The sequence below is a fragment of the Girardinichthys multiradiatus genome, chromosome 17 (genome assembly GCF_021462225.1).
Source record: "Girardinichthys multiradiatus isolate DD_20200921_A chromosome 17, DD_fGirMul_XY1, whole genome shotgun sequence".
NCBI lineage: Eukaryota > Metazoa > Chordata > Actinopteri > Cyprinodontiformes > Goodeidae > Girardinichthys > Girardinichthys multiradiatus.
The window spans coordinates 12,575,614-12,638,483 of record NC_061809.1 but is presented as its reverse complement, the minus strand read 5'-3'; the positions used below and the strand labels follow the sequence as shown (position 1 = coordinate 12,638,483).

Here is a 62,870-nt window from a genome sequence, read left to right as displayed (position 1 = left end):
GGTATAACCAAACAATTGACAAGGCAGGCCAGGAGCTGCAGCAGCAAACACACTACCTCTTTCATTGTCATCTTCATTTTAAAGGGGTGGAAAACATTTAGATTTGTTTGATCAACATAATCACTGTCTTTATTACAGTTTTACAAAAAAAATATGTCATGATATTTTTTTTTAATTAGCTTCACTGAAGGCTGCTGCATGGCCACTGTCTTGCCTTTTCTATTGTAGCCTCCTTAGCAAGCATTCGAATTTTTGATATAAATGCATCAAGCAAAAAGATATATTGTTGTGATATCATCCCACAATACGCTTCTTTTGCTGGTTTTAACAAAAAAAAATACACACCAAACGTTACACTGATATGTAGAGAAAACTGCCTGACTGTGTTTTCAGATTTTCTTTGTCCCAGGTGTGCTGTAATGAGCCTGTGTCATTTCTCCTCTTTGAATATGACAACATTCAAAGAGCTTTTAGTAGTAAAAGATGTCAATTTTATTTTGTTCCACTCAATAGAACGCTCCGTTTCTACACTGATGTGAAGAGATAATAAGTAAAAAGAGAACTGTATGATGATTTAATTTAGCAATGGGTTCTTGTTTTCTTTCTCGAGACTAGATGAGAACATCACAATTACCAGAGTCATTTAGAGCTTGACAGTCTTAACATTAGGAGCTGAATGCACTGTCAAAAATTATTTTCAAATGGAAAAACAGCTTTTTTGTTCATGCATGTCTAAATGTAAACATATGGTTGAAACTAACACAACAGCAGAGTTATATTCAGCAGCTGATAAAATTGAAAGAACAAATGAATCAAATGGTTCCTACCTCTATTTACCCTCCTTCAGTGAAGAGGCTATCCAGTCTGCAGTGGTCATCAAGAAGTGGGTCTCTGATAAAAGGTGATGGCCGTGAAAACACTCTGTGTAATGGCAGACCATGAGAGCAGCATGAAGAGGCAAATTGCAGACTCTTGATTTTCTGCATATCAGATGTTCAGGTTTCTCTGTTATTGCAAACAGAAGTTTAATATGTTTATCCTTTGCCTTTCTCAGCAAATGTTGTCTTTTTTTTTATCGATTACACAGTATTGTTGCCTCAGTGCTGCTTAGTAAACAAGCAAACCAACCAATGATGGTTTTAATTGATCGTTCCGGCCACTTTAGCCATGCTTAGGTTATAATCAGTCGCTTTTTCTTATATATATATATATATATATATATATATATATATATCTTTTGCGGCACTAGAGGCCTTTATTTTTTGATGGTACGTAGACGTGAAAGAGAGGAAGAGACATTCGGCAAAGGTCGCCGTGTCCGGGACTCAAATCCGGTACAGCCGGACTATAGCCTCCTTCAGTGGCATACTTAACCCCTACACCACCAGCGCCGTGCCCATCAGTCGCTCTTTAAGACGCAAAGCCTGGGTGGTCCCACAGGACGAGACCCTGCTTTGTGCTTCTTAGTTTCATTTGCCACGAATGTCATGGCCTCCTTATTGCTCCTTTTTTTTAGCTCATGCAACTACACCCAATAACAGGCTGTGAAGGTCCACAGCGTTCTTCCTCATTCACACATGCACACATTCTCTTCTAATGTTTTCACACAAGCCCAAAAACGCCTTCACACACACACACACACACACACACACACACACACACACACACACACAAACTCAGCCACACACATGTTGTAAATATTCTCTACTGCCACATTTTGGCAGGTGGCACATTGCTGCGCTCCATTAGGGAGGGGGAAAAAAAATGGAGGGAGGAAGGGGAAAAAAATCTACAAAGGCAAATAGACCAGAGTGGGAGCTGCTGCCAGCTTGCCTGCATTCTCCACCAAATATAAGAAATGGAAGTGTGATAAGGTTCTTCTGTAACTTCCCACACTGAGGTGCAACAAAGTTACTCTATTTTTTCACTGCATTTGAGTTTTGGGTTTAATTTACTGAAATAGTTCGGATTAAAATGAATCAAATAAAATGTATTGTAATGTAATTTTGTTTTTATTCTTACAGTTGTCCACGCAACACATTCTCCCAGTTCAACTGTGAATTACTGCAGCTCCTCCAGAGCTACCATGGGCCTCTTGGCAGCTTCTCTGATTCAGATGCTCTTTGTCTGGTTTATCTGTTCTTCAAAGATTTTTTGATTTGTATTGTATAACATAATCCTGTCACGATCCTCAGGTGTTTTTTTTTTGTTTTTTTCCTGTGTCCTGTATATTTTGAATATTTCTTAGTTATTAGTTATTTCTTGTCTGATTTCTGTTAGATACTTCCCTGAGGTTATCTGTATCTGGTTGATTACTCTTCCTCTTTCAGCTGCTCTGTGTCTCTCTCTGCCTCAGCTGCAACTCCTTTCCGCTGATTAACTCTTCTGGTTTAATTGTCATTTTCCTCCCCTCGCTGGTTTCTTCCGTTGTACTGGCTTTTGGTCTGTTTACCTACCTCATTCTGTTCTGTGCTCCATGCTGTGTTTTCCTCGAGCCTGAATGTTTGTTTTGTATTTTCTTTTCATTATTAAATCCTTTTTACTCACTGCGCTGCTCCTGGATTCCTGCCCCCATCCTGGTCCAGTATAAACCTCACCAAACATGGCAAACCCTGCTTTAAACTTCTCTACAAGTTTATCCCTGACCTATCTGCCATGTTCCTTGGTCTTCATTATGTTTTTTTTTTTCACTAATGTTGTCTAACAAACCTCTGAGGCTTTCATAGAACAGCTATATTTATACTGAGATTGAATAACACATAGATTGAAACTATTCACTAAGAGACTTCAGAAGGCAATTGGTTGCAGTAGAAATTATTTCAGAGTATCATAGTGAAGGAGACTGAATACTATCACAATCCTTTTAGATTTTATTTGTAAAAATGCAAAAATCCCAAAAATGTTATAATTGTTCTTCTACTTCACAATTATGACAAATGCATCTTATTTTTTGGTGTTAATGTGACCAAAATGTAAAAATGTAAAAGGGCTATGAATGTGCAGGATGCTGTAAAGCACTGTAAGCCTAATGCCATTGTCTTGATCTTTCTGTTTGTTATGAAGGTATATCTGCAGTAACTCCAAATGCAGTTGGCAGTTTGAAACAGAAGCGGGTGCCTCTGCGTCCATGCAGGTGAATGGGTCTAATTTGATCAGCGAAGCAGCACTTGTTTTCATGAGGTAATTACACATGCCAGAAAACTGCCTTTGTGATGCATGTATCCAACAAAGTGTGAGTCTGTGTCAATTAAATGTCCGGAACATGAAGATGTGGGTACTTGTAGGTGGAGAAAGCCATAGAAAATCATGAAAAACTTTTACATTCTTTAAAAGAAGGAAAAACTTAGTAATACTCCCTCAGACTAACTCTTGTTAAAACGGATGAAAAATTTAATAAAATATTCTTGAAGGGCATACACTTCTAATGAGAAGACGCAACTTATTCCTCAACCCAGTGAAAAATTTGTTCTTTACAAATCAATAGCAGGGAAGAAATCACTGTTCATGGAAATATAATATATATACATATATAATATAATATCAAATATTTGGAAAATACCTGACTATTTCTGATCTTGTACTTATTAGCATTACCATCCTCACTGAGGGCAGTAGTCGAAGGTTTGGATAAGTCATGGCCTGCTAAAGCTTGTATAATCTGATGACTTAAATGATACTTGGCCTTGTAGCCCCATTATTTTGTTTTTTTTAAAAGCACTGTTTTCTACACTGGTGTATGGTTGCATATCTGCTGCCAAAAAGACTCGTTTTGTGTTGGTTACATGTACTAGCCCATCTGAGTTGTTACCAAAGGCTTCTTTTAGTACTACTTGCTGCTGGGTTTATACGTCTGTTTGTTTCTTCTGTCCGGTTGTGTTTACTATCTGCTAAGTAATTAAGATCGACAAAGCTCAAGGTACATATCTTATCGCTGTGGAAGTATGCCAACATGAGGCTTTCATCCACCCTTTTAAAATCTCCATGGTCACTGTAGTTAAAAGTAAAACCGTTTTCTATGTGCTCTTATGTTGCTGTTCTACTTTTGTGCTACCTTTTTAAAAGTTGCATATTTGAACATGAAGTTCCACACTTCAGTTCAGCATGCAAATAAAAAAAAGGGCACCTGGACCAGTAAAAGTGACAGACTGACTACGGTGTACAAACCAGTGGATTCAATGATAAATACTTAAAGTTATTATCAATTATCTTTTTGCATAAGTTATTCTGGTAAATAATGTGTCCTCTTACATGAGTTAAACTTTAAAATCTACCAATATTTATATATGTATTCACTGAAGACTTTTAGAAATTGTTTCCCTTGACTGTAATATTAAATTATATGCAGGATTTACCAGCATACAATTATTTCATCCATCCAACAATACCTTTTAATTTTTTTAACTGCCTAATTCTTGTTGTTGGAGAAGGACTGGTGCCCCTCACCACATGTCATGAGTTTATGACAAGGCAACACAGAGACAAGAGCTCAAATTCACTCACACCCAAGGGAATATTAGAATCTTATTTTACCTAAAATGCATGTTTTGGGAATGTGAGAGTACCAAGAGCAGAACACCCTCACATGCACTCGTATACAAACAGGGTTAAAAAAGTCTAAACCAAAAAAACTCTACACAGTAAATACCCAACCAGGATTCAAATCTTGTACACTGCTGCTGTGAGGCCATAGTAGCACTGTACAGTCCCACATGAGAAATCCCCAGAGCTTAATGTAACAGAACCCAATGGATGTGATGCCAACATGTCAGTGTCCCTGTGGAGTACATGTTTTAGCTTGAAAAGGATAACCAAAGACTGCATTGATTAGCACTGTTATGTTGGAGAACGTAGGTACTGGGTACTTTCTCTTAAAGCCATAAAATCTGTATTTTGGGTTTTAGAGCATTTTTGGCTGTGTTGGCCCTTCAATAGACTGACGACCTGTTCAAGGGTCTACATGTTGACTGCATTGTAGGGAAAAGGCCACCTCTTGAATCTAACAGAGTAAAGCAAAAAACAAGTTCCTAAATGTTTTGGCAGATTTGAATCCATTGTTTCATAGAACGTACCCCACCCCTGGCTTATTAAACAGACTCCAGCCTCCCCCCTACCTCCTCCAAGAACCTGCAAGGATTAAGTGGGTATAGAAAACGGAAGATATTTTTAAACAAGTGTCTTAGGTTTTTCTAACTTACTGGTTTTGCAAGCGAGGACTCTGTAGCCCTTTATAACAGAAACGAAAGGTATGATATATTAGATAACATTGAATTTACTTGTACAAAATGAAGCAAAGCTTTACAAACCATTTTGTCTAAATAGGTATTTTGGGAAAGAGCCCTTGGGTAAAATGCCTGTGACTTTTGACAAGCTCATGAAGAATCCTAATGGACAGCAAATAAAAAAGCTTCCCTCCTCATGTTTTCTTACTACAGGTCCTTCTCAAAATATTAGCATATTGTGATAAAGTTCATTATTTTCCATAATGTCATGATGAAAATTTAACATTCATATATTTTAGATTAATTGCACACTAACTGAAATATTTCAGGTCTTTTATTGTCTTAATACGGATGATTTTGGCATACAGCTCATGAAAACCCAAAATTCCTATCTCACAAAATTAGCATATCATTAAAAGGGTCTCTAAACGAGCTATGAACCTAATCATCTGAATCAATGAGTTAACTCTAAACACCTGCAAAAGATTCCTGAGGCCTTTAAAACTTCCAGCCTGGTTCATCACTCAAAACCCCAATCATGGGTAAGACTGCCGACCTGACTGCTGTCCAGAAGGCCACTATTGACACCCTCAAGCAAGAGGGTAAGACACGGAAAGAAATTTCTGAACGAATAGGCTGTTCCCAGAGTGCTGTATCAAGGCACCTCAGTGGGAAGTCTGTGGGAAGGAAAATGTGTGGCAGAAAATGCTGCACAACGAAAAGAGGTGACCGGACCCTGAGGAAGATTGTGGAGAAGGGCCAATTCCAGACCTTGGGGGACCTGCGGAAGCAGTGGACTGAGTCTGGAGTAGAAACATCCAGAGCCCAGGCGTGTGCAGGAAATGGGCTACAGGTGCCGCATTCCCCAGGTCAAGCCACTTTTGAACCAGAAACAGCGGCAGAAGCGCCTGACCTGGGCTACAGAAAAGCAGCACTGGACTGTTGCTCAGTGGTCCAAAGTACTTTTTTCGGATGAAAGCAAATTCTGCATGTCATTCGGAAATCAAGGTGCCAGAGTCTGGAGGAAGACTGGGGAGAAGGAAATGCCAAAATGCCAGAAGTCCAGTGTCAAGTACCCACAGTCAGTGATGGTCTGGGGTGCCGTGTCAGCTGCTGGTGTTGGTCCACTGTGTTTTATCAAGGGCAGGGTCAATGCAGCTAGCTATCAGGAGATTTTGGAGCACTTCATGCCTCCATCTGCTGAAAAGCTTTATGGAGATGAAGATTTCATTTTTCAGCACAACCTGGCACCTGCTCACAGTGCCAAAACCACTGGTAAATGGTTTACTGACCATGGTATCACTGTGCTCAATTGGCCTGCCAACTCTCCTGACCTGAACCCCATAGATAATCTGTGGAATATTGTGAAGAGAACGTTGAGAAACTCAAGACCCAACACTCTGGATGAGCTAAAGGCCGCTATCGAAGCATCCTGGGCCTCCATAAGACCTCATCAGTGCCACAGGCTGATTGCCTCCATGCCACGCCGCATTGAAGCAGTCATTTCTGCAAATGGATTCCCGACCAAGTATTGAGTGCATAACTGTACATGATTATTTGAAGGTTGACGTTTTTTGTATTAAAAACACTTTTCTTTTATTGGTCGGATGAAATATGCTAATTTTGTGAGATAGGAATTTTGGGTTTTCATGAGCTGTATGCCACAATCATCCGTTTTAAGACAATAAAAGACCTGAAATATTTCAGTTAGTGTGCAATGAATCTAAAATATATGAATGTTAAATTTTCATCATTACCTTATGGAAAATAATGAACTTTATCACAATATGCTAATATTTTGAGAAGGACCTGTATTCTCTATTTGGCTTAATTGGGACCACTAGGGTCTGTAAATGTTTGAGCCATTGTGGGTTCACAGAGGCCTGAAGGTGAGGATAAAGATGAAAGCCTGCAGACAAAGAAAATACATTTTGCTCTAGTGGAACATGCGTCGTACAGCAGGGTTGACGTATCAAGACAGGATGATGAAGAAAGGAAGATGAGGCAGAAGGATAAACAAACAGACAAAAGAGAGGGGCTATGCAGACATGAAAAGGAAGGCTTTGAGGGAAAAGGGACTAAGCTTTTAAGGCTGTGAGAAAAAAAAATCTAAACCAACCAAAAAAAAAGATGAAGGGAGATGGAAAAGGACTTCCTTTCAGTCTCCGCTTATTTGTCCTGTTGCTGCAGGGCCTGAGGACAGAGATGCTCTAATGAGCAAGGACACTTACTAATCATCATTCTTTTTGTTTGTAGATTCTGCTTGTTATTCTAACAACATGTCATATGAGCCACGTAGATCCAAAGAAGCTAATTCATGATTTGGTGTTGTCTGAAGAAGCTAACCTTAACTAAGCTACTGATAATCTAATGCACATATGAACAGTGGTGTGCATTTGTAGGTAACGCCCTTTCCCCTGATGCCCTTACATAAAATCTAGTGTGACCACCTGTCTTTAGAAGCCCTCAAATTGGTAACTAAATTAGATCTTTGTTTGAGAACATTAATGAACAAAGAGTATCATGAAGACCAAAGAACCACAGCAGTCAGGTCAAGGAGAAAGTTAAGTATAAAGCAGGGTTGGATTATAAGACAATATCATAATCTTTGAATCACAGAAGCTGTTCAGTCCATTATCTGCAAATGGAAAGGGTATGACTTAGACATGATCATTCAACTAAACGAAGAACAACCAGAGAAGGAGCCATGGTAATTGTGTAGGTGCTGCAGAGAATCACAAACTGTTTTAAAATATGATAACAGGGCAACTATTAGTCACACCATGAATATGCTCTTTATGGAGGAACAAAAGGCAATAAGACAAACAATTGTGAAAGTAAAGCCATAGTAAGTCGTGTTCCCACTTTGCTACAAGCCATGTACACAACAAACATGTGGATGAAGGTGCTCTGCTCGGATGAGACCAAAATGTATCTTTTTAGGCTACATGCAAAATACTATGTGTGCCAGAAGATTGACACTGCACATTATCCTGAACACACTATACCCATCCTAAAACATTGTGGTGGCAACACAGTGATGTGGGGATTCTGTGTTTTGGGTACAGGAAAGCTGGTTAGAGGTGATGTCAAAATTGAGGGAGCTAAAAACAGGACAGGTTTAGAGTGGGCAAATATGTCACTATTTAGATGTGAAAATGTGTTACAGATGAACACCAAAAGACTTGCAGCTGTATCTGCAACGAAGGTGGTTCTACACTGTATTGTTTCAGGGGCGCTGAAGACAGGTGCAATCATTAAAATTTGTGGTCATAAACTGAAACAAGCCTAAATGTGTGGACAGATTAAAGGCACATTGATGCATTTGTAAGACATTCTACAAAGTTACAGAATAATTCCCATTCTGCTGAAACTAAGCTAAAAATTAGGGAAAATATGACTTATATCTGAACACCGTGAACATCCTTGAACATTTTCCTCTCCCCATGTCTGACTCCAACTGTAGAGAATTTTCTTATAGAGAAGAAGTTGCATATAAATCCCTCATTATCCTTGTTCTTTGAGGTGAGATGTGTGTGTGCATGCAGCTAAGCAGGATGTGTGCACCTGCGCTTGTCAGAAACACATGTTTTCAAAGAACCTCCACAATATGCCCCAAGCGAGCGGTCTGATGAGCATTGATTGGCTGAATGAAATTATCAGATGCTGCTGAAGGCCACCCAGTATGTGTGTTTTTGTGTGTGTGTAAATGTCAGCTTGCCTGTGTACCTACAGGCAGCTTCTTCTCTTTATTTATTTCATGTCTCATAACCAAAAACCTATGAGTTTCCTTTTCCCCCAATGAACACACAAGAGTTTTATTGTTGTCATATGTCAACAAAGGCCACCCAGCGTCTCTGTGTGTGCCGTCTTAGTGTCTGCATATGTGCCCGCTCTTATGCTGGCGACGATGCCCTTGTAGATTACACGCCGAGCGCAATCTGTGTTCAGCAGACGTGCCCTCAGAGGGCGGATTATGGGATAAACATAGTGGTAGGTTCCTGTCACACTATATGTCTGCAGACCACCTGCAGGTACTCCTGCAGGCTACTGTAGGACATTTATGAGGAGGTGATCAGCTGAGAGGGAAAACACTCATGCTCATTTATCTGCAACAGCACATGTGCTGACTGCCTGATTAGTTAGTTGTTTCAAGTATTCACAGCCTGCAGGTCTGATGCTGGGGAGTGCAAGTCCAAATATTAGGTATTTGTTCCTATTTAAACTTTGTTTTTACAATCATCATTTGCATTGTTAGCATTGCTTAAAGCCAGATTAGTTTTAAAGTGAGACCTTTAATGTGCCCTCTGATCTGAATATGCTTGATAATAAATGTTTGGAACAAGTGGAAATAGATGTAGAGAAAGTGTTTCTTCAAATTACTGTGCTTTGCAAACAGTGTTCATATCCCTTTTTTTATATTTGTTCCCGTCATAACCATAAACTTTTACATAATTGGGATTTTATCTGATAAACTGACACAAAGTAGCATATTTAATTAACTTTTAAACGTTATATACAAGTAGAAATCTCAGTTTGGTTTGCATTTATATGTAGCCTTAAATAAATTTATATAAATTTAAATTCAATACGTTTTGCCTGCATGCAAAACATTTTCCCACCATGACACGTGGTGGCAGAATTATGTCGTGAGAGATTTGGGAAATGGAAAAAAAGCAATCACAAAAGTGCCATGTAATCCCTGTCCCTGCTGAAGAAAAGCATTACCACAGCATGATGCTGTCACTGCCATTGTGGTTCATGATGAGAATAGTATCTGAAGGGTAATGTTTTGTTTTCTGCCACACACTAATTTGCATGTAGACAAAAATGTGATCTTTTTATCAAGGGGTGGCAGATAAAAGCTGTCTGAATACAAATTTTAACAATTCTCAGAGGCTTTCACAAAATGGTTGCATTTACACTGAAATTAAATTACACACAGGTGTTCTGGGTTTAATTTCTAGGGTCTATTTTTAAACCCAGAACACACTGGATTTTATTTAGACAAACGGGGCTGAATACATATGCATCCCACACTTTTCAGATCTTGATTTATAAAATAAATTCCCATTTCCATTTCCAGTACACACTCATGCACTACTTGGTGTTGGTCTACACATCAAATCCTACTGCAATATCAAAGTTTGTGGTTGTAATGGGATGAAATGTGAAAATGTAAAATCTGCATAAATATTTTTGCAAGGTGCTGTAAATTAGAGCAGAATGTGTTAAGAAAATAAATGACCGCAAATAGAGAAATAAATTGCATTGAGCTGCTGATGTTTGAGTTCTATCCAGAGCTTTTGAAAATGAAGGCGAACATGTTCATAGGCAACTTGTGTTGATACATTGCTTTAATTTCTAAAACTCAAGCACATCCCACTCACACCAACAGCGCTCACACATCCATCCTCAGATAAACTCCAACGAAGATGTTGTCTTATACACAGCCCTGTCTGCCCACGTGAGCTCACACAGATTGCCACGACCACATAAAGAGGCACACTCCTCTCTTCTACTGCTGATCTCAAGGACATTCAGTCAACATTTACTGGGGCTTTGATGGCTTTACAGCGTCGTTATTGCTGCCTCCCTTCACTCCACCTCCTCCTCTTCCTGCTTGTGTCATCAGCAGGTCTCAGTCTTTTGTATCATTGTGTAATTAACCACACAACAGGGAGTGGCCCAGCATCCAACTTTTGGCACTGATTAGAAAAAGCAGGTCTCCCACTTCAAGCCAACGCCATCTGGTCGCTATTTTTAATTTAGGCAAGATGATTCGGGAAGGAAAAATTGCCATCCTCTGCCTTGATGAAACACTTCCAATACTTTTCTTTTTGGGTATTTTTCTTTTGTACTTTTTAGGGAACAACAGTTAGGTTCTGTTTTAAATTTGTGGTTTTTCATTACTTGATTTACAATTTTAGCAGACACAGATACTTACTGCACTAATTTCATATTACAGCTGCATAAAATGAACACTGATGTTGAAAGTGTAATTGAAATAATAAGAAATGAGGATATGTTTCACAAAAATCCTCACTTGTTTTCCTCTGAGACATAAAATAGTTTCATAGGAGAAATTTTTCATTTTCCTAAGGGGGGAATGGGTTTGGTAAGAGTCTATGACCAGAAAATATCTTGTCAAGAGTGTATAATGTGCAAAAATAGATTTGTTTCACACTTAACATCTTGTCAGAGTTGATGATGTCAATTAGGGATTAGCATATTTTGTTGTAATGGCTTTCTAATTTTTTATCTGTTGTGCTGTGAAAAAGTATTTGCCTCTTTACATATTTCCTTTTTATGCTTTTTTGTGGCATTTAAATGTTACCGATCATGAAACCCATTTTATTATCAGCTAAAGATAAACTGGGTAAATATAAAATGCAGCTTTAAATGATGGTTTTGTAGCAATGAGACTGGCTTTTATGTAATGTGTCCTACCCAAACTGTTTTGGAGTGTGACATCTACGAGTGTAAGGTGGGATATAATCCGTAACGGCTGTTGTACGAAGTTTAGTAAAAGTTTCCTGTGAGCAATTGCCGACACAACAGCCCAGTTTGTATCGGCAACAGGAATAACAAGCCAAAACAGGTTCCATTTAATCGAGGAGATAAGTTATCCAAACCAAACTGATCCTATGTGGAAAAGCAATTGATCCCCTTTAATTACCTGTGATTAACATAATTTATTGGAAAGCTGAGTAGAGTTTCACTTTTCACACCCATGGCTGATTAGTGACAGAGCACGATAATCAACAACTCACTTAATTAGAACCTGTATGACAACATTAAGCAGGCTACAATATTTCAAAAAGCAACATGTAAAGAAAATCTAAAGAAAATTTCAGAAAAAAAGGAAATTGACATCTATGAGTCTGGAAAAGGTTACACAGCCTTTTTGGACATGGTTGAACTAGTGTAAACCACAGTGAGAGCCATTATCTGCAAATGGAGAAAACATGGTGGTGAACAATCCAAAATTACGCCTAGACTAAATGAGTCATCCAGAAAGAAACAAAATAATCAGAAAACATCTAAAGCACTGCAGACCTCACTTACCTCAGTTAAAGTCATTTTTCTTGATTTAACAATCAGAAAGGGGCTTGTCAAAATGGTGTACTCCGGGGAGTTCCAACAAGAAAATTAATGCTGACCAAAAGGACCACTAAGGCCCATCTGACGTTTCCCAAAAAACATCTTTATGATCCCCAAGACTTCTGGGAAGATATTCTCTAAAATTACTTTCACAAAGAGCCAGATTGTTCCTGACAGCTTTTTTTACTTATTTAATGAAAAATTTAATTTATTCAGGCTATCTTTGTCTGATATTAAAATGTTTATTCTCAAATATTTTATTGTACATGTGATACAGTAAATGGAATTTATTTTTATTGTCATATTTACATTGGAAGAAAATGTAATTATTTCCAGAGTAAAATGTGTGTGTAGTTTGCTGAAGTCCCGCCCACTGGCTGGAATCCTAATGGATCTAAAGTGATGCTGGCATTTACCTCTACAGGTCACACACAGCTGATTGACCTGGCCTCCATCTCCACATTGCACTCATGGGGCCCCATATGAGCCCTATCTTATTTGGTGGTGATGTCAGAGATTAAAAAGGGGTGACAATTTGTTTAAACCCTTCCTGAATGCTCTTCCTCTCTCTCAGGAGGATATTGAAAAGATGCTTCAGGCTTTCCTCCAGCAAAGCAACAAGCAGAGAATAATTCTTTATTCGGCCAACGCCAAATTCTTTTTCCTTTTTTTCTGTACTCAACTCACACTCAGACACTAACATATAAACTGCATCTTTGTCCTATATTTCAGCTGCAGCTTGGATTTTCCAATTCTGTGGGATTGTATCACTCCTGAAGACTAACTTGGAAAAGTTCGGTTGTTGAACTATTGAACTCCATTTCTAAATTTCCTTTCAAGAGGTATTTTAAGATGAATTCAACACTTGACAAAAACCACTTTTCTTGCTGCTTGAGCAGTTTTTACAGAAGGAATGCACATTTCATGGGAGAAAAAAGGGTGCACAAAACTTTAAATGACTATAAAAAAGTCCCATGTCTTCTAATCTCACTTCATTACTTACACACATGCCGCTGCATGTCATGTTGCTGCGACCAACTGTTATGTGCTTTGGGCACAGATTTTTATTATTTTTGTATACCTTTGTTTTTGTAGTTAAATCGGTTTTCTTTACCATATTTTGTATTTGAGATATGGAGTTTAAACAAAAATTCAACATGGAAGACTCACCAACCCGCCACGTCCGATCACTCCTCACTGGCTGCTCCAATCAACGGCAGGTCCGCGCTTCTCCTCAGCCAATCATCTCCGAGGGCATCACTTTTAAAGACCATCTGCATGGAAAACACCGCTCTTCTGCTGAGTTTTGACGCTCCTCCACCCCTTCTCCACCACAGGCTCCCAACTCCTTCCATACCAAGGCCTACGTCACCACCAGGATTGGATCCAGGGGGGGAGACTTACCTAATCATAATCCAAAAATTTATTCAAACCTACTTCACCCTCAGCGTTTACGTCTTACTCAGGGGTCCGAGCGCCAAAGAAATAATCTTTCATTAATAAATTATTTAATTGTCTTCTTGTTGTTTCTCCGTTATGTGAGTTTTTCCAGGTTGAAATGTATTTTTGCTATTTTTAGGGATATATATATAGATATATATAATGTATATTTTACTGGAACGCTGGCCTCTGTTAGCCTATAAATAGGCTGGGCTTTGGGCGCGTTCCCTTTCTCTCTCTCTCTCTCACCGCTTGCTCTCGCTACCCAGGTGTCTCTCGCTAGTGCACTCTTCCAGCCGGTTGTTAGTGTTGTAGGCCTCAGCATGCCTTAAGCTGTCCTGTGTTTTAGCTTTTGCTAACTATGGCCTTTTGTTCTAGTTTTTGCCTGGTGGAACCGGCTGTCTTGTTTTCGTTTTCTTTCTGTTGGGTTTAGGTTCCCTTTTGATTTTTCCTTAGTCTGGTGTTGGTAGCGGCTTCAACGGCCCTGTCTAGGGTTGGCCCAATGCTGCACCTGTTGTTCATGTTTGGCCGGCTCACCAGGTCCATCTTTTGGTTATACTTTGGGTTTTTTGTTTGCCGCAGGGAGGTATGGGTTCTTGGTTTTCTTTTTCTTCACAGAAAGTCTAAAAAACATCTAAAGAAACGAAACTTCAAAGAACGGGCAAAGTAATTAATAAACTTAAATGAACCCAAGTCCTGTATCCGTGTCCTCTCTAAATATGCTGTGATCTTTTAGGACCGTAACACCAACACAAAACCTTTGTCATCACTAAGGCTAATGAAGTTGAAGTCCCTCTGCTAATATGTTGCTCCTTCACAAGTTTCCTCCGAGTTAATGTTTCTTGTGTTACCTCTAAGTGTACGACAGCATTTTGATGTTTTGTTTTGCTTGTTACCCCCCATTTATGATTGGAACTATTTTCAATAGCATTAAGAAGGAGTAGGATATGTATTGGGATGCAATTAAGCTAAAATTATTCATGCCTCTGGCAGGTATTGGTAATTTTGTGTTTCACTGTATAGACCATGGCAAATATAACAAAAAATTGGGTTACTGTAATCAGATAATTTGAATGCTATGAAAACCATGATAGTTTTAGTTTAGTGTATCTCAAGAAATGTGGAGGTATTTTTTTAATGAGGATAGGAACTTTTTATTCAAAAGAAATATATATTTTAACCAATAATTGTCTGTGATAATCACAGAAAAATCGAATTGATATTTCCAAAATAGTTCAGATAAGAAGCCAATTTGATTAACTTGAATGATTTTGTAAAATATCTGTACATTTAACATCCCTGTGCTTAGTCTTGACACATGACAAAGTTGCTGAACATTTCAACATATTGATTGTTGAGTCACATAAGAGAACCTGTTTCCTGTACTGTTATATTGTCCTGTCTGCTCATAATTGTACAATCACACAGCAATCACTGTGGAAAAAAAAAAACAAGCACCAGAACTCTTTTTTTTCTGGTGCAAGTAAGGAGAGATGGCAGAGTAGTAGGAGGAAAACGGAGCAACCCACACAGACAGAAAAAGTTGTTTTTGTTTCTGTCCACTTTTTTCTCTCTTAAAAACATCCCAGCAGTGCAGAAGTTATTATGGAGCCCAGAATTGCCTAATGTGCTTATTTCTATTGCTAATGCAGCAGACATAAAGGAGGACAGCCCCTAGGTCTCCGAGGAAAACTGTACAGTACAATAAAGACCTGTAAGCACAATTTAGGTAATTAGATGGCAAGGCTGGAATTAAGGTCCCACATGAGCATATTAAAAAAATCTTCTGCAACAACCACACATAATGTGAAAATGCACAGATAAAGTAAAAACAGGCAATTTGTGCTCATTTATCCTAAACAATTGTGTGCAACAATGATAAAGTACAGCGATTGTAAATGAGTTTTAGTTTTTTAGTCCCTTTCCTCTGCTTCCTCCATTCTGTCGCCCTTTGAACTCTTTGCCTCAAAGTCATATTAACAATGAATAATCCTCTGAATATAATTTTTAACACCCATGCTGTACTCAGCCAGCAGCTACTTATCCGCTTGCGGTTTGAGACAAAAGATGGTTGGATGTAAATTTGGAGCCATGGGAAGTGGGAAATAAAGTAGAGGGAAAACCTAGAAAAAAAAAAGACACACAGGCCATAAAGGGAGTTGGGGCAGCATGATGAAAACAAGAAAACACAGGAAAGCCAGAGGAGCAAATGATATTGGTGAAAGGGGAACAGAGGAAGTAAAAGAGGCTGATTTGTTGAAAAAAATATATAAAGAAGAGGGGGAGGCTTGGTGGAAAGTATGGTGGGTGTGTGATTTATGCCTGGGGAGCTCTGCGTCTCCCTTTGAGGCTGCCTGCTGAGTCCTTAACCTGAGAGGCGGAATTATAATCCCCCTGCTGTATAGAACCTATATGGCGCTTAGAGAACAGGAAAAGTATTTAAAGCCGGTGAAAATGTAGAAAACTTGTCAATTTGTCTTACTTTTCTCCAAACAGCAACACAAACATATTTTTATTGAAAGGCTGTAAGAAATCTGAACATTTCTTGAACATGTCCTTCAGCCCTGAGAATTCTTTGATTTACCGTATTTTCCGCACTATAAGGCGCACCGGATTATAAGGTGCACCTTCAATGAATGGCCTATTTTAGAACTTTTTTCATATATAGGGCGCACCAGATTATAAGGCGCATAGAATAGAAGCTACTGCAGTCAAACGTTTGACTGGGGTTGCGTTATGCATCCACTAGATGGAGCTGTGCTAAAGAGAATGTCAACAAAACAGTCAGATAAGTCAGTCAAACTTTATTAATACACTACAAACCAGCGTTCTGATAACTCCATTCACTCTCATGGTAAGGTCTCCTCTACATAGAATTCTATTGAATAGAGCCAACCGCATGTTAGGAATGCATTGGAGTCTATGAAGTTGAAGTTGAAATCAAACGTTAGTTAAAACGTGAAAGGGAACTTTTCCCTGATTCAGTAAACACGTAAAAGAAACAGTTTGATGCACTAAATCAAACGTTAGTACTGTTAACCTTTCCTGTTTCTGTCCCCTGACCGTAGTCTGATGACACAGGGGAGACGCTTTCTCCAGGGCCGAAGTTACTAGTTTCCTCGGGGTTAACTCCCTCACTCATACGTTGCTGAGTTGAGCATGAAGGAACAGCATCAAAACACTGAGTTGTTGACGAGATTCGGGGTTCTTTTTAATGACTTTGCAGCACGTAAAAACACAGGGCTTACAGACCCATACACCGCTGCTCCGGTCGCCGTCTCTACCCACCCCACACACACAATAATACCAACGTCACTCCTTCACTCTTGATTCTCAGCTACGGCAGCACACAGCGCCACCTCTGTCCGGAGGAGTAATGTCAACATCTTCCATACACACACACGAAACATACACCCCAAACACTGAGCTTCTAATCACATATAGTTCAGGCAATTCCTGCAACATTACATTCAAATGTTATACACACACAAGTGGTGTTGGACTAGGAGTAAGCACAGTACAGGTGTTTACCGCCATTACCTCGGCGACGCCCCTGACTACGGTAGCCGTAATGCTGCAAGCGGTACGGCTTTGTAGTTTACCAGTCATACTGAAACATTTTGACAGAGCGCTGTGTACAACCAGTATGGATCAACCAATTAACCAATTGATCCATATATAAGGAGCTCCGGATTACAAGGCGCACTGTCATTTTTTGAAATAATTAAAGGTTTTTAAGTGCGCCTTATAGTGCGGAAAATACGGTACACATTTTGCTTGATTTTTAGCTCTTCAAAAGAAAATAGCACAATTTTAACAAAAGATGTTGTAGCGTGGGACTCCATTCACCCCCTTTGCAGATTTAATATTAATGTGTTTAGATCAAACACTAAGTAGGTGTCAGATGTGCTGATTTGAGTCTAAGAAGTCTAAAAGATATCTGTCCAAGAAGCAACACAGCTTCCTTTTGTTATTCTTTTATCTGTATAAAATTACTCTCATTTACTCATTACCTCCTGTAATGTATGGCTTTATAGAGTCACAAACGGCTTCATTAGTTTCTTCATTTAATATTTCACAAACTACTTAGAGCAGTAATTTAACAGTAGAATATTATATAGGCCTTGCAAAAGGTTTCACATTTTTCATATTTAATGCATTTCATTTCATCTGCAGTTTACAACGATAGATCAAACAAAAGTGGCATAATAGTATAGTGAAAAATTCGTGGCTTTAGACATTTTCTATAAAGAGAAATCTGAATATTTTTGCTTGTTCTTTTTTACAAAAAACCTTAAGCTCGGTCAGACTGGATGAGGATCATCTGTGGACATACATTTTCAAGTCTTGCCACAAATTCCTAATTGGAATAATCTCTGGACTTTGACCATGCTTTTCTGCTTCCACCCCAGTATTAAGTCTTTTCCAGCCTCTAACTGGCTTTCTTCCATGATTTACTTGTTTTCCTAATCTTCCCATTGACTCTGACCAGCTTCCCTGTCTTTAATGAAGAAAAGCATCCTCACAGCATGATGCTCCCACCTCCATGTTGTAAGGTGGGATGTACATGGTTAGCTTGAGCATTTACAGAACATGGAAAACAAAAATACAATGTTTTATTAAATGGTACCTGATTATTTATTGATCTGTAATAGAACAAAGCTTGTGTTCTGCCACTGTTTTAGTCTCTTTGAGAACTAAAAGTAAAAAAAAACAAAAACAAAATGAGGTTAATCATACAGACAGTTGCTCTTAAAGGTGTACAGACCTGTTAAAATGTCAAGTTTAATGATGTAAAAAAGAAAATTTGATAAATCAAAAGTTCTTCCACATATGCAACATTTATACTTTACAGTTCAAGTAAAAAGTAAGGTCGTAAAAAATATAAAGCAGTTACAACCCTGCATAAGCTGCATAAATGTTCAAAGTTAATATTTGTAGCGCACTCTTTGATTCAGGTTCAGCATTAAGTCTTCTTGGGTTCACAGCTGCAATCAGTTATAGTGAATCTGATAACCCTGAAATAAAGCTTCAGCTTTGTAGGGCATTTACATTTACTCATCTGAATCCTTTAGCTATATTTGCATACAATTTAAAATGGATCAAAATCTCCTCAGAGGTATCAGTTAGGAGAAGGGTACAATAAAAAATCCACAGCATTATTCATTAACCCTGGCTCTGTGGAGACAGTCACTTATTGTCTTAAAAAAATGTGGGATAACAGGAAGAGCTTCAGAACATGATATTTCTCCAAAGCTGATCAAGTCCAGTCCTCTTTCTCTTCTTAGCCCAGGTAAGACATTTCTAACTTTTTTTTTTCTGGTCCAGGATTGATTTGAGTTGAGGAATGTGGTGTTGTAGCTCAGATACATCTGTGTGGTGGCTCTTGAATCTCCCCCATATCATTTAAAGTAAGCTTTGCTTAACAATTCATTTTTTTTTAAACCATACTTGATCCTTCCACTCAACTTTCTCCCTCATATACTTGGATACACAGTAAACAGCACGTTCAATGACCTTTTCTGGCTTACACGCCAGCGGCAGTCCCTTCCATAACTGTGTAAATGACAACAAAACATTTTTGTATTAGAAAGATTTTCTTAGGTCTTGTGTAATATTAAAATTTTCATAGAAACAGAATTTTTATTTTTATTAGCTGTATGCAATAATCACCTAAGTTAACAGAGATAATTGCTAAAAATACAGTTTATCACTATGTGTAATCAATTTTTGAGGTTCACACTCTGAATTACTGAAATTAATGATATTCTACTTTACTAAGATTCAACTCTATTTCTAGTGTCTTAACCAAAAAGATCTCTATTGAATAAGGTTTGATAACACTAATTCACTCATACAAACACCCACATCGTGCTAATATTCCTGGTGAACATGCTAAATTGTATCTCCTGTTAGGAGTGTAGATCTGCTTACCTTGTTACACTAAAAACCAGCATTGCTGATCTTTTTGGAGGCAAGTGAAAAAGTTTCCCCTGTTGGTCCCTGACACTGCTCACTGTGTTTGTTGTTGCATACATGTAATGGATCAAGCTAAATTGCCTCACGTTGCTGGGCAAAAACACACAAACCCACTCTAAGGTAGCACTGATATTTCACGCAGAGCAACGATGCACAAGCACATAGCAAAATAGTATGTACATGTTCCTCATGCAGTAATGGACTGCTAAACTCACATGCTGTGCTGTTTAATTTAATATGCACTGTCTAATACTCCCCATGCTAACATAACCTCATGGTCACTGAATGATGCTGATTGATATAATGCAGAATATGTTGGATGCTCCTATTTTACCTGATCTGAGTGTTTACATAGATGGATTTGGTCATTTCGGGATATGCACTATCTTTAGCAAGACGATATATCTGTTTTGTTTCCAAAGATGCTGTAAGTCAGAGTAGTGACTCCTTTGCTGTCAAAGTATTCTTGCGCCTCTGTCATCCTACATTATCCATAATTACCCACAAGGAAGAGACAGTCCACATCCCTGGGGATACATATGCACGTACACACACAGAGACCATTCAGACAATATAACAAAGAGGGTTATGAACATGCAGACTGTGTTTCTTCCTAATTACTACCTCCTCAGCTCCATTGTATGTGCTGTAGCAAAACACAAATGACAATAGCCAGGGCCATGCTACTGCAAGTATTGCAGCTTGGTTCACCAATTCGTATGCTTGACTTTGTCATCAGCAAAGTGAGATATGATATGGCATGTTGTCTTTCTGAGTTGCCATGAGACTATATGGGGCAGAATATTAGTTACATTCATGTGATCACAAGCATTTAAAGCTGTTTTCACAATATTTATGCCATTACTGAGGTGTAATTTGGAGACTACAAAGCAATTTAAAAAAGTGATAAAAGAATTGCTAACTTTGGCTATATTAGTATCACCCCATCAAGCTATTGGTTATCTGACTTGTGCTTCATTTGTGTAAAAGCACACTATTTTGCGGGAGTTTGCATGTTCTCCCCGTGCATGCGTGGGTTCTCACGGGGTACCCCAGCTTCCTCCCACAGTCCAAAAACATGCTTGTTAGGTTAATTGGTCTCTCTAGATTGCCCTTAGGTGTGTGAATGAGTCTCTAGCCCATAGACTGCTGGAAATAGGCACCAGCTTCCCCGAGACCCACTATGGAAGAAGTGATATAGAGAATGACTGACTGACCATAGCATGCAAAAATTGATCACAAAATAAGTAAGGCCGCCACAGATTTTTTGCACATGAAAGGATTCCACCTATAAATACATACAGCATATAAACTGCACATGTACACCACAACTCCAGAAGCAACAAAACTATGACTGATACTGCAAGAATGACCCAAATATTAACCTCACTATTAATCTCATAGTAAACTATGCTCTCTGCGCTGATAAAATTTCACCCACCTCAGCATGACAGATGCTTGAAAGTGAATGTCACAGGTTGGCCTGCACAATATATCACATATTGATCATGTGTATATCATGAAGAACTGAGTGGACTACAATAAATGAAAACTAATTATTCAAGTACCATGCATTCAGACTCTGTCTGTATTATATTTGGTCACACCAAATTGTTTAATGTAGCATAAGAAGACAAAAAGGTGGTAATGTGGTAAAGTCATTAAGAAATGCCAAAACATGACCTAGATAGACTAATCATTATCTTGGCTCTGTTTGGTAGGAACTCAAAGCAGAAAGTCACAATCACAAATATTATGACATATCAACAGGGTGACCAGATGTCTGAATGTGGGACAAGGATGCTTATGAGCAACAATGACACATAACCAACGCTATATCATAAATATTAATTTAACGCAGTTCTCTGATTTCATTAATCATTCTCTGATTTGCCTGTTAATGCACAACAATGAATTAGCACAAGTAAAAAAAGAATGTATTATACTTTTTTGAAGTTTAACAAAAAGTTCATCAGAAAAAAAACTTTGCAGAAAAATGTTATTAACAAACGTTTGTTAAACATTTTAAAAATTACGTTTATCAGGCAGAAAAGAAAAACCTCCTTACAACTAAGAAACACAAAACCGTATCCAGTTCCACACTTGCAAGCTGCTTTCACATGACATCTTGTTTGCTATTTTAGAGTCTGGAAACATGGTCGATGCTAGCTTACTACCACAGTCCACTGACCTATAAGTGTGAGAGGGCTGCACTGTGTGGTAAACACTGGTAATTTTGACTGCTGTTACCTTGTCTGTCTGGCAGTCATCTTTGGGTTTGAGTAAAAATGAGTCCATATCGCCAGTTGCGTTTCACTTTTACAGTGTTGCTTCACATCGTGCCCCCCTCCGTGTGAAAATGTAAAATTTGGCAAAAACTATAATCACATTTCACTCTTCTCACCCTGTTATAAATTGTTTCACACTCTTTGTTGTAGCTGCATTTTCATTTTTGACATAGTAAATTTAAACAGAACAAGAAAATGATTTTGATGTATTCAGAAAGAAATTATAACTAATATCGTGGTGCTCCAGTTGGTCATGATGTGGGATGTTGCCGATGTCTGTGATGATGACTGTAGCTATGCTTTCTTTACATTTCAGAGAACTGCCTTTCAAATACCTTTTTGACTTTTAAGAATCTAACCCAGTCAAATGCAGGACATTGTTTCAATTTCTAGGACACCAGGACAGGAGTGAAAACTGAGGCCTAGTCCTGCACAAATCGGGACATCTGGTCATTTTGCATATCATGCAGCTCTAATCAAAAGTAACATACACATTTCAAAGATCTTATAGGACTTAGTGTTCCACGAAAACTCTGTCACATCCTTATATTTAGAGCCAGATAATTTGTCATAGATAATACACCATGCTTAAATGAATATATATGTGTGTAAATTAGGGATTCTTGGTTTGGCTGATGTAACAATACATTCCTCTACCTACTCCAATATATGAAATGGAATCAACAGTGATGAATACAATTGAATAGCATCCCTTTCATCAGGCCCGCGCAATGCCAGTTCAAAAGCATCACAAAATGTAATACAGTCAATGAGTTTAGATTAAAAAATAAGGATTCTTATCAACCTCTTCATTGTGCCTTCTTACCGCAATGCGGTGTCCATCATCCAGCTGTGCCGCTATGCTAATCTTTCTGAGCACAGCTAGCTTGACACAGTTTTCCATATGAACTCTTGATTGTTAATGCTTCTCAATGCATTCGGAGAGATGCTTCAAGTCGGTTTAAATCACATTTGGCACTTTTAAAGAGAATGCAGGGGACACAGAAAAGTGCTATGTTTCTTCCACAGCCAGTCAGCCACGACTTTCTCAAACCAACTCTTGCAAAAACTCCGGTTGTAGACTTTATTTTTCTCCTTGGTCTGCTAGTTGATGATAATGTCGGGCTTCTCAGGTCCCAGCTCTTTAACCTGGATTTTCTCCTCCACTGTCCTTCTTGCAAATGGGTAAATGAGGATCTCACCGAATTCAGTGGAAGCTTCACCTCGCTTAAGTTCGCCGTCATCCCTCTGATTGACTGCGCCGCAGTCAATCAGAGGGTGTGGGGTGTGATCTTTTCAGTGCTCCAAGGCCATAAAATTCTGTGACACAGATTGGCCATATATATTTATTCATTTGCCCTAGCCACTGTACACGACTGGCTATTCAGCTGCACCGTTGGGGCACTCTGAACAGTGCCTCATAATAGAATCATACGAGCCTGTCACTAGTGAATGAATATCAGTAGGTGGAAAATCTAGTTTATGTATAATTCATATTACATAGAGGCACATTTTAGTAAGTAAAGCTGATACATATATCAGAATTTGTAAAAAAATATATAATATTTACATTTCTTCTCTTTTACCAGGGAGGGCGGCGGCCCAGCGCCCCTATGGGTTTGCCGCCACTGCCATTAACCCACTCTTTTACACTATATTGCCAAGTTATTTGTCTGTTTGCTTTAACATATACATAATGGCTTAGGTTATCCTGAGCTATCTCTGTAATTATCCTGGTATAGGCTTAGGCTGCTGGAGGACATAATGACCACTTTCATACTCTCTGATACATTCTTCTACTACTCCAATTTTTTGTTATTTGCTGGTATTTCAGCTTTCAACTTTATGTTCCTTCTCTGTTTTTTCTCTTCCTAGAAGCTACATCTGACCCGACTCTGTTTAGATGTGGCACCTTCCTGGAGTGGGGGGGTATTGGCTGAGCTGCTGCTGCCAACAACTTAATACTCTCCTTCCACAGATGATTCACTTGGCCCTGTCAGTCAGTGTTTAACCCTGTCTCTCTCCCAGACATAGCTACTGGTTGAGCTTTTACTGTGACTGTGTGTGCTCTCTTTCATACTCTAGACTTGGAAATGTGCTCTGAGTTCATCTGCTTAGCTGCCTTTCTCTCCTAGATGAAGCCATTAAAGGAGCTACTACCATTAATGTTTTACTTTTCTTTCCCATAGAAAGTACTCCTGGATCAGTGCTTCCGTGTTATCTTTGTGTGTCTGCTAATTCATCCCAACGGTGTTCCAGAAGGTTGAGGTCTGGACTCCATGCAGGCATGTCAAGTTTCTCCACAATAAACTTTAAAGACCTGCAGCCATGGAAGTGATTGTAGCACAAGAACTAATTATCTGGTGGTGGGACCCAATACTTTTGGCAATATACTATATCTCTTTACCTTCTTCACAATGTCCCCAGCACTTTGTGAGCTTTAACACCTCTCTAGTTTCATGTTATTTATACAAAAAGGCATAACATGATCTACCTGACTATGTTTAAAAACAGAAAAGCAAAATTTTTTTCCTGCTTGCGGCGAAATTATACTTCCTAAGATGATACATGATACTTGATTTACCAGAGGAAGATGGGAACTTAACCATTTTCGGAAAACAAAAGACCTTAATTCTTTTTGTTTTAACAAAAAGAGATCTTACAGAATAGGAAAAAAAAAACTATTAGAACCAATAAAACAAACGTTTTTCTCACACATAGAACGGGTTTATTTGCCAAACATTATTCATTGTAACATACTGCATTAGTAAAGGCTTTTTTCCTAGTTGTATTTTCACACTCTCCTGTCACATTCTTGGGCGTGAACATAACACAATGGTTTTTTCTGGCTGTTGGCATTTTTCCCTGCCTTTTTCATGTCATTCTGCAGGCTGACTGATTCAATCCCTAGCCAACTCTAGGAGATACAACATTTACAGCTTTTAAGTCATTTTTTTACCTGCAAGGGATTTATCTTCTAGTCCCTGGTAAAACCCGGCTTTGTGAGATGGCGTGAATCTTTTGAGTTTCACAAGATCAGTCAGAGGGAGGCTGTGAGCAAGCTGTTGCAGGCCAAAAATGCAGAAAGTCAGACTGATCGATACAAACCGTTGTGACCAGGTTTTAGATGTGGCAGCTGTCAATTGTGACTCCTGTTCGGGCATTTGAGCTTCAAAAAAGGCATTAGGGAAATGGGTTGGGTCTACATTTCAGTTTTATAAATACAAAATCTACATGGCCATTATTTGGGATGGATGACAGGATAGATTAAGCACGTTCTCTTAGCTGACCGAAACATGTTCAACTTCAACTGTCCCCGTGATTTGCCTGTTATCTTTTGAAAAGTTTTTTTAAAAGTTCCTGCTACTTAGCCTTCTAATTTCAAATATTTTCTTGATATTTATATACAATCTGAAACAATTTGACAATACCCCTTTGCCAATATTTCTATTTGAATGTATCTTGCACAAATCTTAACTATTTCCCAAATGATTAGCTGATAATTTATCACAAATGAACAAGTAAGAAGTAATTTTTTATTTTGCTTCATATTTATTAAAATGATACAATGAGGGGTGTTGCATGGTGTAGCAGTACAGCAGGCTCCTCATATACAGAAGCTACATCCTTGATGCAGCCATTTCATTCCCGACCTTGAGACCTTTGCTGCATGTTTTCTCCTATTCTCTCTATACCCATTTCCTGTGTGGTAACTGTCAACAAAGGCCACTAACTCTAACACAAAACAATAAAAGGTATAAAAAAAGCTGGAATAGCGTTTTTGTTGTACAGATGATATTGATGAAGTGGTATATTCTTTCAGATGTATAAAATGAAACACCACTCTGAAGGGGCCAGCGAAAACCGCAGGTGGACTAAAACATCTATGTGACTCCTTGTTCAACAATGTTGCTCCATCAGTCTGTCTCCAAATTATGCTTGGTAACCAACTGCGACCAAATGCCACAGAGTTTTTATGTATCGCAATGTGTAGCATTTTCGAACCCCAAGATATTTGTGCTTGCCATCCAGACACATGTATCAGACTCTCTTTAACAGCCCATCTCATCTTGGACCACTTCTTGGTGATAGCTATCAGCTGTCCAACTGGTTTACAGTACCACCTGAGCACATACAGTGGCATTTAGTGTGGTGTCTCAGCACGGAGGTATGGACTGTGTCCAAGTGAACTGTAACATATCTGGTGATAAGTTTCCATTCTGCATTACCAGAGATGATCAATGCTATGAAGAGACCCACTCGGTATTATTTCTGTCATCACAGAGTGGAAAGCTACAAGGTATAAGTCTGGTACAACCAGGTCACCTCTGGTAAAACCTGGGGAACCACAGTGCTGTGACATTGTGCATCCGCATGGCTAACTCTTACCGAGATAACTCTGTAAGACTGTTTTTCAAAGAACCACAACCCATGTGTTTTTGTGCTTCCTAGGTCATGTTGACAGCCTCCTATAGCCAGCCAATTATCCTGATGTTTCCCCAATAGAAGATGTTTGGGATCATTTCCACCATTAACTGTAACCCAGTTCCAGTCTGCCAGAGCATAAGGACTGCTTGTATTCAGCTGTGGGTCAATTTATCACAGGATAGGTTAAAACAACTGTATGACTACACATACCAATCACCCTTTGAGTTAAGGTCACACCCTACTGAGATATGACCAGCAGACTACATTATTTGTGTGATCTGACATCCAGTCACATGATCTTTCAACATCTGTGCATTAATTTGTTTTCCACCTCTCTGTCTTAGTGCTTTACTTATTTATTTTGGTGTTTCTTTTCCACTTAATTATAACAAGCGATTGTGTTGGTGAAGCCTGAAGAAACGTCTGATATTCTGCGTGACTTTTTAGAATAGATTGCTGTCCAACTAGAAAATGCCAATAAAAAAGTAATATCCCTGGAACTTATTCATTTACCCTGCAGTATTTGGGCAGGCGTTTTTAAAAATAGATCCAAAAGGATTTTTATCACAAGCATGCAGCAAGTTTAAAACCATAAGACATAAAATCTAGCAATCCAGGCACCAACTGATTAGTAAGACAGCTTGGCATTGCACTAGTTGAGTGTGTGATTGGTGCCAGTTGAGTAAACTTCTACTTAAAATTGCATTGGCTGTTTGGAAATAATGTAGTATTTTAACATAATGGGTACACATGATTTACCACAAACTGAAAAGTCACATTTGGCATCTGCAGCTCTTTTCAACTGATCAAACTACCATGCTGTGCCCCGTTTTCTCATCCTTTGATGTAGAGTTCAAAGGGAGTGCAGAGCTGTCAAATGTTGTCTTCAAATCCATCAACCCCAATGAACTATGATCTGAAAAAAGCGGACTTCTCTGAATTCAAAATTCCACCACTCAAAACCACACAGACATTTCTGAGAAAGAGATCTTCGGCCACTGCTGCCAGGTCCTAAGAGCCTGCCTCGTGGAGAACCATGAAGCGTTAGAGACTGGAAATGAAACATTGCCCAGGCAGCTCAAGGTCCAACACACATGCAGACAAGGAAACACACACAATGATAGAAGGAGAAGGAAGAAGATGGATGTTCAGGTCAAAGTGATACGACTGTGTAGTGGTGAGGGAAGATATGGTGGAGACAGATGAGCCGCCCCTCTGCGAGGCTATTGGTGAGGAGGGGGCCAAAGGGTGAAATGAGGGACAATAATGGAAAAAACAAGACTTTGCTCAAAAATAATTATTCATTAATGGCTTCAATAAAAGCTCGGAGACTGAAAAGATTGTCTGAAAACAGAAGCAAGTGTGTGATGTTAGCCAACAGCTAAGGTGTTTGTTACCCTAGTGTTCTCTGATGCAAGAAGTCTGAACTTGTACAAATATTAGGAATACTCAGTACAGTTTCTTAATTTGTCACTCTGTCACTGAGGGTGTTGTAATTATTCAAATGATTTGTGGCATTCTGGCTCATTTTATGTGTCAAAACATGTCTGTTGGCTGTTCCATCAATGAAACATTTTCTCCGACTGAGCTGCATTGTTATAGGGTTCATAGACAACCAGTTAAATTAGGCTTGAAAACAGAAACTGCTAACCTCATCTTTGAATTGCCTCATCTCACCCCTCGCTGCTAATCTTTTAATTAAGTTTGACTCAAAGTTTATCCATGCACAGCTCAAAAGAGAATAAATAAATCATTATTAATAATTACCCCATACAAGCAGCTTTCTGGTGACTGAAGCAGATAAATAGGCTTAAAGGAATAGTTTAGGATCGTTGAAGTGACATTCTGTCAAAAAGGTTTAGAACATATCCAAATTTGTTGGCCCTGGAGCCTGATGCTAACGGGTTGACCAAAAGGGTATTCTACCATCTTAAAACAACTCCAACCTCAACATGTCATAGCAGTTTACACTAACACTACTTTATAAACCCTTAAGCTGTCACCACAGTGATGTTGGATGTTATTAATAAATTAGCCAATGATTATTTTACATAGAAAACTGAGATAGGAGGCAATATGCCACTATAGATCATGAAATCAGTTATAACATAATAAAATAACTGTAATAACTTTTTGAAAAAAAATAATATACAATTCCCTATGAGGAGACTGAACCATGAAAACTGTCAAGTACTCTTGTCCAGGAAGTTGTAAGTAGTAGACCACAATACAAAAAAAAAATAAAGCAAATGCCCTTGTTTAGCCTATTTGCTTCACATTTTGTCTTTAAAATGTATCTAAAAGGATTTGTTTTCAGATGGGTTTATGATTAACTAGCTCCTCAGATTCAAAACACATTAATTTATATGCACCAAAGACACTATTTCTAGTGCTAATGTGCCTCAAAGAAAGAAACGAAAATGTAGTAAAACCAATAATTATTTCCACAGGAAATGGAAGCAGGAGGCTTTGCGCCACCAATAATTGTCCTGCATGAGACACATAATAAGAATGAAACATGTAAGCATCTGCGTTCAGAGTAACTGCTGAAGTAAAGTAAAATGACATAAAAGCCAGAATATTATAGCACTTTACGTGCATTCTATTTGTATGTGTTTAAAATAGGAAAAAAAAATTATTATTAATGTAAATAATCCTCTGCTTCTTTAAATATACGTCAAAGGTTACAAGGCTAAAAGATTCCTAAAATAGAGTTTGTATAAACTGCTATGCATTTTTTTAGATGGGAGTTATTTTGAGATTTGATCCATACATCATAAATCAGCACAATAACTGGCTTCTTATTTGGCTGTGGGATTAAGGGCTATTTTCTATTTTATTTTTTTTTAGCATCTAGAAAAACGTGGATCAGTTAAAATGTATAATGCAGAAAAAATGATTAGGCTAGATTTTTATCAGTTTGTGATCAGTAATGCCTTCACCTCAAATTCCCAAAAATAAAAAAACTCAATATTAAACAGAACTCAGTACAAAAAACATTTGCATCCAGCTTAAAAAAAACACAAGTACAAATACCTAGAGGCCAAATAATGCTGTGAAGTTACAAAAAGTCTTTTTTTCAGAAATTCTGTTTATCTTTTTTCTTTAAACAATGCTTGATATTGTGGTTTTCTGACTGGTGCACATATTCACATGCACAAACAGCATTAAAGAAAACATCAAAATAATACATTCTCAGATATGCAAACTAACAATTCAAAAAGAAAAGTCTATAAAACGGTAGGTAGCCTCCACATTCTTCATGTCTGACAATCATTCTTTGAGGTTTACAAATATTTAGTATTCTTCATACATTACAATTGCAGATTCGAAATAATAAAGAATCCCCACACTTTCTTAAATAAATCCCCCCTTTTTGTATGCAGTATATGCCAATCTCTCTAAAGGGGAAGTTAACATTTGCCTCGCCCAATATCAAAGACTGTGTACATGTACTTTTTTAGAAAAGTGCAACTGATTCATTTGCGTGCGAAAGGCCTATATCTATAATTATACAATCACTTTTTGTGTGTTTATGATAATCCTAAAAATGGAGAAAAAAAAAAGAAGCTAGGATTCATTGGGATATTTTTAGAAAATATATTTATTTGTTTCGTAGGACATACACACAATGAAATAAAGTTGCTTTGACTCCACACATTTTGTAAAAACACCTGGGATGTTGCCATTGTATCCGTTTTCATTTAGTTGATGTAATTTATGATGTCATCATCCGGTTATATTGTAACACATTAAATCTGGTATTTATTATGTGTGGCCTTTAGTACAGATTAATTTCTAGTCTTCGGCCTTTCTATCAAATCTTAGGTTTCCTTTCCACCCTTTTTGTTTCTGTTTAGAATCTTCAGTTGAGCACAGATTACACAGTTCTGATATACAGAAGCTTGTTTACTTTAACTATCTTTAGACACAATTGTTTCTAAGTTTTGTTTTGGAGATTTAGTTAGAATGTTATTTTGGCAATACATTTAAGAAATATTTTTTTTATCAAGATTGTGACTTTGTTATAAAACCTCAAAAGACATCATATCTATGTAAATTTTTCCAGCCCTTTTAGTGACCACTTTCTTAACACTGTATCTGGTTTCCCTAGTATGAAATGCTGGTTTCCCTAAATGGACAGGGTTTCTGATTTCCAAATCATTTTCTGTACTTCAAACCAGACTTTAACCAAATTCTTATCTTTTTCACTGCCAGTTTGTTTTAATAGGTTTTTGACATATCAGAATACACATAGAGGCAAAGGTAATTTTAGGCCTTCTGATTCCATTTCTTTCTATATCTGTTTATCTTTGGCTGCAAAATAAAATATAGCTGTTCTTACTTTTGAAAGATATGCAATATCTTTGAAAGTTTTGTCATTTTTATTACAATTATTCTGCCAGTTTGTGATGATAGCAGAAACATCCACCTGTTGATCCACTGAGTGATTTCTTCAGTTCAGAGGTAGAATAATAAATTTTGTGTTAACTGTAAATCCTGAGATGACAATGTTTTTATTGATTTTAAAAGAGCAGTAAATGGATTTGTTGAAATCAGTAATAAATAAAATGAGCTCATCTGCATGTAATGATGGTTCTGAATTACAGAGTCATTTCAGGGTTTGACTGTACAGCTAAAGCCTAAGGTTCAATGGCTGAAGTGAAAAATTGTTGCGAAAGAGGGCATCCCCTATGTCAGAATTTGCGTTGTTGGGTTTGGACATGATATTGTAATCTAATTTTAAAACTTAATACCATAACCAAACCTTTACAAAATATGAAATAAATGAAGCCACTCTACTTTATCAAATGCTTTTCTAGCATCCAGAGCAACAAGAGCTCCACTCGACATTTCACAAGAATTCTGAAATTATGTTAAGGACCCTCCTTATGAAATAGTTATTTTCCTAGATTAAAGCTATTTTGATCTCTGGTTATTACACTAATACACTGAGCATGTTTTAGTCTTTGTGCAAGAACTTTGCATAAAATGTTTTAGATTTGAGTTTAATCGATTTATTGGTCTCCTATTTTTCTATCTTTCATTAGGTTTTCCAGGTTTTGGCAGCAATGTTAATAATGCCCATGTCATTGATTTTGGCAAGTTATCATTACAAAATGTTTCTAAGTACATTTTATTATAAGTGGTTTCAGTAATTTGCTTTTAAATGTCTTATAAAGATCAATTAGCAGTCCTTCAGGTCCTGACATTTTACTAGATTTCAAATGATCAATTTCAAGGAGGAAAACACTTATTTCTTCTTCCATGAGATCCTCCTCCAGTTCTGTCATAATTTCCTTAGAGATAGTGGGGATTCTCAGTTTGTTTCAACCTGCATATTTTGAGTTATGAGATTTATGTATTTGCTCATAGTACGGTCTAAAATCTATATTCATTTCAATAGGGTCAGTTATAATTTCCTAATTCGTAATTAAGGATATGTTTCTTCTCACTTCTTATTGTTTAATCTGCCAGCCTCTGGTTGAAAAATCTATGCTATTATCTAAATGCATCCCATTTAATACCTGCTGTTGGTTTTGTTGCATTTCCTCTAAAATAAGCTGTCTATTTCATTCCCAAGATATTTAACAAACTCCTCATCAAGCATCCATTTTTGGTTATAGCTCCTCCTTGGTGGATCTTTTCAATTATGGAATAATGTGTAAAGTCTGGAAATTCTTTATGGAAAACTTCTTTCCATAATGAATTTAGATTTTCCCATATATATAGACTTGGAGATGATAAATTCCATACTTTCTAAGTCTGTGTAATACTCCTGCCTGTCAGAAAATGAGCTTCAGCCTCTGGGACTAACCAATGTGGACCTTTAATAAATAAAGTAATCACAATTTTCTTACTGGAGGTAAAAAATGACCTGATTTTAACCTTTTATCAAAATCTCCCCCTCGCCATCCCAGTAACCTAACTTCCTGACTTCTGTGTCCTGGGCAGTTGGCTGTTTTTAGCCCCACCCCACTCCTCCAGAGCCCTAAAACATGTGCAGTGTTAGCAACTCTTTCCTGAATGTATTGCCTAATGTCACTACATTACCAGCAAGGTTCTTTATTCTACATATTTTGCATCCACTCATCATTGCTGGAGACATCAGGGGCATGTTTTTTATCCGACTGCCAACTCATCAAAATTCTATTTCGAATAGTTTATTTGCTGGTAAAGATGGGCTCATATCTAAAAGTGCCGCTGATATTGGTTAGAGTGCTGTCATTGTGCAGGGAAGCTAGCCCAGCATTTTTATTTTTATTTTTTGCAAGAAGGTTGCTTAAAGAAAAGCAATTTGAAAATCAGCAAAAATGTATACAAAATAACTTCGACTGTTAAAAAGAAAATCAGCCAACCTGCTTGGAAAATGTCACAAACAGAGGCACTAATCAAAGCTGTGAAATTGTAAAATGCATAGGACACATCCTGGGAGTTGACACATAAAGGGCCCAAAACCAATATACATTTAAATAAAAGTGTAAAAAATGTTTTATTGAATAGAATGAGGTCATGTGTGGGTCATCCATCCAAAAGGCAAGTCATTGTTGACATTTGTAGAAAAAGGGCTTGAATCCAAAGAGGAAAGCTTGGAAATTGGTAGAAACGTAGATCAGAAACCATGAACGGGGAAACATCCAACAGAAAAATCAAAAGGAAATCTGCGCTAGTGCCAATAGTCACCAATTAATTACACACAAGGAGAGGACCCCAAACCATGAGACACAATTTTTTAAAAGGCAGCAAGTTGATCTAAAACAGCTAAGAACATCAGACCTGCTGTATCAGGTCTGATATAGCAGGGTTGAAGTAAATCTTTCTTTCAGTTTAATTCATATAGCGCCAATTCACAACACATGTCGTCTCAAGGCACTTCACAAAGGTTTTGAAATGGTGCGGGGTTGTTGGGGAGGTTAGAATAAACTACTGAATGTCCGAGTTTGGACCTTTTAGAATGGGCTATGTGTAGGAGTACTAAGTAAAATAATAAACTGATGAAGTTTCACCATTTAGAGCCCACTGGTGGCCAGTGTTATACTAAAAACCACAAGGATTGGGGGTACCACTCTCTGTCAGATTATAACCATTGGAAAAGAAAAGGGGTCACACAGGTAGCAAAAATGGAGGGTGTGTTTGCACCTCAACCATAACTGAGCTGGTTTAGGCAAAATCTGAGTTCTGCTGTTATGCACCTGAAACACATTGCGAAGTAGTGACCGTTGCGTAAACATACTTTACAAGCAAAAAGATAAGACAGCTTTGCAGTTTATTACTGTGATGGAGAAATGACAGACTGTATGTGCGACCATGTCTGACTGGTAGATTTAAGGTAAAAACACGCCAGAATCTCTCTGGTTACCGTTTTGTATCTTTCTGTTGGCCCTTTGATAGACTACTAAAGTTTCCAATGTACTCATTGATGTACTCTCTTGTTATTCTTTGCCTGCATGGATTAGAACCAGCTCACTTAAAAACAGAAACCGATTTAGCAGATATTGAAAACAACTAGAAAGGTACATGCATTCCATTAAAATACTTTTAACTTACTTTTTTTTGCTGTCTCCACTTAAATGTTTTTATTAACGTCTATTGCTGTCACAGTTTACCTTGAGAGCAATGTGTCTGCCTGGAAAGTTCCTCAATGATTACTCTGCTGCAACATTCTGCTCCTCTGGTGACTCTGCTGGCAAACTTTGTTTACCGCTTTCATGTGAGTTCACTTTTTCTCTCTCTGTTAAAGTTAATTTCAAGCTGCTCTGATTTCTGAAACCCCTTTACACCACGGAAGAAAGAAAACAACTTTGTTTTTTTGCGACTCAAGGGCGGCCTTCTCACTAGCTCTTTTCTCCTCAGATGGCACACTAAGCGGAGCCTCAAAGAGTGGACGCCAACACGAGATAGAAAATAATAATAGCAAAAACAAGAAGCCAGAATGCTTAAAGCATGCCTGGTGAATCAAACTAATTAGCAGCCAAACGCCTGGGATCTTTAATCATCCGAAATGCTCCTCATCTCCTTTTACTTTCTTGCTTACTTGCTCATGCCGTAAATTTCTTACAGAAGGCACAACTTTTAACAGCATGACCCCCGTTTTACATATTTTACTTATATTAGGACTCTCTTTATTTGCAAACATCTGGAAGTTTCACTGGGATGGCACAAATGTTTGAGTTACCTCTCAATATTGGTAAACGTTGACTGATATTGTTATTGATCTGTCGGGGCTTTTTTCAGCCCATTATGCCTCATTAGATCTTCACTCCACACTTGTAATGGCCTGGATGTATATAATTATAATAACGCTGAGCAAAAATGCTAACCTTTCACCCTGTATTTACACTAAAATTAAAAGCAAAACTAAATATCATCCATCTATTAATTTAATATCAAACATACAGTGATAATTATGCATACTATTAAATGTAGAATACACTATTATATTTAGTGATACTTTTCAAAATACTTTTTGTGCAAGCAATTTCCTGTAAATGATTAATAAAGTTCTATTCTATAATATTACAGCTTTTTGCCTTTCATATACTAGTATAATATAATAGGATGTATAATTAGCTGATTAATTAGTTGGGCTGTTTGCTTGGACAGGAGCCTGCAGTTAACAGCTGGACAGAGATACTAACCTACCAACTGTATTTTTAAAACATTGTTACTTCAGAGTGATAGGTGGCACTTTTGTATTGTCCACACCCATGAATCTGAAACAGATTTATTTGTTTTTCTGGTAAGTACTTATTAAAATAATTATGCAGCAAAAGGTGTGGGAGACGCAGAACTGCACTACTCTGTGCTCGATACAGCTGGAGTCACTCCAACACTTTCGCTGGTAACTGTTTAAAAAGACTTCAAACTGTTGGAACAGTAGGAATTTTCTGGGGGGTTAGAGACTGATGATTTTGGGCCAGATTTGGAGGGATCTTGGACCCTGGGCTAAACTCATTTAGAATGCCCTACCCATACAAGCTTCGTTTATGCATGCAAATTTGCCTTTTCTGAAACAGTCCCCATAAACATTCCATAATTTTTGGACCATGTCTGCATCCATACCAAAAATGTCACAGCATCTATGGCTGACCTGTATGCTGTGATGTGACGCAGTCATTAAATTGAGCTACAAGAGATGGTGTGAAGTACATGTGTGATTTACTGTTCCTATATCTCACATGGTTAGGGTAAAGGGTTTGTTGGTAGAGGTTTGATATAACGGCTTGTTTAGATGGATGCATATTGCTTAGCAGTACACCTAATAGGGGTTAATAGAATCGTTTCAGAAACATAAAATACCATCTTTGCAAAACATTCATTTATTAACTATTTTTGGGAGCCCAGAAACTTGGGGGGGCTTTGGACTAATGTCCAGGTAAGCCTTGCTGACGTCCAGCCCAGATAATATGGACCCTGTGACCATTATTGTTAGTTCCAGTTGTTTTAAAATTTCACTTTATCACTCTGACTGTAGATCCAGATAGGTATTTTCCAGCAGCAATTTCCTGACTTAAGATAATAAGCACAAATCGGCCTCACTTTGAATGTATGTACTTTAAATAAATAGGATTTATTTGTAAAAGTTCCTCCACACTCATCAACTTGAGAAAGTGAAGTATCAGTTGAAAATAAAATGGCTACTAGATTAATTCATAGGGTTTATAATTGTTGTGTTTTTTTCAGTGTGAGATCATGCTGTTGCAAAAAGAGATAAATGTATTTTCTTTACCAGGGGTGCCAGTAATTGTGGTTGGTGCTGCCTGTGTATCGGTAGATTTTATTTTAGATGGATTGATGCCTAATAAGATGGATGATAGGTGGGAGGATATGTTGCTGGTTAGATAGGTGGACTTTTAAATGGATAGATGTTGAATGGAGAGGAGGAGTAATGGGTGTTTTGACCGATGGATATTCATAGTGTTCAAGGACAAAGTCACATAGAACAGAATACGCTTCAAAAGAAAAAGCTTTTATTCATATACATGAAAAAACAACATATGTATAAGAGTATTTACTGTATATTTCTATATATTCCTTGTACTGTGTGCAATGGCTTAGGATAAAAGCAGGTTTACCCTGAGCAGCTACTGTTGTGACAATGTGCACTCTAATTGGTGAATAATGGCTATTTCTGTTGAAGGAATGTTTGTATTCCAACAAAAGGCCAAGCCACAGATTTTGCCACCACACGGATACACATACAAAGCCTGTTCTTGTCATAGAGTGGCACCATCCAAAATCAATACAACAAAGGTCATTGCTATTCTAATCATAGCCCAGCCCACCCCCTGTCCCTGTCTCTTTATTGCATGTGCTGCATCTTCACAAAATGCGGCTACTAAAAGCATTCCCCCTACGCTGTATCATAATACTGAAAAATAAAACCATGACTTATCTCATTTTGATCCATTAAAAGATATAGTGAGAGTGAGAATGGTAGAACCGTTTGGTGTTTATAAGGTGGGTGTCTGCAAGCATGAAAGATCCCTGCAGACTAAGTGTTGCTAAATTGAGACCCAGAATACAAAGGTGCTTGTGTAAAGATAATGACTCTGATTCACACAGTTGCAGAATAGGCGCAGCCATTGTGCTGCTGTCAGTCAACAGCCAGACTTAAACAAACTTTCCTGCGCAGGCCGCTTTGGTTGTCATGGCAGTGATGGAAGAGGTGAGAACATCTGTTCTGTGGTATGAGAGTTCTCTTTTATTCTCTCCTCCCTCTGAACTCGTGAATCTCGAGGACAGCAGGAATGCGGCGCTTCGGATCCAAATCTAACACTTCACAGCGAGCCGGTGACATTGCTAGGTGTCCACCATCTGTGTGTTTGACCTGCCAAGTGCCATCTCATCATCATCATCACCATGAGTCAGCCCTGCATCAACCTATGTGTGAATTTGTTTGTTTGTGTCTGGCAAAGCTTCCTGTGTGTAATTTCCATGTTAAGTTATTCATTGTTAAATTTAGTGAGGAAGCTTGTGCTTTGCTTTGAATGGCTCAATGCTTGGGGACTAACTCATCTTCTCAAGATCATTGCCTCGGTCAAGGGCTGCGGCTGAAGCAGTATTTTTATCCTGTGTACGGACAGTGTTTTTTTATCCTTGTTGTGGTTATTTTTTTTCATTTATGCAGAATGTAAATTAAGAATAAAACACATCACAGATGTGCGATTGATATGAAATTCTCACTAGAATGTCAGTAACAATGCATCCAGGCCACATAGATGTTGATATTTTAATTGTAATAAAGTGGAACAGCATTGGGAAAATATGGAATCACGTGAAGGAAGGTGCAAATGCTACTCTAGCTTAATTCTATCTGTACTGAAAAAGAAATCAATGTGCAAATTAATGTCAGCTGGTTCATTCCCAACTGCTGACCTGTTAACAAATGTCTTGTTACCAAGGTGTCACGCAAGAAACATCTCATGATGGACAAAATGTATGAGCTCAAGACCTCTGGCATGGGCTACTGAATAATATCTAAACTGCTGAAGTTTCCAATGTGCACTGGCCATAATCCAGAGGTCAAATGGGCGTTATTATGCAATAAACCAATCACAATCAGGTGCTCCCCACAAACGTTTAGACTGAGGAGTGTACACAATTATTCAAAGAGTTGTCCAAGAGCCAAAAAGCACGTATGGAAGGCTTAAGAAAGACTTGGAATAAGCAGGTACAATTGCTTCAAAGGAAACAATAAGTAATGCACTCAACTATACATAGTCTGTATCCAGCATAAAGCTTCTAAAATGGCATAACCCACAACCTGACCTGAGTCCCATAGAATACTTATGGGATGAGCTAAAGCTTAGGTTCTAGAGAATGGGAACACACAATATTCAGAAGAAAAGTCAAATGCATGTTTGTGTGGAAGAAGGGGTCAAAAGTACTTATTAGCAATGCATATAACTAGGTTCTCCATACAGGAGGCTTATTTTTTATGACGCAGAACTTCACTTATGGATGCCTGTAGTCCCACGTCTTTGTTTTGTTGACTGGATAGGTTGTAATCAACATCTGACAAGATTTTCATGTCAATTGCACCTTTAGCGAGATATTTACCTGGAAAATTGATGATGTGTTAAATGCTTATTTTAAAAGCACTTCAGGATGGACTGATCAATACATTGCCAGTGTTCAAGTTTAACAAGTCTGGTAAAACAGCTGTGCAGTGTTCAACTAAAGATTTAAAAAAGGGTAATTTTACATAGAACACCTTAAGTATTCAGTCCCTAAAGTCTTTCTGCATTATTTCACATTATAACCACAATATTATTGGGATTTAATGTGATAGACAGACACCAATTAGCAGGCTTTTAAGATTTGTATTAAAAAAAATAAAACCACAGAACCATGTTTTCATTTCACCTCACATTTACGAGTAGACTCAATGTTGTTTGCAAAAAAAATTTAATTGTTTAACATAACTATGGGCAAGTGATCAAGGGGTCAGAATGCTGCTGCAAAGCATTTTAACAGGGCTTCTTTGGTATTCAAAAGAACACCACACAAGATCAAATAAACATAAAAATGTGTACCTGCGGCAGATAACCTCTTCTTACAGTAAAGAACACTAATTAGAAATCTTTGGAAGAAATCCTATAGTAGCTATAGGATATTTGTAAGATGGATTTCCTGTCTCCTCTCTCTAAGCAGCCACTGTTTGTCTGAACCAGGAGAATTTGCAGTTTAACATATTTCTTTTCACCACTAATTTACATCTGATCAATCTATCCTGAATACAGTACATGGATTTGTACTTCAGGCTTTTAAGATCATTATATTTAAACACTTTAAGAAAAGCTGCTCTTGATTTAAAGCGTGGATCTTATCTCCTCATAAAAACAACATTTTTAACCAACCAACTGAGCATTCTCATCAAAATAGTTTATTTGAAGACCTCGAAGTTGCTTTTGATATATTCATAACCTCAGATGATGGACTTGTGCTTATTATTGTCTTCTTGGATCTTAATGCTGCATTTCATAAAGTTTGATACAATTTTGTTTTGCATAGAATGGAACATGCTGTAGGATCCCTGCTGAAAAAACTGCACTAGGTTTTATTACATCATGTTTGTCTGACAGATTCCTGTTTTTTATGTTGACGATAGTATAATCCTAATCACAGTTACTAATGGAGTACTACAGGGTTCTGAGCTTGGGCCAATTCTTGTTACTGTTTATATGCTTCCAATTGACAAAAATATTACACAGTATATGATAAATTTACTTTTTTTTGTTGATGATCATCTATATTTTTGTTATGAATTCAGAAAAGTCCAATTAGTTGATTATACTGCCGTCTGTGGATCTGAGCACTTTAGAGACACTTATCTTCACTCTCCAAGTTTTACCCTCTTGTCTCTCATTTGTAATATTGCTGTAACTAACTTTAGTCTCTGTTATTTTTCTTCGCACAAGATCTAACTGGCCTATTTCTATTGTGTTTGTGTCTGTCTCCTACTCCTCTCAAACTCCAGCTAGTCAAGGCAGATGCCTGGTCTTTCTCAACTAAGGTTGCATGAAAACATGAAATTGCATTATTATTTTTTAAACTAACAATGACAAGGTCAAAAACAATTAACCCAGTTTTATAAACCACTATAATATATATACGTTTATCCAACTGGCCATATCTTTGGCAAGCAGAGTTTGAATGCATGGCACTTGAAATATTATAACCTACCAACTATGCATTCAAGCAGTAATTTACAATTTACCAATTTCTAGACTGCAATCATAATTGCCATTTGATTACAGTTGCAGCTCGACCCTGAATCTGTTTCAGCTTGATGGAGTGTTTGCCAGTACTGTGGTCTTCAGACCTGTTTTCTCAAGAAAAGTGCTGAGGATAAGGATGTGGGAGGGAGAAAACAAGGACAAACATTTACCAGTGCAAGTATAAGGATGTTTTCCTGTCTGCACAACATGCATCCACTCACTCCACCTGCAGCTAATGCTAAGTCAGTTACATTAAGCTGTAGGTCCTCTTCAGCGCTGTCTAATTTGTCTGTTTAAATTGTTACCAGCCTCTCAGATTTATTGGAGAAGTAGCAGGTAGTTGAGGGTTTGCTTACAAGTTGGGGTTCACCTAAATGCTTTAGCAGTGCACCTAAGTGAAAAAGTTAGTCTCCCCACTGAAACCAGTTATTCTGGCGCTATGTTAGGTTAGCTTGCTAATGAGCTGCACAAAGGCAGATTTTCTTTATGTTTGCTGCTACAACTACATTATTATGGTTATAGCAATGGTTTGGTCCAAGTCTTGGTCTTGCCTACCTTAAAGTCAAGTGGTCTTGACTACAGCACTAGTGGTTCCTTTCCACTGTTGCCCTTTGCTTGATCAAGATGGGGGATTGCATAGAAGCAAAGATCTAATTCTTTAGACATTATTTGACTAATTAGCATTGTATAACCAATTAAATCTCAATGTGTTGGTAATGATAATATAGATATATTAAACCATGGGTTTTCAGAATAGAGTGAGTTGGATTGAATAAAATTAATTTCAACTGAGTTGGATTTTATAGAAATGTTTATTTAATGGACCTGTTTGCCATACAAAGGATTTTCTTGTGTCTAATAAAGTAATATACATTTTGGGGGGCAATAGCCTATTTTTAAAACATACTTTGTTGCAAAGTGACCTATGGGTTTTCATTATTCTGGGTAATGCAATATATACAGTTTTTCAATGAGTCCCGAAGCTTGTGGGACTAAACATTGTTTTAGGACTACAGTTTTGTAGATGGATTCATGAATTAAATGTACTGATCAGGTTTGGCAATATAGTGTATCTTTAAGTACATAAAAGAGAGGAAATGACAGAATATCATTTAGGATTTGCAATCTTAAGTTCTTTTTGTTATTTATTTAGATTGTGAATACCAATCACTGAATGGGACAAAAATTCCAAATATTGGAATTGACACCAGTGTTTCAGGACATTATGATCGCTTATCATATATGTTTTAAACTTCAACATATTTCTAACCTGATGGGGCTATATTGGGGATATGAATACTTTTTTTATATACACCGTGCAAATGCTGCGGCCTTTACAAGAAAACATGTTACCCTGTCTGTGCTAGTGTGAGGAGAATTGTGATTGTCTGTGCATGACACCTGACCACCAATCATCAGTCCATCTGTTGTGGAGGCTTTCACAGACTCCGACTGTGTCTTCTGTCAGATGGCAAATCTGATGCAGAGCTCATACCCCGCAGCCTGAAAGCTCCAGCATCCATGTGTCGAGTCGGTGAGAAATCATTGGAACGTCTCGGCCTCATTTTTTAAATTCATGATTGTTTTACAATTGAAGGCAACATTTATGGATAATACTAAACAATATTACTGCTCTACAATGATGTTTTTATGCTTGAAATAAAATCGGATAAATTATTTTCCAATGAATGCTCATCTTCCAATCAAATTTCACACATTGTTTCTTATTGACTTAAGGCATAGAAACCTGACTCAGCATGTTTAAGAGTTTAAGCTAATGTCGAAGCTTTAATAAACTGTGTATATCAAATCAATATAGTGTTTCATCAATAAGTAATTAGTGCTACAAACGCTTCTGTGCTTAAACTTTTGAGTCAGCGTCTCACTGAGTATTTTGTTTTCACAATTAGTGTTACTGTGAATACTTATGGATTTAAAAAGAGACTTTATTTGCAAATTTAATTGATATAAAGACAACCTATGTTTTAGGTTTTAAATATTTATCTAATTTCTTTTTTGATTCAGTTCAGGACAATTATTGTGTGGCTGGAAGCATGGTTGTTTTTTATACAGTTTTTGTTGCACAATTTGCTTGTAGTTATTGGAATCTGTTCTTCTCTCTGCTAGAGAAATGTTCATCCCTCTGCCACTCGCTGCAACACAAACACAAGCCCAAGAAGAATAATCTGCCTACCGTCACCATCCTGAACAGTTGGCGAGACAGTCTTTGTCATGAAATAGTTTTTCTTTTGCATCGGATGCTCCTGAGAAAATAACGCTGCCTTATCTTTCCAGTTAAACTAAAGAGCCTTCTGTAATCATTTTAGCCTTTCGAACAATTAAACATGCAGTCATAACCCTCGGTTACAGTATTGAAAGAAATCTTAAGTTACATAGATGAAGCACCTAATTCCCAAAGGTACTTTAAACTAAAAGTTAGACAATTTTGCATTAGTATTAATATAGCAAGCATACATTAGTGACTCATTGGCCATCTTTCAAATAGTATTCCTTGAACTCTAATATATGATCTAAAATGCAACTGTACTAAAGATTTTGTTATCTCATTACCATGAGTCTGCTTTCCAACAGGTGCAGTCAATCAAATGGTTATTTAGAGTTTTATTAGTTTAAACATCAAATTTGGTTTTATGGTAATTTTAAAATGGTAATATGAACCACTGCAAACGTGTACACTATTTTATCTCAAATATATTCATTAAAATTGTCAAAACTGTATATTTCCCTACAGCAACTGAAGTAGCATTTGCCTCGTGATTTGTAATATTCACTTTTCGTTTGAGTTGAAATTAATGTTTTCTTTACGTTCTTTATGTTATGACAGAGCACAGTTTGCCTGCTATGCCGTCTATATTCAAAATTGATGCTGGTACAATTTGATCACCTAAATCCCTGTGATGGGGTCTCTGGCCTTCTTGCTGTATTATTCTATTATAGAGCAGCTCATGAAAAAAACAACTTCCTCTCTGCTCATCACCAAAATAAGATTTCCATTGATTAAATGCCAGCGTTGGAAGGGAGCATCAACAGATTTTACCAGCATGTTGCCTCTGCTCCAAATGGGTGGGTCTCTAAATAAGTCGGAAAGCAGGGAAAAAAATGTATGGAGATATAGAGGCAGGAGGCAACTGAGAGTGGAAAAATATGGGCTGTGAAAGGGTAGAAGGGCATGGGCGAAGACGGAAAGATCAGCTGCATAATCATCCAATGTTTCTCCGTCTAGCTTGGCAAAGACATCATTAAGAAATCCTGAGATCTTCTGGGTTCATGGAGCAGCTTGGGCTTAGCTGCACTCCCCTTCCTCCTCCCACTCAATTTGTATAACTTACCTGTGTTCCAAGTCTCTTTCAAGAAGTGCCCCTCATGTGAAGCAGTCACAAACCTACACCTAAATGAAATGGATGGCTGAGAGACCTCCTTCGAGAGTGTGCAGCCAGTCAATAGCCTGCTGATGGTGATCCTAGGAGATGGCTTCCTTGTTTAGGTATGCAGGAAGAATAAGATAGGCTGGCAGAAACAAGAAAAGAACCAAGAGAGGAGGTGATGGGAAGTAAATAAGAAGCTGAAGGGTGCCTGTCCCTGACATGATTTGTACAAGTAACCCGAGATTGAAGGAATACCCACTTGCTCGTCAGACTCCTCTGCAAAAAGGAAGGTGCTCTGTTCATATTTTATACTTTGTCATGATGAATCCTTATTGGAGGACGGAGGGGTGCGTGATGCAGTGGGGGGAGGAGTGATTACCCGCCGTGGAGCTGAGGGATGAGAGCTGAATGGGTATTTTATTTTGTCAATTGGAGTGTGCAAATGGAAATGTCAGAGCAGCCGGGAAACTAATGAATCTGATAGGAGAGATGGCACCTCTTCCACCGAATGCCTGATCAATTGCCATTGTCTTTTGCGAGCACCGATGTTTTTTGTTTATTTTTTGATTGTTTTCTCCGCCTGGCCCAGCTGTTTATGGTTAGGAGTTTGATGGTGAACTTTGAGTAGAGGAAATGAAAGAATCGACCAAAGAACAGGAATCAATGTTTTCTATCCGTTACTTACAAATAAGGGTTTGAGAAAAGGAATCTTTGATGAGAAACAAAAAAATTGTCCATTGCAAAGAAGTGTCTACCTGCAGCCGTCATTCTCAGACCCCAACACTTGCATTCCTTTTCTGATTCATAAATGTGTTGCCCTCAAGTCGTAAACCCTTAACCTTATTCGTAACCTTGACACCTACTCTTTAAGCCCTAATCTTAAACACAACAAACATTGTTAAATGCCTAAGTTAGACAGTTGCTTGTTAACGGTAAAAGCTAATTAGCCAATTATAATTTAGGTGTCTAGTTAAGCCTAAAACATTTAGATTTAAAACATAAAAAGAGTACCCATTTTGACCGTATTAAAAGAAAAAATTTAATTGCAGAAAACGAACCCTACTTATATTTGCTGACTTGCTTTTTCCTGGTATTTTGATCATTTATCTTGTTGGTTCCAGGCAGGCTCAACCGATTTCCTGAACACGACAAGTTCCGATTGTCTCAACAGTCATCAGATCTCTATCCAAATTAGCGCATTTGATAGGTGGTGGAACTGGAGATTCACATCATCTATATGCAGCTGACAACCTAAAACTATCCAGGCGTATCTAATAAAGTGGCCAGTGAGTGTATATTGTTCCTTATTCCCTGCACAGTTGTAATCTGGGAGAAAACCTAGGCAAATTTTTCTTTGCATATCAGAAGCATCATAAAGTGGGATGAATCTTGGATCACACTTAAAAACAAAGCCTTCATTGTTGCCACTTTTTTTTCCTTACTGACAGATCCACCAGTTATAATTCCCTAATGGCAATAAAGAAAACAACTTGTCTCTCTTCAGCTAAGCATGTTACTTGCATAACCTCGAAGCATTTGTGTGCATCAGTGAGAAAAAGTGGCAGACGCTCTTAGTTTAAATTTAGCCTGACAATGATTCAGTGTTTCAGGGCTTTGTGCTCGTTCAGTCACAATTTCTGCTTCTGTGATGAGAGGCTGCAAGTGCTGCACTGGATGAAAAGTTTGAAATAAAAGCAAGGAAAAAACTTCTTGCATTTGCACTATTCTGTTTTGACAAGCAGGCTAATTTCTGCCCAGGGTCATCAATATTTCTGACACTTCAGTGGCGGGAATAAATATAGAACGAATGTCCCTTTGTTGTGCCGCGAGGAGCTGCGTGTCTCGGAGCATCAACAGAAAGTCACTTGGAACTGTTTGTTAGCTCATTCACTCAGTTGTCGAGACTGTCACAATTCCCCGCAGAGTCTGCCAGCTTTCAATATCGCGCATCATAAACAATATCTAATTTGGACGATTGAAGTTTGAAAATATGCTGCAGCTGTGGGGGGTGGGAGATGACAACAAATCAACTGGCTGTATGAGACACCAGTACAAGCATTAGTCTGAGGTAAACTTCTTAGGTTGTTTGTTGTTTTACTTGTTTTGTGGTACTTTAGTAGTTGGTTTTCTGTGGAATTATAATGTCTGGAAATGTGTTCACCCCCTTAGATGTTTTTGCTTCTTTTATAAAGGAATTCATGGACAATATAATTTAAGCTTCTATATGGAGTTGATGCCATCTGTGTCACAGTAAGTGTAATGGATAGCATCTGAGTCCAGCTGATGTGTTGCAAAAGTTGTAGACATAAAAACACTTGTGTCACTTGTTCAACAGTATTGCTGCTTCAGCTGCTACATGAAGACTAAAGAACCCTCCAAACAACTTGGAGAAAGGATCACTTCAAAGTATATGTCAGTAGGTTGCTACAAGTGTATGTCCCATCAATCTAAGTTCATCATTAATAAATGGACAAAGTATGGCCTAGAGCGGCCGGTCCTTACAAACTAAGTGGTGGAGCAAAATAAAGTCGAGTAGTAGGCCAATAAGACTCCTACAGTGCAGGGAAGAAGTATAACTTCTATCAGTCTCGAAAGGGTTAGAAAGACTTTTGGAAGGCTTTGGGTTTCCAGCAAATAGAAAAGTATGGGGAACATGGGGGGGTTTGCCAGGACAGGGCAGTGAACCAAAATTACTCCAAGAGTCCTTCGATGACTCAAGGAGTTTTCTAAAGAACAAAGAAAAACATCTAAAGAACTCAGGGTCTCAGTAACCTCAGATAAAGTCAGTGGTCATGATTCAAGGACAAGAAAGAGATTGGCAAAAATTGCTTCTTTAGGATAGTTCCTCGCATTTGCCAAAAAACATCTTGATGAACTTATGTGAACTGGTGACACAGAATTTGGATTGTAAGTGTACTGTTACATCTGATTTAAAACTGACCTGTATTTCTGAAAAAGAACATCATGCCAGCAGTCAAACGTTTTGTTGGAAGTATGATTGTCTTGGGCTGCTTTGCTGCTCCAGGACCTGAGTAATACATTCATATTACTTTTTAATTTACTTGAAAGGTACATGCACATTAATAAGCATCAGTAACAGGTACAGAACTGCTGAAGTTAGACAGCTAATTTTCATTTATTGTCCCAGTGACAGACTTGTTACTAAGTTTGCTTTCCTTCAGAATGTCCAGCCATCGATTTCTGACCCTAAGCTCAAGTGCACTTGCTTTAAGCAGTTAGACAAGTATCTGAATCACATCAACAAATCTACCTGTTATTTGGTTTTGGAGTGGTCTAGTTAAAGTCCGAACTTCAATCCATTCTTTAGTATAATTACATTATTACAATTAGTACAATTCTACAAAGATGGGTGGGCCAAAATTCCTCCGCATTGATGTAAAAGACTCATTTGCAGTCATCAAAAATGCCTGAAGGTACTTATTGCCTCCAAGGGGGGCATAACCAGCAATTAGGTTAGGGTGTAGTTCCTTTTATAAGACCAGGTTGGTTTGGATAATGTTTTTCCTTTATTATATAAAATCATCATTTGAAAACTCCATTTTAAAAAACTCCAATATATCCACTCAGGATTTATTGATCTGATATTAAAATTGTTTAGTGATCTGAAACATATAAGTGTGACAATAAATTAGTACTAGGTAAAATCTGTCAGCAATCGATTTCTTTTTCCTAGCAATTTCCAACCACTGACAGCTTCAGTGTTTCAGATGGAAGATACTTTATATATGACTGTTGCCTGGGTTCTTCACCACCCAAAGCTGTATACTAGAGTGCAAAGAGAAAGCTAATGCTTATATGAAGTTGACACTTATATGAAATCTTACCTGGAATTAGTTTAAAACCTGTGGGAGACTCCATGGTCATTAAGAAAACAGCTCTTTGGCATGACGAGACAAAAATGTAGCTTTTTGCAATCAGACCAGACACTATGTTGGCAAACTGCACATTACCTTACACCCACCACCTCGACCTTGAAGCATGGTGGTGGGTGTCAGCATCATGCTGAGGTGATGTTTCTCAGCAGTGAATTCTGGAAGATTTTAATTGGTTAAGGGAATAATCAATGCACATAATTATTCCTAAATATGGGCGAATTGTTTGACCAAAGGGCAATACATAGTTGCGTGCATTTGACTCCGCGGACGTACAAGCGGACTCTGCGTGGACATGTCCACGCAAAACATTTTTACAACCGCATACATGGTGCTACACAATAAACTGCTCACCGGGAAATAGGCTCCACATCGAACTGTTTTATATGTGAGACACTGCTCTGAGTAGTCGGTTGCGAGTATGCTCAGCATCCTTGACAAGTTGATAGAAATTGAGCTGTTTTGTTTTGTTAGAAGAAATTGAGCAAGATTGTTGTCAGATGTTAAGACTCAATGCTATGATTGCAGCAAAAGATGCATTAATGGTGTATAAAGGTGTATTAATCTTAATATTTGTGCAATAATTTAAATTTTTTTATAATTTACCATTATTTTTTTAAATTAACAATCCAGATTTTATAAAGTAAATGTTTTCATTTATATATTAGATTGCCTATTTGCAACTTCTTGTCAAAAATGCCTATTTGCATTGACCAATAATTTATTTATAAAAGCAAAGAAAGGGTCAAACATAAAGGAAGGACTATTGTGTAAGTATTTTATCTCATCAGTAAAGAAAGGTCCTCTGAATTCCACATTAAAGTGATTTTGCTGGAGTTACATCAGAGTATCTTCATCCACCTCCTCACTTTTTTGGTCTTAACACCTCTTTGTTCTAAGATTGACAGTTCTCCTTTGATTAAATCCCTCTCATTACCTTTCTTGCTTTTTGATTTTGATCCAGCTCAATAACATCTTTTGTGGGTTTTTCCCATCTTGCTTATCCTTCACTGCAAATGATGATATTTACCCGATTGGAACCGGCCACCACAGTCCCAATAAAATACCAGTAATGACACAATTTGTTTGTCTTTGAGATGCCAAGTGCACCCTTTCCCACTAATCGTTGTCACTGCACTTGTTTTTTGTTAATTTTCTCTTTGATCTGTAAAAGACCACTTTGCCTTCTTTATGAATTGGATATGGTTCAACAGTCATGTTACATGGGCATTTTACCACCTTGCATATCCTTCACCAGGCTCCAAAGAAACAAATAAAGACCTTAGAGAGCCTCCCTGTCTTTCCATTAAAAACCACAGAGAGCTGTTTCCCATTGATGAAGTGGAAGACTTGACAGATCGACAACCTCTTTGAAAGCCTAGAAACAGGGTAAAGAGGCAAATCTGTGCACAGCTTGTCCCATCTAGTTGAAGTTTATTTTTATTTTTTTTCCTTTGTAAGAAGTTAGCTTTGGGTAGAACCACCTCAGCCGTAAAGATTTTTTGAGTAGCAAATGAATATGATTTTGCCAGGGTTACATCTCTCTCTCAGAGTCTTCATCTCTTGCTTTATTTCTATGGGCTTAAGACCTTTTGTTCTAAAGTTTACCCTTCTTCTTTTAAAGAATCTCACTTATTTCATTTGCACAATTGTGAGTTAGATTTAGTTAAAAAAATCTGCCTAATGTGCGTTTCAAAAACTTTGCTCATATTTTAACGAGGATTGCTCGGACTCAGCCACCGGAGCCACAATAAAGCACCGATAAAACAGAACTTTACTGTCTTCAAACTGAGATCCAAAATGGAGCCAGTAATCTTCGAAAGCTGAGTTGCCCTCACATTTTAGCGAGTTCTTTGATATTACTTTGTAAAACAGTTAGTTTTGGTTTGAAAAGTCTCCTGATTCCCATATTAAGTTGGTTTTGCTGCATCACAATGATTGTCTCCCAGCTTCTGAGGGCTTCACACCTCTTGATCTAGAAGTGACTCTTCTCATTTGATTGAATACTTCTCATTATCTTTTCCCCTTTGTGAATTTGATCTGATTTAACTGCAGGTCTTATGTGCTTTTCCTATCTTTCTTATCCTTCTCCAGAAACAGACTCGGCTACAGGAGCCCCAACGAAACACCAATAAAGACACAAATTTCCTGTCATCGAATTAAAATCTAGAGTGCATCCTCTCCCACAAATGGCTAGCAAGAATTGAGAGAGAACACAAGGTCCTTTATCACCCAAATTCTTGGACACACTTCAGAAACTGTCTCATTTTAACACTTTGAAAAAGAGGCAACACATGTGGCAAATCGTTCCACAGCTAGTCAATTATTTCAGTCTTACTCATTTATTTATTTAATTTAATTTTTTACTGGTTTCTGGAACAAAACAGTGAGTTGTCACAAAATGGAGAGCCTTTCATTTTGATAAGAGAAAAATGCTTCCACATGCCTTCTAGAAAGAATAATTTGCTCCTGTCACAATAGCGGATGTGATGGCATTGCAAAGCCGGCTATTAATTCCAAGATTAACATAAAACAATGTAATAGGTCACTCATTTTCTTATTATTTCATAAATGAACAGCTTTCAGTCACTGAAAACATCAAAGTAGACTGGGGGACTGTTATTATCCTGCTCCTCGAACATCTAGACGAATAATTGATGTAAAACACAAGTATCAATTTGAAACGGTCATCCGGCTTTGCCATGAACTAATCCAAACTGTGGATTTGTCTTATCTGCAGATGAGAGCAAACATGCTGGAGAGCAGAGGAAAAACAGCAAATATTAGTGACAAAGGAGAGGAAGAGTAAAGGGGATTTATCAAAGCAATAATGAAGATCAAACGTGCAGCCTTGGTTATTGTTGTTCCAGTTTCCAGGGAAGCGTGTAATGAACTGCAGGAATATGGTTGTTTTAGTATAACATTATGGAACGGTCCACATGCCGCTCCACAGTGTATGGAATCACACAGAGCTGCTATCCAACGCGTACCAGGGGGTTGGTGAGGATGATTGATGGTAGACGGCAGCAGTTTGTGTATTCATTTTGGGAGTAAGTTAAAAAAACGCTGGTGTAAACAACCCTGGCAGGCAGCAGGCAGTCATGCTGTCTTTTCCTTCCTCTTGCTTCATCAGCATTAAGACTTGAACACAAGACTAAACTGATGAGTATCAGTTATAAATCTGCTTGCTTTGCTCTCACTGTGTACAAGTATGAAGACTAATTTAAAACAAGGTGTTTCACAGCTCAGTGGCTACTATGAGGTTTAGATCTCCTCTGATACAGGGCTCTAAATAAATATTACTTTTTCCATTCAGTTAGGTTACCACAAACTTTTGTGGGTTGTGGGGTAGTTTAAGTCACAGACATACACAAAGTTGTCCATAATTGTGAAAGAAAGGATGCATTTTTTATAAACCCTGAAAACAATATCTCTAGCTTTGAACATCTCATTGAGTTGATGGCACAATCAAAAAAAATATTGAAATAGAATATGGGGCAAAAAAATATGTTAATTAAAGAGCTTCCACTGACTTAGTGAAACCTACAGGGGCGGGTTTAGCTTTCTAACACACTTTTCATTAAATCAGAATAAACCCCAAAGGGAACGTCACCACTGATAGCCAATTACAGAATGGTTTGGCTGCTTTCAAAAAGTTTCAACAGCAGTTCTACCACAAGGTCATTTACACAAAGAAAGCTAATTTAGAGCTCTGAGAGAATAGGAGGGTTGTTTGGTGTTGTTCATTTAAACCTCTGTCACACATCTGCATAAAGAGACAAAACTGTAAGAATAGCATTAGAGCAGACAGGGGCATTTTACAACCCACTAGCCTCATATGGCCCTTTATGATGTCTTTGACCTTCTAAAAACTATATAAAAAGATGCATAGATTTTTGTTTTTACATGTTTTCCATTTTAAAACTGTTAGGATTCCTAAATTACTTCTACTTCCACCTCTCTGCCTGCTCAGACACTTTTCTCCTAAGCTCCCTGCTTGCTTGCATTCTTTTACTCCTAACCTTTTATCTCTTAGCCAAAATTATGGAAATATTGGACTAAAACTACTTCTTACCAGTGACTCCCAAGGATTATTATTATTTTTATTTTATTTTTTTTTTTTTCTGAAGGATTTTGACATTTTTATAATCGAACTCAAAAGAAGGACAAGTTGACACCAGCTAATCAGCACAAAATGCCTCCCTTAACCACAGAGGACTTTGACAAACGTTTACAGAAATTGGCTGTTTTGGAGATGAAAATCCATTGACTAGAAGTGAATGTGGAGGTGAACATGGGGTATAGCGATGATTCAACTCTGCCTGTGATACCAAACAGTGACAGCCAGCTCAACGACTCAGCTGGCAATCAGAACACTGAGAATAAACCTACCGGCAGATCCTCCTGGCATGTTTTAGGCGCATGCCCAAAAAATCAAGGTGGACGACTCTCTGGAAGATCTCAGCAATTAAATAAACTAGAAGACACCTGTCAGAAACATGGTTACATGAATTTAATGAAGCTCCCATTCTGATAGTCGAAGCCTCCAAACAAAAGTTTTTTTTTGTGAGAGCAGACAGCAAAAATCTTCTGAATATTTGGCTCTCCAGGTAAAGAGCCCGGTCCGAACCACGTTCCTGAATATTTACAGGCCTCCTAAGTCCAAAACAAACTTTTTCAGTGATTTTGATGAGCTTTTATCTGTGATATGTGTTGAATATGACTGTTTAATTATTGTGGGAGACTTCAGCATTCACATGGACATTCCTGAAGACAGAAGTGCAATAGATCTATGCGACACTCTTAGAAATTTTGGTTTGACTCAACATGTTAAACAGCAAATGCACAAACAGGGACATATTTTGGACTTGATCATCACTAAGGGTCTAAACATTTCCAAGGTGTCTGTAGCTGATGTTGCCCTATCTGACCACTTTTCTGTTATTTTTGAAAGCATCATCTGCAATGACTCAGTTTGACAAAGAGACATGATAAGAAAACGCATCTTTAAGGACGGTGCAGCTGAAACCTTTAACCAGATTAACTCTTCTACTTCCACTTTGCCCTGTAACACTGTAGATGAGCTAGTAGATAACTTTTATTCTAAAATCTTGGACATCATTGATTCAATTGCTCCAATTAAAGTGAAAGTCGTTTCTGGGAAGAAAATGTATCCATGGAGAAGTGCTCCACCAGTCAGAAGTGAAAAAAAGGAGCGTCAAAAAGCTGAACGCAGGTTGTGAAAGACTGGACTCCAGGTTCACTATATTATCTGTAAAGAGAGACTATACAGATATAACCTACAACTGAAAAATGCAAGGGAATCTTTCTTTTCTGACATCATCAGCAAAAACATAAACAATGCTCGTGCATTATTTGCCATGGTCGACAGGGTAACAAACCCTCCTGTAACTGTAGCATCTGAACTCCACTCTACCAGGACCTGCAATGAATTTGCTAACTTCTTCACTGAAAAAACCCAAAAGATCAGCGGGGCAGTCAGCACATCCACATCAACTCCAGTACCAATTTTGTCTCCAACTAGAACTGATTTCGACAAAATTTCCCAATTTCACCAAATAAATTACAAAAACTTAGAAGAAATCGTACAGCAACTAAGCTCTTCTTTCTGCTGTCTCGATCTTTTACCCACAGCTTTCCTTAAGAAAGCTTTCCCTGTAATAACATCTGATTTAACACAAATAATAAACACGTCCCTTTTGTGTTTTCCCCCAGGCCCTGAAAACAGCAATTATCAAACCTCTATTGAAAAAGAGCAACTTAGACAAGCTGCTACTGCAGAACTACAGGCCTATATCAAACCTCCCCTTCATCAGCAAGATAATTGAAAAAGCTGTTTCAACAGTTAAACAACTTCCTAACAATGACCAACCGTTTCGATGTCTTCCAGTTAGGCTTCCGTGCTCACCACAGCACAGAGACTGCTCTTGTCAAGGTGTTTAATGATATCCATATAAATGCAGACTGAGGAAGAACCACAGTACTGGTATTATTGGACCTTAGTGCAGCATTCGACACTGTTGATCACTTCATTTTATTAGAGCGCCTGGAAAACTGGGTCGGCCTTTCTGGTACAGCACTCAACTGGTTTAAATCCTACTTGAAGGACAGGGACTTTTTTGTGTCAGTAGGTAACTTTACATCAGAGACCACAAAAATCACATGTGGCGTTCCCCAAGGGTCCATCTTAGGGCCCCTTCTATTCAATATCTACATGCTCCCCCTAACTCAGATTTTAATAAACAATAAAGTAAGTTATCATAACTATGCAGACAACACACAGCTATATGTTACGATGTCACCAAGTGACTATGAACCCATTCAAGTGCTAGGTAAATGCTTAGAAGAAATCAATGCTTGGATGGGCCTACATTTTCATATGAGTATAAACCTTTGGAACAGAATAACTGAATACAGTAACTTTTTTACGATGAGTTAAATCTGCTTACTTTCATATCATAAGGTTTCTTGACATAGAACCTATATGTTAGAGAAAAGCAGTTCTGTTAAGAACTGTTTTTCTCTAACATGTTTTAACAATATTTTAACAATCTCATATTAACAATCTCATATTAAGTAGAGGTAAATTCGCTTCAAAGCACTCAAGGACATAGTTATCAACACACAGAAGGCTTTGGTTGGATTGATCAATAGAAAAATGTATCAAAACGTTAATAGAAAGACTTTGGTAGAAATAACTACAGTGACTTAGCAAATTACTTGTTCTCTGTTCACTGTGACTAAATTTCTCTTGATATTTTTGTTTGTTGGTGCAAGCAGGCGTTGACACTTCACTTACTAATCAACAGAAGCCCAAAATCAGAAAAGTGGCCATTTAGAAACAAAGCTGTTCTTTGGTTCTTTCATTTTTTTCAAAACTACCTCTTGTTTTTTTTTTCTGTCAAGTCTTATTATTTTTGTGATTAAAAGTTTTTGCTGTCTGAAAACCTACAATTTCAGACTTTATAACTGTTCTAAAAATATCACTTAGTATTTTTTATATAGGGTTTGAACTGGGGTGTGTGGTGGAAACAGTGGACTTGTAGGTGGCATAGATCTTTTTTAAACTACAGTATTATGCTAAGTAGAACAATTACAGCAACAAGTCCTGTAGGACATATATGTATCAGCAAGCTTTGCACATCTAGAGATTGGATTTGCATCCATTGTTATTCGTATAATGGACGAAGCTCAATCAGATTGGATGGAGAATGTCTGTAAACATCTGTTGTACAATTTGTTTTTCAGATAATCTCAATTTGATTAAAATCTGGACTTTGATTGGGCCATTCTGAAACATGCATCAAGCCTTTTGGTGTATGTTTAGAGCCACGGTCCTAGTGGAAGGTGAACCTCCACCCGAGTCTCAAGTCTTTTGCTGCCTACTGATTTTCTTGCATGAATGCCCTGTATTTAGGTCATCTATCAACTCTCAAAAGCTCAACTGTCCCAAAAGAGATGCTTCCCCACAGTGTGGTGGTGCTACCACCAAGTTTTACAATTAAGATTGTGATATAGCATTCTACATGTAGGGAGGAATGTACAATTTTATTGTCATTTGACCAGGGCAACTTCTTCCATATGTTTTTGTCTTGATTTTTCTGGCTTTCTTTCAACATTTGCTGTCTTGTTGCAACTCTCCCAAAAGGCCAGATCTCCAACACACATGAAGGTTAAGCTCGTTGAGGTTAAAGCTTCTGAAATCCCTATCATTTTCATTTCCCACCTTCAAACGCTACCCTGGTTAGATGATAAATTGTGACATTTGCTGTGGATTCTCCATCTATTTGGCCAGTACATAATTACCGGAGAGTTAATTGGCTTTTATGCATGCTTTTGCAAATAGCTCAGTAAGTATTCATTACTTAAATTACAAATTCATGGAAACTGGCTTGCTCTCTTCAAAGATGTGTCATAATCAGCATTAAAAACTATTAGTAAACTCCTGTTCAGACCTTCTATCTGCCTAATGGAGAGCAACATCTACAGGAGGTCCTTTTCACAGGTTGATCTGAGTGAAATATTATGTAAACATGCCTGCGGTGAAAAAAGTTGCTCTTTCCTGGGGCCATCACTGTAGTTGGCTCTTCCACCATTTCACAACAGGGCTTTAATGTTTGGTGGCGATTAATGAAGGCTATCGCAAATATTCATGGCCTCTGTAGTGCTAATGAATCTGATATGAGTGACGGCACATCTGCACCATGAAGCATAAAATATCTTGCTCACCTAAGATAAAAGGATGTTCCCTGATGTCTTAACATGTTTGCCTTTTTTGATAAACGGTTTTCTTTTTGCCTACCATATCGGCAGTTAATCCATCATTAAAATGACCACATGCATGCGAATACCTCATTAGTTCCTACATCGATCCAATCCAGGCACGAACAGCATGTCTGCTTCGTAGAGGAAACTGTAGTGAGGCTGGAGGGGGGGAGGTGGTAATCAATCAGCAGCCCAGGAAAACCAATCATCTATTTGGGGAAAAAAGGCTCTTCCAATTAGTGAAAAAGCTGTCTGTGGAGGCATAAGTTTCCAATTCAGTCTGGGTTGAATTTTACTTCTTTTGCAACAAGCTCAGCAACACCTACAGTAGCACATAAGTGATAATAAAATATAAATAATAAAAAAAAAATCAACAAACTTCACTTTTTAAAATAACCACACTGTAAAAAAGCATTTTTACTGGTGGTAAATTCAAACCAATAAGACAGATTATTTTATCCCAAGTTAAAATAGGTTATTGGTACTTTAACTATTTAATACTATTAGTCCTTAAGCAAAAGTGCCTATTTTGAAGAATATTTTACTCTTTTGCTATAATGCTCTTTATGGAGTAAAACAAGTCTAATAAGCTGATATTAGCTGGTTATTTAATAAGTCTATCTGCTCACACAGCTAGTCTGTTGTCAGCCTCTTAGCGAACAAATTGACAAGTATTTGGCTGTAACCAAATCCAAATTTACAAGGATTATAGAACCCTATATGAAAATATAAAATGCAGAAACTGTTTAACCCTCACCACTCGAATAGATTCGACTCCGTTTCTGTCATTTTTAGTAGTTTTGTCTGTGACCTGTGGTCGGCTGGGACTTGCACTGCCATGTATATATTATGCACGCAATAATATGTTTTGACTTGCAGCAAGAAGGTACTGGGTTCAAATTCACTCGAGATTGCAAATTCTGATTCGATATGGTTGTGTTGTTTGTGGCATGTGTAGATCCTGCACTGGACTGACGGCATGTCCAGGATGTTTGGTGCCTCCTATCCATTGATCTCTGGACAACAGACTCCTTCCTGACCTTCTGTAGGAGCAAGTAGGTATACACAATGGATGGATGTCTGTTGAAAAGCCATGGCAAATGCTAGGCACAATGAAAAAAACAAACATGATAGTTTTATAACTAAATAAAAATTTTAAATAGTGTTCTCTAAAGTGTCCTCATCTTCACTGAAAGGGAAACATCAGGATTTTTAAGTGAGACTCTGTAAAAATGTTTTTGAGCAGTTAAATCTTACCAATTGTAGAAAACTCTCTTGGCATCTTCTTCATGGTAGAAATCTAGGTTTGTTGTTCCGAGATGCAAAAACTAATGGCTGCTTGGACGGACCAAGACCAAAGCAGGATTCTACGGATTAAAATAGCCACAATTCTAAAAATAAAAAAAAAAGCATCATAGTAGTTTATGCAAACGCTATTTTATGAACCTTTAAATCTTTGCCATATTTGCATTTGCCAGTTATTCACACAGAAGATTCTTGTTTACACCCAAAATGGAGGTAGAAGGCCATGCACCACCAATAATCTTCCTGTGTGAAACATGCTCTGAGAACAAGTCATGCAAAGCATTTTTGGTTTGAGAAACTATCTAATATTCAGTAAAGCAATAAAGCAAAAATGTTTAGGCTTTTTATGCTACTTTACTATAATTTTCATATTAATCAATAAAATGAAAGTTATGTAATTAACATCAGTTGGTAATTTGCAAGTTACAACTTTATCTACTCCTAAATTAGGAATATTGGATTTTGTTTTTCCTTATTTCCCAAAAATGTTAATTTTACATTTCCTAAGTTTAAACCTGACAGATTCAGTTTGCATGTTTTGGTGGTTTGGTTTAGCAGAAATTGCCATGCAGAAACAGGAAATAAAAGCACATCAATTTCAGCAAGCACATGGAAGAAATGTGAGGATTGGAGGAAAAGGCAGAGAGGAAGAGGTCTGACAGAAAATGTCAGCACAAGGAAATGGACAAATTGCTTTTGACTGCTCGCTCTTTGACAAGTCGAACTAAATCTGCCGCAACATTTCGTCTTTTGCTTTCCCTGGAAATGCATGTTTAGAATGACAATATTCTGACTCAGAAGACAGGGATGTGGGTGTGCAGATTCTCATCATCTTCATTCTAAACACTTAAACACAGATCCACTAATTCAATCATTTTGCTACAAAGATGACACCAAATTCAGTTTGTTATATTCCATTGAGAAAAGCATCGGTGCTTTGCTCAAAGTTGTCTAAATCATCACATTGTTTCTTCAATACTTGTTCATTTAAAGGCTTCTTGAAAGCCAGACTTGGCATTAAATGTAGTGTTAGCAGCAGGGACTGTAAATGCATGTTGACATTTTCACTTTTCAGTGGAACGCAGCTGCCTGTAGGTATACTGGCTGGCCTACGTACACGTTTGTAACTGTAATAGGCTGATCATTCAAACATATAAAAGTCCCTGCAGCAAACAGAACATTTCTATTGCCGACACAGAGACATAAGTTTCATGATATCTCAGCTTAGATAGAAAGGAAATTGGGTGTTTCTTTGTAGGAAAAAATGAGGTAACAGAAAAAAATGTAACTGTTGTTTAAATAAATCTAGAATAAACCAAAGCCACTGGAGAGCCATTGAAATTCATTTTTTAAGCATTACCATCCCGCAATGCATACCTTTTACAGCAAATTAGTCACCGTAGTAAAGTATATATATGCTGTGAATTGAAAAAAATGTGAACTTTTTCACATTTTGTCCCACTGCTGGGTCTCATCATGCTGTTTGTTTACTAATGATCTCTATGAAAAACACTGAGACATTCACAGAACAGCCTTATTCACACGTTTGACTCAATTGTCTTATTAGTTATACAGATAAAACTGTTAGAATGTAACCTTTACATCTAGTGTAACTGAGTTGAAAATATGTAAGCCTAACAGGTTACAGAACAGCTTAGAAAATTTGTTACATTCCTATCAATTCTTAAAATGTACTTAGCTCATTACATATTTTGGTGACCTGATTTGTCCTCCCAAGCTAAACAGAAGTAGAAACATGAGAATTGGATGAAGGTACAAAAAAGGTACAAAAAATGAAAGAAATAGCAAATTTTTTCTATTTGTTATGACAAATGGACTCTACTTGTTAGAGTCCATTTTTTCCCCAAATGGACTGTAACAAGGTGATTTGTAAACGTTTTCCATCAACCAGAGCTAAGATGTGTGACAACTGCCTCTGTGTTAAGAAGCTCAGCCTGGTAGCAAATTTGACATTAGGATTAGCACTGTTGCTAAACAAGCTAAAGCTGGATACAAAGTTCAACTCTTACTCTAACCAAAATCTTAGGACATTTTCTGACCGAGATGTAACGAGGTCTTGCATTATAGAAGGTCACATCAAAGTGAAGTCTGTCTCGCAAAGTGCTAACCAGTTGCTGTTTTTATGTGAAATCGTCTTGTGAAAGACTAAGCTACTATTATATAAATGCGAGTCTTTGAGCTTGCCACTGTGTTGTATCTGCGTATGAGACTCATAGCCAGACTTATTTTGAAGTATAAAAGTAGCTCTTTTTATGAAAAAAGTGAAAAATGCTATATGATTGAATTTAATGAAAACTTGCACACTGGTCACTGAACTATAGCATAAACAAATACACATTAAACCCGCACCTTCTTTCTGTGAACTTTACCATGAAATCTCCTTCTGCCTCACAATGATCCTTGTAAAATTAAAATGAATCCACAACCAGCAGGAACACTCATCTATAAATCCTCAGAGTGAGCTCCCATATCTGCCTCTAAGCAGATGGCTTCTTTTAAATAGAATCAGGTGAGTTAAATATTTAAAAATTCAGTGAGAAACATAATTTTCCTTCCTTGAGGGGGATTAAATCATGACAGGTCCCTGGTCCTTTTCAGGCAGGGATTTAACTTTAATCCCGAAAGGTTTTTTTTTTTCTTCTAATTTAAGATGGTGTGAATGCAAGAATTCATACAAAAGAAGCCAACCTATCTGTCAAAGTAAAATGGCTGTCAGAGAAGGAAGAGTATAAACAGCTGCAGGTATGAGGCAGCAGTGAGAGAAAACAAAGAGATCACGGAAATGTGTGTGAATGGGACAGACAGCGAGGGAGATGAGAAACGAGATAACACTCGGCTTATTCAGTCATGTATGTAATCAAATCACCACTTCTGAAGAAAATAATAATAACCAAAGGAAAAATATGGCAAGTATGTGCGAGCTCCTTTAATCATAACAAACATGTGGGCTGATGAAGTCATTTTGTGGCCTTGCTGGCTGTCATGTTGTGTTACTCTGAGCGTGCAATGAAACACTCTGAAGGTGCAGCACTTCTGTACTTGAGTTGTTGAGGTAATTTAATGCAGTTGTTTTCTTCATTTCTTCTACTAACATTTTTATACCCATTTGACCTTTATCACGTTTTATCACTTTAACAGCAAACTTCAACATATTTGTTATACATCAAAGTAGAGTCCACAAATCTAAAGCGAAAAGAAAAAAATGTGGTTTTCAACATTTCTTTTCAGATTTCTATTTCTATGTATTTGCATTCATCCCATGTGAATCAATAATTAAGTCATTTGCTGCCTTTCACAGGATTTCCTTCAAGGATTCCCCTGTATTTCGCTCATTTAATCAAATTTCACCAATATCCCCTGTCCCTACATAAGGTAGGCACTCCTACAGTTTGAGGCTGCCACCTCCAATTGCCACTTTTGGAACAATGTTGGTGTATTCAAGCTGATTTCAAGAGTTTTTCTCCACATATAGCATTTTACATGTAGGCCCAAAAGCTTGGTTTTGGTCTCAGTGACTATGACCCATTCTTACACATTTGCTGGGTACCCTAGATGGCTTTTGGCAAAGTCTACATGAGATGAATTTCTTTTGAACATTGGCTTTCTTCTTGCCACTTTTTCCAAAAGGTCCGATCTCTGGACCAGGACCAAATTTCTGGTCAACAGAACTTTTCTAATTAATGCTCTCCATGCTCTGGCTCAGTTTAGATGAATGGCCATGTTTTGGTAAGTTTTGCAGTTGGTGAGTTTATTTACTGTTTAGATGACAACATCTGGAATCATTGGAAGCTCCGGATTTTACTTACAGGTATCAGATTAAAGGAGGACTGAATAAATTGGATAATATAGTATTTAGATTTTTTCTTTAACAAAAATTGAAAACCATGTCCACTTAAATTCAGAACATTAAAATATGCATTTGTATGAGGCCATTTGTCATATTAAAAGTACCTTTTAAAAATAACCTTTAAGCAGGTATTAAACATACTTTCCATTAACTCCACATTTCTGTACTGATGTAATTTTCTAATCTTAAATTTCATTTCTGTAAACAGAAAATCACCCTAATAACAGAATAAAACGGCTTAAAAACATCAATCTGTGTAATTATTCTATATAATGTGTTTTACTTACTGAATTAAGCCACTGAAATAAATGAACATTTAAATAATATTCTAATATATTGAATAGGTCTATTGTTTTTCTTCCACTTCACAATTATGCATTACTGTGTTTATCTCATAAAATCCATATAACGTTTAGACGTTTTTGGTTGTAACATAATAAAATGTGAAAACAATGAACGGAAATGTTTTTGCAAATTTCAGCCTTATTAGACTTTGTGCATATGTTTTTGTCCCATTGCTTGCAGAACAGCCAGATTGACTGACCCGAGCATCACCTGAGAACTGCAGCATGTGATATTTTAACTCCTTTTGTCTTTGACAGATTGCTTGGCTCTAAAAGACTTGAGTCCGTGGTGTTGAAGGCTGGTCTGATGTATGAGTGTTAGGTCCTGTTTGATAAATCCACAGTGTCACTCTGCCTCTGACAGCCATTCATCATGCTTTGCTTTCTAATGTGAAATGTTCGGTGTGCTGGATAATTCAGCCAGACAAATAAATAGTGAGTCCTGAAGCTCAGGCTTGGCCCATTCCCTCTGTGTAATTTTTTGAAGGGACACAGTGTCCCTTTCTGAGCAGCGGCTGTAGCTGTTGCAGTGTCTATACTCAGACCAGCTAAAAGGATGAACATGTTCTTAATGACACAACTAATGAGTTCTGGTCCTCTGTTGCAGCTTTTTTCTACTTCCTGTGAAGGTTAGAATGACCATCCAGCTGAAGCCTTTTTCACCTCTGGTTTTCCGGTCATTATTAATATATGCTCACAGGCACACACATAAAAGCCACCAACTTAACCATAGACTTGCAATAGGTATGTAAATAGTTACATTTGCAAGGAGCTGGCCAGTGTAAACTAGGCACATGAAGATGTATGTGGTGGCATCACAAATTGAGCAAATGTGTTGCAGGTAGTACCCTGAGCTCCTGACAGTCGGTCGAAAAAGTTATCAAGGTCACGAGACAAAAGATAAGCCTTGAAGTTGCATTAAGGTCACCACTACTGTGTCCATGAATATGAGCTGCTTGGACCTTCACAGACAAGAATAATATTTCTGTCAGCGTGGTCACAAAAATATGGGCCACAAGCTGATGTCTGTGATGAGCATCTGCGAAACCTAGTTGACACGGACGGAGGAAGAAATGTTTTGCCTGTCAAATAGACAGAGTGGAGTGATATGTTAGAATTGATCCTTTGACAACATTGACAGGACCTGAAGGGGTCTGGAGATAATAGGGTGGTTATACAGCGTGGCTTCCTGGCTTACAAAGTGAGGCCTCCTGCAATTGTCATCCAATCCCGTTCCATGTTTTAGGTAGGCACAATGTCAGCTTAGCACACAAGTCATTGGTTCTCCCTTGGTGTGGTATTTCATGGATGAAACTTCAAGTGTGCATGCCCTTACAGAGGCCCTTGCTCAAACATCAGACCATTACCGTGCTCTATATGCTATGCAGGGGAAGGAAATTGGTCTCATGCCAAGTCACAACATGACTCCTATTTAACTCCAGCTTCAAGTTGTGTTATTGCTGTCCAATGTGTCTGAGGCATCTTTTGTTTCTATTGACCTTCATTGACTATTTTAAACTGTCAGGTGCAACTGCCTTTAACACAATTGCCCCACTCATGATGTCACTACTAATGGCTCTGTTTGTTCTAAATTTGCCACTTCCAT

General features: G+C 37.8%; 1 long non-coding RNA gene across 1 annotated transcript; it reads left to right on the top strand.

The window, feature by feature from the left end:
• The first annotated feature begins 3,063 nt into the window (after positions 1-3,063).
• Positions 3,064-37,705, top strand: LOC124882659. Its single transcript, XR_007041954.1, has 2 exons — positions 3,064-3,180; positions 37,095-37,705. It is a non-coding gene; the product is annotated as an uncharacterized LOC124882659 (long non-coding RNA).
• The last annotated feature ends 25,165 nt before the right edge of the window (positions 37,706-62,870 follow it).